Here is a 71371-nt window from a genome sequence, read left to right as displayed (position 1 = left end):
TTCAAATGAGGAAGAAAAGTGCTATTTGCCTGAAGACGTCTTTGTGAGTGCACAAGGAAATCATCAACCAAGATTTTTCTTAAAAAAAAGATATATATATATACATACATATACATATATATATATATATATATATATATATATATATATATATATATATATATATATATATATATATATATATAACATATTTAACATGTATGGGCCTGCCTGCCATCTAGGGGAGGGGGTGGAGGGAAGGAGGGAAAATTCAGCACAGAAGTGAGTGTAAGGGATAATGTTGTAAAAAATTACCCATGCATATGTACTGTCGAAAAAAGTTATAATTATAAAATTAATTTTAAAAAAAGAAAAAGAAAAAAAGGCAAAAAAAAAAGTTGACCTTAGTCTCTAGAAAAAAAAATTTTTTTAAATAAAAAATAAAGGTATAGAAGATAGAAATAAGGCCAGATAACAAATGAATGTAAGATTGTGGCCCGGTCTTGTAAAAAGAATGTGAGAAACATTAAGGCAGAGAATGATGTGAGGCTGGCAAAGGAAGATAAAGACAAAAGAGGGAGTTTGAACAAAGGCCAGGCTGACCATCCATTGGATATGTTATAACAGGGATCCCTTTTATGTGGGCTGGACTACTTGGCAGCTGAAGTCCCTGCTAACTATCTAATTCTGTGATAACATCTCCAAATTGGCTTGCTGTTTTGATACACAGTCCAAGAGTTGTGACTTGATTGATTGCCTGTTTTAATGGAAGACAAGTGGATCAATGTGGTGGGTGGGAAAGAAATTGGGAGACATCAGGTTGGGAAGGACTATACATGAGAAAGAAAGGTTTTGATAGCTGATCCTGGAAGTCAAAGAGAGTCACTGAAGTCGATTAAATAGAGTGTAGACAAGGTCAGACTTATGATTCAAGAAAACCACAGATGGACTGGGTGGGAAAAGATCTGAGACAGGGAAACAGGCCAGAGAACTATTTAATAGTCTAGGAGAGAGATGCTGAGGATATGAATTAGGAGGATAGCTATGGGAGTGGAAGGAAGGTGCCTATGAGAGATAGGAGAAGATAGATATGAGAAAATCTGGAATGAGAAAGAGTGGAGTTGAGATTGGGAAACTGGATGGGCTCAATCAAATCCAGCAATGATAGCTTTCCTAACAAATTTCTTTCACATAGGGCTAGAAAGTGTCTCCGGTTCCTGCCAAGAATGGCTGCCGAGATGTCTAGATTTTTTTTTTCTTTAAGGAAATGTTTATGTACCATTGAATAGGGAGGTGATTCCCACATGTAAGTCTTATAAGGGAATATGCTTTCCCCTTTTTAATTAAAATATAATTTCTAGGGAACTCTTTTAATCATTAAAGCTATCTATAAGTAGAATGGGATGTTTGGGGAGATGGTAGGAGTATCCAACTGGAGGCTCTATGAACATTTGTTGAGGTTTTGTTGTGGGAGTTTTTTGGGGGGTTATTGGTTAGATTAGATTACTACTGAGGTCCCTTCCAACTCAGATTACTCTGAAATTCTATATGGTGTGTGTGTGTGTGTGTGTGTTATGTGGTATGTGTTATGTGTTGTGTGTATGTGATGTGTTTTGTGTGTGTGTGTGTGTGTGATGTGTTTTGTGTGTGTGTGTGATGTGTTTTTTTTGTGTGTGTGTGTATGTCTTCCAGCTCTATCTAAGTCATGGTGCCATTCCTTTCCCCTCCAAACTCTGAGAAACCCAAGAGACAAGCTTTCTCCCAACCTCTTCCTGTTTGGGGTGACTCTGCCTTTAGAGCAAAGCCATCTGGTTTCCATGCCACTGAAACCTCAGCAGCTGGCTCCAATTAAGCCACTTCTCTTTGCTAGAACTCTAGGTTAATTCACCGTGAATAAATAAGCAAGGAGAGGCTCAGCCATCGCCTTGCCCAAATATCAAAGTAGCTGGGGGCAGGGAGGTTTAAGTTGCGAATTGGGGAGCAGGTACAAAAACTCAAACAATGCAGTGCCCACTCTGCTCCCTAGCTGGGTTGGGGAAATGTGGTCAAGGCTGTGGTCCCAGCCTGGCTGGGATGTGGACCGACCGGGCCGGGGACTGATGGTCCATTTTGCCCAATGTGGCCAGAGTTGGATGTTCCCTTCGAGACATCACCAGGCAAATGGGAAGAAGGATGGGAAAGGGGGGGGCGTTCAAATTTCAGGAGTTCAACTTTCCTCTTCTCCTCTCTGTCTCAAGGCTGGATATCCATTAAAACGTCCAGGGGATGTCCCTTGGGAATCTTGCATTCCCCAACCCCTATGAATATGGGGGCAACGTTGGGGAAAGGAAAAATAAAAGAAAGACTGAGTACCCCATTCCCCCCAGGACTCCCCTGCCTCCCTGGGATCCCCTTCATTCGGGTATATCGTTTGGGCGTATTTGTTTTCCCACTCCTACACAGAGCTAGAGGCTGAACATCTCCAGATCCATGTGCGTCAGCCCTCCGGACCCTGCCAAGCCGTCTAGACCAGGAGTCACTCTGAAGCTATTCGGCCATTCATTTCCTTTTACTCTCACGTGGGAACCTGTAGCCCAGATGCACTGCCAAGGGTGGACTGACAAGCACACATGCACATATTCATGCCTGTGCAATGCACCCACACAGTGATACAGAGTCCTGCAAACACAAACACATACTGGCACACGTGTGTGGCGTTCCTATAGAATTTCTCCTTATTCAAAAGGGGGGAATTAGCTTCATTAGCCCTAGTCAGCTGCGGCTAATATTCCAGAAGTTCTTTCTACCGTCCCTCTCCGGCCTCCCTGCTTCAAGTCTCTCCTGAAAGCATAAGGGCAAACGAGCCACTGGGAACCCCCTCGGATGACCATTTTAAGATCCAATAGCCACATGGTGAAGAAATGGACTTTTGATTTGCTGCTGAACAGACCTAGAAGGGCATACCAAAAATCCCTTGGGGACGTCTCAACCATTTTCTTCCCTCAGAAGGAGAAGGCAAGCTGCTGTATGATCTCCCCGTGGGGGAGGGGACTCCGGTCCTCTCTCACTTCAGCATGAAGCAGTAATGCCTGCCCCTGCTATTATCGTTGGGAGGGGGTGTCAAATCACCACCAATGGTCTATTCTCTCTATCCAGGTCATTGTGAAGTAGTGAGCACATGGCCCTGCTGTCTCTGTTCCTGGGAGATAGGGGGGTTTTAACCTTAGGTGAAAGCATATTGGAGATCCAATGGACGGGGCTAAGACACTGTGAGCCACACAAAATTGGGAGAACCACCAGAGATCTGGAATTCAGGTGAGAATTGGAGTCTAACCAAGGTGCCCGAAAGAGCAACTGGCTACCAGCCCAGCAGTGAAGTGACCCAGCAATCAAGCAAGGGGAGCCACTGGCTGTGTGGCAACTCAGAAGCAAATGGTGAGACCAATGCTTCGTGGAGACTGCTTTAAGTCGGAGCCTCCTTTCTTTGTACTTCTGTTCTTCTTATATCTGCTTTGTAAAAGCTAATTCGTGGTCATTGGTTACTTGATCCTTGGACACCAGTCAATGGTAGTAGAGTCGGGGAGAACATTTAAGAATGGGGACTTGAGCTGCTAGCATTACAAAGATACCCCAACCCTACAGGATTACTTCTATGTTCTTGAGAGGATGGGCCAGTTATCCATGTACAAGGACCTGACTTAGGAGTACAAGTGGGATAAAACCCTCCTCCCTACCTCTGAGCTTACAAAGGCTCTAGGAACACAGCTCTAGAACTGGAAGGGAAGGAAGGAAGAGAAGGAGGGAGGAAGGGAGGGAGGAAGGAAATGAGGGAGGAAAGGAAGGAAGGAAGAGAAGGAGGGAGGGAGGGAGGAAATGAGGGAGGAAAGGAAGGAAGGAAGAGAAGGAGGGAGGGAGGGAGGAAATGAGGGAGGAAAGGAAGGAAGGAAGAGAAGGAGGGAGGGAGGAAATGAGGGAGAAAAGGAAGGAAGGAAGAGAAGGAGGGAGGGAGGAAATGAGGGAGGAAAGGAAGGAAGGAAGGAAGAGAAGGAGGGAGGGAGGAAGGAAATGAGGGAGGAAAGGAAGGAAGGAAGAGAAGGAGGGAGGGAGGGAGGGAGGGAGGAAATGAGGGAGGAAAGGAAGGAAGGAAGAGAAGGAGGGAGGGAGGGAGGGAGGAAATGAGAGAGAAAAGGAAGGAAGGAAGAGAAGGAGGGAGGGAGGGAGGAAGGAAATGAGAGAGAAAAGGAAGGAAGGAAGGGAGGAAAGAAGAAAGGAAGAGAGAAAGAGAGAAAAAGGGAAGAACAAAGGAAGGAAGGAAGAAAAAAGAAAAGGAGGCAAGAAAGGAAGATGAAGGAAGGGAGGGAAAAAGAAGGAGGGGAAGGAAGGAAGGAAACACTAAGTATCAATGTAACATATTAATGTATATTAATAAATAAATTAATGAAATATATTAATGTAAGTAACATAGTAAGTGTCAGGCACTGTGCTAAGCACTTTACAAATATTATCTCATTGTATCCTTACAACAATCCTAAGAGAGAGGAACTATTATTATCCCCATTTTACAGTTGAAGAAACTGAGGTAGACAGGAGTTAAATAATTTTGTTCAGGGTCATATAGGTTGGATTTGAACTCAGGTCTTCCTGACTCCAATATCTTTGCCAACAGTGTGATCCATGGGATCACAAAGCCTTGAATGTGACTGAACAACAACAAGGGCTAGGGAGCTAGGGAGACAGGAAAGATCCTGAACTTGGGGCTGCCTGAGGAGAGGAACACTGGGTGGCAATCGGAGAAAGGGGACAAAAGATGCCCAAAGCAAACTTGCCAACAATCCCCTTATGCTATCCCACACTCCTCGTCTTGTTTTTTCTTGGTGTTAAAAATCTTAGGGTTGTGGGATTTCGCTATTGAGTTCATAGTCTCCCCTCCACTTTAAAGGGTAGGAAGAAGGACTCAGCTAAGGCCATGTAGAGAGACTCAGTGGAAGAGCCAGAGCTCAAACGGAGTTGATCACCTGACTTGAGAAGGCCCTTCTCCACCTGACCGGACATTCTCCACTCCTTGTGTAATGTAGAGTGTTCCCCAGAATCCACCATAGGGAGGCGAAGGAGAGAGCAGCTAGCCTTTCCTCCCCTCTCCCATCCAGCTGGGCCTGGCATAGAGTAGCCTACACCTGGCTGGAGGAGTCGGGGGATAGGGTTACACTTGTCTGGTTCCCTGCTTCTCTAATCCTCATGTGCACAACATTGCACAAACATGGAGAACTAGTCACATGGGCAGAGGAGGCCAAAGATTTTCTCCCACTGTTCAGGGTCTGCCCCTCCATCCACAGTCAGGACCAACACAGTTGGCTTTGGAGCCAAGCCCACACAGGCTCCTCAATCCAAAATGTCCCCAGTCGGACAATTAGTGTTGTCTTGTCCTGTCTCCTGCCCAATTCCCCTCCAAACCTCATTTTCCCCAGGCTCAGTAAAGCCCATTCCTTTCACCTTTTCTCATTTTCCAACCTGTTTTCCAGCCACTGACACATCATTTGAGGCCCTGCTAGGAATTGTTTCCCATCTCCCTGCAGCCCACAGACTGCCCTGGGGCCCGGCTGGCTCTGTCCAGTGACCTCATGTTTCCTCTAAGGTTTTTCCCCCTCCTATTTCTGGATCTGGAGAGGAGCACCCCAGTCTGAGTCCTTCTGGCTGCTGCTGGCTCTTGGGCCCTTGCCATAAGATGCTTTTCTGCCATAGCAGCTCTTCACAAAATCTGAGAGCCCCAGAGAACCTGAGCAGAAAGTCACAGATTTGGGGCTGCCTCCCCTTCCCCTCTGCTCCCCCAAGGAGGACAATTTCATAGACCCTCAGAAAAAAAAACAGTCCTGAGAGAGGATTCCAAAGGCATCCAGTCCAGCTATCACTCGTGCAGGAGGCCTCTGGACAACATTGCTGGCAGATGGTCCTGCGGCATCTCCATTGCCAGAGAGTTCACAAAGGGAAAAGTGCTGGGTTTGACATTGGAGGCACTTCTGTGGAATCCGATCTCCGTTCCTTTATTAATTGTGTGATGTTGGCCAAGTCACTTCCCTGCCTAGAAAGGACCACTGAGGGTCCTTTCATTTCTACATCTGGGAGCCAGTGGGCCCTTCAAAGGCAACTGGTTCCTTTTTTTGGGGGGGAAGCATTTCTGTTTATTTGAATGCTTTTTACACCAAGTAGAAATCTGCTTCTGCTTCCACGCCCTGTGCAGAGTTCCTTCTGGCCTCTGGAATCGCACAGAACAAGCCCTTCCCTCTTCTGGCCAGCGATTCTTAGGACACTGGAAAGCTATTCTCCTATCCCCACTAGGGCAGGCTTCCACAGCCTTCTCTATTCTTCTCCCACCTCCAAATTGAGCACCATCTTGTAGAAAGCTGTTTCTTTGTAGAACTACTTAATAAATATGCACTCGTTGAGTAATTGATTAACTTATTGTCACATGGAAAAGTCGTAGTGATGGTGAATCATTGGTGGTCATACGGGACTTCAGGTTTGCCAAGACAGGAGCGGCCTGGTAAATGTTAACCAGCTCTTCAGGAAAAGTTGGCACCTGGCAGCCTTTTAATCTGCCTTATTAACATTTTCCCCACATCGCTTGCTTAACTCTGAACAATGAACAAAATGGCAATGCCAGCCCCGATTGAGTGCTTGCTGGTTTTCAGGTGTAAGGGTTCACGTTGAGAAATGAACCATTGGCAATCAGAAGCCTGTTCTAGTTAGCGCCGGCAGATCCAGGCTGAAGTCCATCACTAAACATTTATATGCGCCAGGGACTGTACAAAACCCTAGGTGTGCAAAGGTTAAAGACAATCCCTGCTCTGGACATAATGGGATAGATTACAGGCAAACAACCAGTTACAGACAAGCGAAACCCAGGGTAACACTGGGATCATCTCAGACGGAATGCAGTTAGCATTAAGAGGATAGGGAAAGACTTCGTAGGCAGGTGGGCTTTTAGGAAATCAGGAGGCAAAAAAGGAGGGACAACAGGCCAGGCTGGGGGGAGGGCAGCCAGTGAAAATGGCAGGACTTGGGAGATGGAGTGTGAGCGACAACAAGGAGGCCCATGCCATTGGATCGAGGAGTAGGTGGAAGGGCACAAAGTGGGAGAAAACTGGAAGGATAGGAAAGGAACAGATTATGAAGGTTTTTGAACACCAGAGGATTTTATATTTGTTCCTGGAGGTGTTTGGGAATCACTGGAGTTTCGGGAGGTATTGTGATCACAGTCGCATTTTAGGAAAATCCCTTTGGCAGCTGGATGGAGGACGTACTGGAGGGGGGAGAGGCTTGAAGCCGGCACCAGAGGGGATGAGGGACCCCACTAAGATGGTGGCAGGGTAAGAGAAGAAAGGGGTATAAACAAGACACGTGGGAAGGATTGGCAACAAATTGTATATGGTGAACAACAGAATGAAAAGTTGAGGATGATACCTAGGTTGGGAGTCTGGGTGACACTGGACAAATTTGAGTTTGGGGGAGAGTTTGGGGAGAGTTTGGGGGAAAACCAAAGAATTCCATTTCTAAGGCCATGGGAATCACCTCTTGCTTATTCTCTCCTTGTTCTTCTCTCCAGAACTGGGAAGAGAGGCTAAGCATCAGGGAAGATGGGAGAGACTGAATTTTGCACTCAGCCAGAGTCAAGGGGGAGCCTGAAGCTTGTGTGTCCAAGCTCTCTGCCCGTGGCTCCTTCTCCCCCTCAAAACTTTATCATCAGAGTGGTTGCTGGAGGCAGGAGGCAGGAGGATGAGTGAAATGACCTAACAGAGAGAGGGGCAGAAGCTGTGCAATGGCCTCCAGAGGTGCCCTTCACCTCGAAAGGACCCAACAACGATTCCCTGGTCTCATCCAAAAGGTTGTTTAAGGAATGGAAAGGGAGGGGGAAGAGGAGGCACTGGTTCAAGGTTGGAGGAATATTCCTCTGGCTCCATTGGCCTGGGTGGAGTGGGGTGACTTGCTTCCAGAGCACACAAGGTCTAGTCTCTTCCTGGAAAGTCGATCTCAGCAGTGGAGGACTAGGGGCGGGAGAGGCAGGAGAGGAGGGAGGTGTGAGGCTGTCCTGTCTTGGTGGCTTCTCTCACCAAATTCCCCGACCCTTGGAAAGATCCACAGGGAGAAACCCACAAGAACTTGGAAGCCTCCGAAGGCTTGTGCTTGAAATAAAAATTTCCTTAAAGAAAAACAACGACCCAAAGCCCTTGGCAGCCTTCAGTTTCCATCAGGAACTGAGCTAAAGGCGCCGTCCAAACCCCAATGGAAGGAAGTTTTTAGGAAAGAAATCATTATTGGCTTTAAAGCCAGCAAGACTATGGAGAAACTGAGGAGGCCAGAACATGTATAGAACTATCCTTCTGGGCCTGTGCATCCCTAGATGGGGCTCAAGAGAGATTTTGGGGGGCACCCCATACTAATTGCCTCACAAATGAGCAAAGTCCTGGGCTCCAGGCTCCCTCAAACACTAACAGACTCTGTGGCCAGTCACTGAATCTCCTCAGGCTTCAATTGTTTTGTCTCCAAGGAGGATTTTGCCTGCTCAGGGGCTGGGAGTGAGACCCCTTCTGTGTCCAAGACCTAGAGGGCATGGACTCGGAGGCGAGAAGAACAGCGCCTCCTTGAGGGCAGGGACTGTTTTGGTCCTTTTTGTCATTGCACCCCCAGCTCAGAGCACAGTGCCCAGTTCTTCCTAAGTACTCAAAAGGGATGGCAAATGCTTGTGGAATTGGCTCAGGTACCTGCATAGGCCAGCCTTGGAGGAAGTTGGGATAAGGCCTTGAAGGACTTTAAACACCAAACTTCCGGGAGGTGGGGCAGTATGGGAGTTTCTGCTTGATTCTGGAGTAAGGACCTCCTGAAGCTGCTTGAGTGGGGAAGGCCCAGAGACACATCTGCTTTGCAGGATGATCACCTTCACCACTTGGGAAATAGGCTGAGAGAGGAGAGCGCTCAGACCTGGACAACACTGATGGGGGCTTATTGGACTGGCCCAGCTAAGAGGGGATGGGGGCCAGGACCTGGCTGTGAGGAGAGACAAGGGGATAAAAGGGAGGGAGGTGACATCTCTCTCTACATTTCTAAAAGAAACAAGCCTTAGTGATTGAGTGGGTGGTATGTGGGCTAAGCGAGTGCACAGCCAGTGATGATAATAAGGTTCCCGCGAACCTCAGTGATTGGAAGGAGAGTAGGGCTCAGATGACAGGGAAGGGACAAAGAGGGCTGGCTCTGGGAGGAAAGAAGGAATTCTGCTTGGGAATGAGTGAGTTTGAGAAGACCTTGGGATATCAGCTGCTTCTCTGTATTTAGGATCTACCATGTATCAGTCCCAGACTCCCTGACACTGTGGGATAAAGTTCTCTTTTTCTTCCTTCCTTCTTTCCCTCTTTCCCTCCCTCCCTCCCTCCCTCCTTCCCTCTCTTCTTCCTTCCTTCCTTCCTCTTGCTTTCTCTCTTTCTTTCTGCATTCTCTTCTCTCCTCCTCCTCCTCCTCCTCCTCCTCCTCCTCCTCCTCTTCCTCCTCCTCCTCCTCCTCCTTCTTCTTCTTCTTCTTCTTCTTCTTCTTCTTCTTCTTCTTCTTCTTCTTCTTCTTCTTCTTCTTCTTCTTCTTCCTTCATCATCATCATCATCATCATCATCATCATCATCATCATCTTCTTCTTCTTCTTCATCTTCTTCTTCTCCTTCTTCTTCTTCTTCTCCTTCTTCTTCTTCTCCTCCTCCTCCTCCTCCTCCTCCTCCTCCTCCTCCTCCTCCTCTTTCTTCTTCTTCTTCTTCTTCTTCTTCTTCTTCTTCTTCTTCTTCTTCTTCTTCTTCTTCTTCTTCTTCTTCTTCTTCTTCTTCTTCTTCTTCTTCTTCTCCCTTTGCAAATATGATCTCATTTGATCCTCACATCATACTTGTCATTTTGCAATTGAGGAAAATGAGGCAGATTTGTTAAGTGACTTGCCCAGAGTCACACATCTGGAATGTATTTGAAACTATATTTGAACTCAGGTCTTCTGATTCCAAGCCCAGCACTCTCTCCATTGTTCCCTCTGGCTGCCTCTAGAAAGAGACTTGTTGAGGAGAGATTAGAAGCCGAAAGAATAGTCAGTAGTCTTATGCAAACATCCCCCAGACATAGAAGCAACGGTGAAATGAGGGCTACTGGGAGTTGAGAGGAGGCTCTGGATACTTCATACTCCCGGGGAGACAGGATTTCCTCCCATCAGCGATGTCCCCCACTTGGGTTCCCAAAAAGAATTCTGAGAGTACAATAGCTATGTTAACTTTAAAACCATCCAGAATTGTTGGGAGACTGCTAGGTTCTTATGAGCCATCAAGGCAATTGAAACATCTCCCCAAAGAGAGAATGTGATATTAGGTGTTATGAAGAAAGGTCTAGAATGAGGCAACATTGTCTACTGGCCTGGCCCCATCACACCCATGGTGCTGGATCAAGTTCTGAGACTCACAGGAGGGAGAGTTAAGATGATGAAGGGATGGAAAATTATGCCATATGAGATTGGCTTAAAGGAACTGGCATAAAGGCCCAGAAAGGAGATCTATTAACAGTAACAAGATAATTGTCTGAATTTTTGGAAGCCGCCTTGTAGTAGGAGTTGACTTATTCTGGTTTGTCCCAGGAGCCAGAATCAGGAGCAATTCTCCTGTTGCATGTGGATGTGGAAGGGAGGCTGATTTGAGCTCAATGTCAGGATAGGCTTCCTAACCCGAAGAACCGCTTCTAAGTGGAAGGGGCTATCATTGAAGGTGGTGGCTTCCCTCCCCTAGAGGTCTTCAGGAAGATGTTGAATTTTATTGCCTCCCTTTGTTTATTACAAAACTTGTAGAGGGCATTCCTGCTCAGGTATAGGTGCAGACCAAATATGGTTCTTCATGGGCTGAAGAAGGTACAGCCTTCCCACATGACCCTTAAACAGTTACTCTGTGGTAGAAACTGGGTGGCTGAAGCTGGATCTGCTTTGGTACCGTCATCTTGCCTCAAAGGACTTCCTGTTTAGAGCAAAGGAGCCCAAAGGAGTGTATTTGACCCTCTCCCCAGAACCTCAAAGCTATGACCCAAGTGATCTCTGTCCATGGTACAATGAATGAAAGAGTCCTGGGTGCTAGAGTCAAAAAGACCCAGAATCAAATTCTACTTCTGTGACTCTGGGCAAGTTCCTTCTCCTTTCTGGACTTTAGTTTCCTCCTTTGTAAAATGAAAGAGTTGGACTAGAGGGCCCCAAAGAGGCCATATTATAAGAGAAAGTACCATGGAACTTTCCCTAAAAGGCTGCAAAGAATACTACAGGGAGAGGAATCCCCTAAGAATGGGATAGACCAATAGTATCATCTGTTAGGGCAAGTCTGCAGTAGGCTGGCAGGCAAGAGCCCCACCTTTTTTTTTTCTGGCTGGATCAAGGGTTTCCTAACAAAATGAGAAATATGAGCAGAAAGCCAAGAAGGAAAATTCCAGAAATTATGGTAGCAATTTGAAACAAGAGACAAGGGACTGGGAATGGAAAAATGTCACTTAGAAGGAAGAAAGGAGAGAGCGAGAGCAAAAGAGAGAGGCGGTGAGAGAGAGAAGGGGGGAGAGAGGGGGAGAGAAGGAGAGAGAGAGAGAGAGAGGCAGAGCGTGGCTTTGGTTCCTTTGAGGAAGCAACAATGGGTACAGTACTCCACAAATGGAAGATGAAGCTTCATGGGCTTCATGAAATAGGAGGAATCATAGTGAAGCCAGAATGAATAGATGCATCCCTCTGAGCAGTGACTTCCCCATGACATGGATGAATGAAGGTGACCATAAGAAGGCCTGACACAACCAGAACGAAGTTTCTCAGTTTTGTTAAGTGTGTCCAGCTGTGAGTTGTGGACTTCCTGCTCATAGGAAGCCTGAGGCTGGGGCAATCTTTGTATCAGCTGTTTGAGCATCTGTGCCATTATTGGTAGCCCTTGGGAGTGAAAGACCACGAGGCTGTCTTAGGAGAGGTGAACCAGGCCAGGATGTAAAAGGTTTCATGAACTTCAGTCTTGGAATTGGGCCTGTGAGTGACCATTGTACTTGCAGCCTGGGTGAGAAAGGGATAATAGGAGAGAAGAGAAGAGAGAATGGGGGACAGTGGGAGAAAGAATGGGAGAGGGGAGGAGATGAGAGAGAGAAGACAGGAAGGGAGTTGGGAATAAAGGATGGAAGATAAAAGGAGAGAAGAGAGGAGAGAAGGGAAGAGAGGAGGGGGAGAGGATGGAGAAAAGGAGAAAAAAAGGGTGGGAGAGAAAGAAGGAGCTGAAAGTAAAGGAATTTTATCCAGGATGTGACAGAGAACCTGTTGAAACTATCAAACTCATAATGTACCTCTCACTTTTTAAAATAATATTTGGTTGATTTTTTTCTAACATTTTGCTTTTCAAATAGTTTCCTTCTATCTGTCCCAGAGAGCCAGCTCTTGAACCACAGAATACAGAAGAAAGGCAAATAGTGTTTCAGTAAATCTAACCAACCTCTAAGTTATGTTCTTTTTATTACTCCATGTAGAGTCCCATTCCTCTACTAAGAGGAGATGCATTTTCTTTCTTCATGAAATGGTTCTTATAGCATAGATAATATATATACATATTTATAGTGAATGAATAAATAAAGACTTTAATGAGTACTTCATATGGGTTAAGTAGTGGGGAAACAGAAATGTCAGACAGTTCCTGCTTTCCAGGAGCTCACAGTCTTTATAAAGGGGGAGATGACACATATGGAAGGTTTCAGTTGCAATGAAAAGATTCAGATGGAGAGACTCTCTGGTCCTCGGGGTTGTTGTTGTTCATCTTTCACAGCGGCAAAGCAGATGGGGATGTCTCTTGTTTAATGCCATTTCCACGGATAAAAACACATCAGTTCCTGATGTGGAGCCACTGAAATTGCCAATAACCTTAATATCAAGAACTTTGTTTTCTGGGTATTCACTAGATGTGGCCAATGCCCTTGCAGGTTCATTTGCTTGACTGAATCTCTATAGGAATTGCTTCCTGGAATGATGGATGAACACACTGGGATGGAAGCATTGTCATTCCAAAGGCCCTTGGGTTCGTAATCCTGTTGTTGTTTTTTTTTTTTCAGAGTCCAAGGGGAGATGGCCAAGATGGTGGTGGTGTTCTGACTTATCTGGCACATACTGCTTCCTCAGGGTTTGCCATTGTTTTAACAAGGTTGGCCTAACCTGTCCTGCAGATGGCAATTGATAGGGATAGCTGGCTCCTTCCCAGAGGATTTGCTTTCCTGGATGATGGCTATGAGATTTGAGCTGGGAAAAAGGAATGGTGTTCTGGAGTAAGAGTGGGAAATTGGTGCTTCTGGCTCTTTGCTTATCTTTCTGTAAGAAGAAGTTGGTCAACAGCTGTTGCTAGTGACAATGAAGACGGTAGGTCCCTGACACCACAATGATGGTGAAACTAATTTCCTTCACCCCTTAATTTGTCTGTCAGAGAACCTATGGACAATGTTACCATTTAGCTGAAACTCTTTAAGTCCTTTACATTCATTTGTGATAAGAGAACCAACTTATATATTATTCAATTTTTCTGGTAGTATCTCAAAAAAAAGATTGTCTCTCAATTTCATGGCTTGCCATGGCCAAATAATTCATCAGCAAGTTATCAGCCTACTTGTTTTTATTTTTGGATGTATACATTTCCATTAATACTCATTTATTTCATCTTTCATGACCCCCTCCAAGAAAAAAAACCAAAACCCTTGCAACAAATATTTGTAATTAAACAAAACTAACTCCCCAATTGGCCATATTCAAATATGCTTGTCTAATTCTGTATCTTCAGTCATTCATCTATGTCAGAAGATGAGTAGCATGTTTTGTTACTGGTGCACTAAAATCATAGTTTATCACTTTACTGATAAGAGTTCTTAAGCATTTCAAAGTGATTTGTCTTTATGATGTTTATATCATTGTATATAAATTGTTCTCCTGGTTCTGTTTGCTTCACTCTGCATCAATTCATGTAAGTCTCTCCAGTTTTCTCTGAAATGATTTCACAGCCTCTTATGATACAACAACATTCCATTAAATTCATATGCCATAAATTGTTCAACTATTCCCCGATAGATGGGCCCTATTTTTATTTCCATTTCTTGGCCTCTACACAAAACTTTTGTACTTTTTCTTTGGTCTTTTTAGGCTGTAGTAGTTTTTATCAAAGGGTATGTACAGTTTACTGACTTTTTGGAAATAATTCCAAATTAACCTCCAGAATGGTGAAACCAATTCACAACACCACCAATGATGAATTAATGTGCCTGTTTTCCTAAAACTCCTCCAATATATTATTTCCATTTTTCATCATCTTTCCCAATCTGATAGGTATGAGATGGAAACACAGAGTTGATTAATTTGCATTGATTTGATTAATAATGATTTGGGGAATTAATCCAAATTATCCGTTTTTCCTCCTGTAGAGGATTACAGGATTATATCCCTTATATTTGCCATGAACTTTTACACTTCCATAGATATCAAAGGTAATTTGTTCTTTATTCTTCACAAATCTTGTATACATTTGCAATTTATCTTGGTATATGGAGTATGGTGTTAGTCTAAAATTAATTTCTACTACATTTCTAGTTTTCTCGGCAGCATTTGTAGAACATTGAGTCCCTAACTCAGTATTTGGAGTCATTATGTTTATCAAAAACTAACCTATTGAATTTTTTAGTTTCTGTTTGTTGTGTTCTGTATGCTGTCCCATTGATCAGCTTTTTACTTTTTAATCAGTATTAAATAGTTTGAGTGATTACTGCTTTGTAGTATAGTTTGAGACAGAGCAATTGCAGGTCCTTTTATACCAACTCTTTTTCATTATTTTTGTAGAGATCCTTGACCTTTTTCTGGATAGCCCAATGATCCCCAAATATCTTTCTCCTTGTTTTCTTGTCAGATCAGCTTTTTATATGAAATATTTCCAGAATCCTGACTTTGTTTTAAATATTTTTGGTTCTTTCTTGGAGACATTAACTTCATTCGGTTCAATTTAATTCTCAGGGGGTCTGTTATTTGGGAAAAGTTTTGTATTTCTTGTACTAAGCTGTTAATTCTCTTTCTAAGTCTTTCCTCTAGTATTCTCTTTTTTCCTTTTCAATTCTTTGAAACCCTAATCCTAGAAGTTTACAGATATGATTTTTAAATTCTTGCTTCATTTTTTCCCCAGGAGTTCTAATTGATATTGTTTTAATTTGGGGGCTCTGCTTGCAAATATTGTGTGCAGCTATTCTCTTACTTTTTCTTTTATGTCTCGTGTCAATAATAGTTCTTTATCTTGAATGTCTTTTAAAATTTACTCATTTTTCCACTCTTACTTTCTGAACTGAAATTTTGAATTTGGACCAGGTTCTATACATTTCTAGAGGACTGTAAATCAATTGTTTGGTCCTCATTTCTATTCTGGAGTCCTGCTACTTTCTCTGAGTAGTAAGTACTGTGTTCTTTTTATATATATATATATATATATATATATATATATATATATATATATATATATATGTATATATATATATATATATATATATATAAAACACAGTATATATATATATGTATATATATATATATATATATATAACACAGTATATATATACATATATATATATATATTTTTTTTTACAAGATATATGCATGGGTAATTTTACAGCACTGACAATTGCCAAGCCTTTTGTTCCAATTTTTCCCCTCCTTCCCTCCTCCCCCTTCCCCCAGATGGCAGGTAGAACAATACATGTTACACATGTTAAAGTATAAATTAAATGCAATATATGTATACATGTCCAAACAGTTATTTTGCTGAAGTACTGTGTTCTTCAAGAACTTCTCAAGACAAGTAGCTGCAAATTTTAGCTCATCCTAAAGCAGTATGATCCAGGATGAAATCTGATCACTGGTCTTTTGCCTGTCCCTGAAGCTTGCGAGCTTCTGACCACAGTTTGAATCTGACAATACATGACTGCAAGCTTACCTTTGGTTGAAGCTAAAACACTTTTAAGATTTAGAATGACAGAGCTGCAGGTTTAATAATTGTTCATTTGCAGGCTCCAGGTCAGTACTGGAGTTGGGAAGTATTGTATAAGCCTTCCTGGCTGCACCACTTCCTCTTTACCCTATGGTCCCCAGAAGTCTCCCTATGATGACACGGGCTAGAAAAATAATGATTATTTCTTGGATAATTTGATGACAACAAATTCTAGTGCTCTTTCTTGGTCTCTGTTGATGTAGTTTAGAGATTGAGCTGAGCTATATTGCTTCCTCTTTTTCTGTATTCTCTGTCAGTCTTCTCCACCTCTTACCCTTACTTTTCATAAGTTCTGTGGAAATGAATGATAGAATTAGAGGAAACCTGGAAAGGATTTCTAAGAACTATGAAATCCTTGCCAGGAAACTAAAATAATTTGGAGGCATATATGTTGCTTATCTCTTCTAAATGATGGTTGGAACTTTAGAGAGAAAGGAAGACATGAGAAGTAAATAGCTGGATATCCAGATGGTGTCAAGAGAACACGGGGGAGTGAGTGATACCATCAGGAGAAATTGGGAATGTTATCCTTAATAATAATAGCTGGTGCTTTTCTAGCATTTTAAGGTTTGCAAAGCACTTGACAAACATTATCTCATTTGAACTTCACAACATCCTTTTTTAGGGTAGATACTGTGATTACCTTTATTTTCTAGATGAGAATACTGAAGATTAAAGAGGAAAACTGATGAGTTCATGGTCTTGTAAGTAGCAAGTATAGGAGCCAGAAGGTCAATCCAGCTCTCCCTCGTGCCAGGAGTACAGTTTCCATTTGACCGGGCTGCCTGTGGAGAGTCTTTGAAGTACTGGATAGGAAATTGAAAAACCTGGGGACACATGTGGTACTTGCATCTTCTCCTGTAGTTGAAGGTAATAGTTTTGGGAAAGTTTTTGGACTATGGCTTTAGATATGGGAAAAATCGACTCTTGGAAAGGGCCTGGCAAGTCACATCTCACGAGGACTAAGTGGAACATGTTTGGCAGAAGGCTCACTGACTTCACTAGAAGAGGTTTAAACTGAAATTTGAGGAGCAAGAAGGCAGATGCCCAGATAGGGCTGGAAAACCCAATGTTAGGGAGACTTTGAAAAAAAAATAATATTGTGGAGGAGGAGCTAAGTAATGCTGAGGAGGAAATAGCACACTACTTCTATAGTAGTGCATAGAATTTGGGCAACCTGTACAAATAGATCTTAGCATTTTGAACAGAAAAATATACTTTCACCTCATAGGTATCACTGAGAGGGAACTCTAATCAGACACTAGTCTTTGCTTAACAGAAATAAAAATATATAGTCTGATGGGACTATAGACAAAGAAGTGTGTGCCAAGAGAAGACATGCAGATGTCAGAATCCATGAGGGGAAATCATGATGAAGAGCACTGGAGTGAAGAAAAGAGGGGCAGCTGCAGCTGGGGATGTGTGGGGAAAAGGGGAAGACTTACAGATGAAAAACATATTGATCAGGGACTGTTATCTAAAGCCTTAAGGCCTTGAGGAAACGTGATTCTAGATAAGGCTTAGACTATTGTTCATAGAAGAACACTGGTGGGAAAGCTACACTACATTCCACTCTCCAAAAGAAGATCTTGGTGAGGAAACATGTGAATTTAGATAAGGCCTGGACTATATTCTATTATTCAGAGAAGAACACTGGTGGGAAAGTTATTCATGTATGGCATTCCACTGACCAAATAGGGGAATAAAGACTATGTGACCAATCACACTATATAGAGGGTGGGATTTGAGGGGGTTCTTTGTCTGAAGTGTATAAAAATTGTAAAAAACTCTCAATGGAATGACCCTCCTACTGTGAGTATCTTTGCTGTCCTTTCGGGCCCACAGGCCAGGACGGTCTGCTTCTTGAGATTCTAATAAATTCTTTCTGTACATAGTTTGGAGCGACTCCTGAGTAGTCAGTTTAGGTAGCTGCGAGTGTCCCGAACAGGAATAAATGGAAGAAATGCATTACGCTTCCGTAATATAGATGACAAAGCTAGGAATGGGGCAGGTCACAGAAGTGATGGGGAGCTTTGATCATCCAGATCTAGTGCCTTGCCACTGATAGTTTAGCTCTCTCAGGAGGCAAAGGGAATCAAAAGGTGAACAATTACTCCAGATCCGACTTTGACTGACAATGAGGAACTAGATGGTGAGGGGGGAATGACTGGAGATTTGGGAATGGGGGGGGGGGAAGTACAATGTCATTTTAGAGAGTGAAATAGCCAAGAAGAGGATTTTGGACACTGTGAGATACATATTCTGGACTCTGGGAAAACAGATTTCAATATTCTCATTGGCCCAATAAATAAAATATGGTTCAAAATAATGGATTCTATTCCATGGAGGAAAAAGGTCTAACAATTAGAGTTCTCTAACAATGGAGTGGGTGTTGTGAGTTAGGGTCAGTTAAGCAGAAGTGGAATGGATGACTCCTATGAGAAGCTGCAGATGGAGACATAAAGGTGAACTTTGGTCCAGGACATGTGGGTTCAAATCCCAGCTCTGCTTCTTACTCTCTAGAGATAGTGAGCTACTTTTTTTTTTTTTTTTTTTTCTAGAAGGGGTGGGACTAAAGAGCTCTCAAGGTCTCTTCCCGGCCTTAAACTTGTGATTTGGGGAATGCCAACTCTAGGTCTCTACAGCTAATGTTGTGACCTTAAACAAGTCCCTTGTCTGGCCTCGTTTTTTTTGTTGTTTTTTTTTTTTTCCTCTCCCTGCCTCCCCTCCCCCAAATGCAGGGTCTGAACTGGAAGGGTCCTGGTAGCTTTCAAGTTTTGGCATTTGTGGGCCTCAGTTTCTCTGTCTGTAAAAGGAGTGAGAGGGACTCATTTCCAGGGACCTTTTCAGGGCAGCCCACAATTCCAGGAGGGTGCTACCACAAGCAAGTCCCTTCTCTTCTCAGAAGGAGGCAGGCTGAGAGCGAGCTGCCCCAGAGAGCCTACCCAGCTTGGGCACTTGGGTCTAGGAGCTGTATGTAGCCTGAAGAGTGTAGTTTTATCCACTGGCTCCTCAAACTTCCGGGGGTGCTGCTTGCCTCTGGTAGTTTGGGAAGGAGAGCCAGAACAGGGGGTGTGGGAGGGAGGCTCTTCCTGGGGATAATGAGGAAGGGGGGGCTGGGATGCTTCCACAAGTTCATTATTTGGACAAGACGCCCTTTCTCTGAGCCTCTTGGTTTCCCAAATGGTACGGGGGGGGGGGGGGGCGCTGCACGTGGTCACTCCAAGGTTCAGACTTTTCCTTCTCGCTCCCCCCGGGCTCCAGTCTCCCTCTTGCTAACATGCTTTGCACAACTGTGCACGGTGGGACGGGGGAAGTTGTCCTTGAGGACGCTTCTCTCCTACGGAGAGGCTACTGGGTCCCACACACGCAAGATGTCTCCTTCACTTCCACAGACCCGTTTAACTAGCTGCAATTGCCTCCATCTCCCCCGCTCTGGAAAAAAGAAGGCGGAAATGGGTGGGGGACGCTTCCTGAGTCCCAGCCAATGGGAAGGCGAGAGTGGAGTTGGGGGTGGAGTTAAGGTCGGGGAGGACGGGAACGGACGTCGTGAGGCAATGGGAAGGGCGGGGGCGCGAGTCCGCATTACGTCAGTGGCTCTGCCCAATGACAAGGCGCGTTCTGCGAGCGCGCGGATATTGGGCAGTGTCAGTTGTGACTCTCGGGAGCCGGAGGGACAATGGCTGAACGTTGGGAAGGGCTCGGGGACTGCGACAACAATGAGGAAGCGGCGCAGGCCACGAAGAAAAAGTGGGAAGAGGAGTGGGAGGATGACGACGAGGACGACGAAGACGACGAGGACGAGGAGAGCGAGGAGGACGCCCAGCTCTCTCAGGAGGCTCTGAGAGTGCTGGACAGACTAAAGGTGCGAGCGGAAGGGGCGGGGCCCAACTTGGGTCGGGGGTCACGGGTCACGGGTCACGCGGGGAAAGGGAGGGGTCGTTGGAGGCTTTCCTGCCGGAGATACGCTAGAAGGCTGAGGACCGGCCCAGGGTGGGGTGGCAGTTAGTGCGCGAGTAGAGTTGGAATCTCGCGCTCTCCTGGACCTCCCGACTCTGGGTCTGCCCCTCCCCAGTCCTTCTCCTTCGAAGTTACCTGCCAGTTCCTTGGCCACGGCCACGGTACCTTCTCTGAGGCTGGCCTCCCCTGCAGAGGCGTCCACTCTCACTTCCCTCCCCATGCATCCCTCCACACCATAGCGTATATTGGGAACGTTGGCTTTCTACCTTATATCTGCAGTCACTGCCCTCCTCTACAAACCTCAGTAGCTCCCTAGTGTCTCAGTGATCAGACAGAGTGACTAACCCAGCCTTCCAGACACTCTACACCTCTCCAGCCTCTTCTCCCCCTGGCTCCCTTCACATAGCCTGTACTTCACTGAAACTGGACCATCTGGCCTCATAGGGAATACTTACACATCCTTCTAGAGCTCTTTTCCAGGAAGCCTTTTCTGCTCGCTGTGGCCAGAAATGACTCTCATTCCCCGAAACCTTTTCTTTTTTTTTTTTTTTTTTAAATCGTATTTAATGTTTGACCTTATGTTAATCACATTCACACTTGTCTTGTGCTGAACTGCTTCTAATTCTTTTGTTTTTGTCTCCTATCTAGTGCTACCTCTCAAGTAATAGTAAATAAATGTGAAAAGTAGATTTCAGTTAACCGTAAACCGTTTAAGCAACTGTTTAATAAAAACCTTTTAAACAGCATCATCCTACAGAACGGGAATAACCAAATTTTAGAGATGCTGTAGATGAACCTCTGCAGGGTAGGAAACTGGCCTCTATAGCCTCTTAAGCTCTCTGCCATTGTGTAATATTTTAAATTTATCTGATTTTTTTTCCCTCTCAGGACATAGACTGCCCCTTCCTTGAAGGTCTGTATATTACTGGACTGAGGACAATAAAACAGTTCCTGTGTAGGCCCTCAATTTACCGTTTGGTTATTCTGGAATGGTTGTTTTCAAGGTAATGCCCCTGCCTCCTTATCTTCTTTGTCTTGAGGAATTCTCTTCTTCTTCATACAGAGACGGTGCTAAACACATTTTAAAACAGCTGTCGGCCATGAGGGCTCCGTCCTTTGGGCTTCAGATCACCTTGAACAGAGGTTCTCTCTCTACGGCCCACAGGCCACATGCGGCCCACTGAGGACGTTTATGCCCCCCACCAGATTATGGCAAATGGGCTGAGGGGCAGAGACAGTGTGAGGTTTGGTTTTTACTATAGTCCGGCCCTCCAACAGTCTGAGGGACAGTGAGCTGGCCCCCTGTTTAAACAGTTTGAGGATCACTGATGTTAAAAGTAATTAGTTAAAACCTAATTAGGCCAGGCACAGAAGGAATCATTAAATCAACAAATATTGCTTAAGTGCCAAACACTCTATGAACCACTGGAGCCGGAAAAACAAAAATGAAGCAGTAAGAAGCTACTGAAGTTTGTCAGAAAGGAGCCTAGTCATTTTGGAGCCTGGATTGGAGATGAGAGAGACTTGAGGGAGACCAGTGTGGAGGCCATTGTAGTACTCCAGGCTCAAGGTGATGGAGGGCCTCCATCTCTGGGAGTAATGAAAAAAGAGCTCAAATTACTCTGGAGGAGAAAATGTGTGTGTGTGTGTGTGTGTGTGTGTGTGTGTACACATGTATGTGCATAATGTATATGTATGTATATAAATGCATGTATTATCTGTATATATATATATATATATGTACTTTCTCAGAAGAAGGTAGGTAGGAGAGCATTAAGAGTTGGGGATTTCAAGAAATGAAAGGTGTCATACTGTAGAATGTGATTTGAGTTGAGTCTTGAGCAAAGTAAAGAGAGATGAAAGTACATTCTGGCATGAGATATGGAGTGCAAAGGTATGGAAATAGAGATTTGTGTGTGTGAAATGGGAAAAGGAGCAGTTGGACTAGACCCTAGAGTGTGGGAAGGGGAATAATAAATATATAACGAGACTAGTGAGATAGGGTGGGGTCAGGTTGGAGAACTAAACAGGAGTTTAAATTTGATCTTAGAAATACTAGGCAGGGCAGCTAGGTGGGGCAGTGGATAGAGCACCAGCCTTGAATTCAGTTCAAGTTCAAATCTGGTCTCAGACACTTTACACTTCCTAGCTGTGTGATCCTGGGCAAGTCACTTCACCCCAGCCTCAGGGGGGAAAAAAGAAAAGAAATAGTAGGAAGCCACTAGAGTTTGTTGGAAACAGGCCTGGTTGTTTTGGAAGCTGTGGATTTGAGGAAGGCTAATGTGGAGGCCATTGTAGTACTGCAGGCACAAGGTGATGAAGGCCCGCACCTCTACGGAGTAATGAGAAAGGGATGAGTGCAACAATTCAAAGGCTACAGTGATTCATTATTATATAGACTGTGGTTTAAGGTTTTTAAAGTGGTTTTCTTACAGCCACTCTGGAGGACAGATAATAAAAGTTTCATTCCCATTTTACAGATGAGGCTCTTGAGAAGGATCCATGGTCACTCAGCCAGCAGGTGTTTGAGTTAGGATCAAACCCGGGGCTATTGCAGCTAATTACATCACTCTTTTTGCTGAACCTTGTTATCTCCAGATGAACCCCACTGGCTAAGAAGCAGCAGACAGATTTTCCACTCCCCTCTATCCAACTAAAGCTGGGCAAAGTCCTTGGGTGTTACCTTGGTTTGTGGTTGCTTTATGAGGACTTCGGGAGAATCCTGAGAATTCTGCAGTGGCAGAACTGGAAGTGGAAAGGCCTTTTGAGATAAGGTTAGGTCAGGCCCCTTCATTTCACAGCTAGCGACACTAAGGCTTAGAAGGGGAAGTGATGTCCGGCCTCACATACAGATACTGCTGGAACTTGGCTCTCAGTTCATTATCCTTTGAGGAGTCTAAGTACATCAGGTACCAAAAGACTTTGCCTTCAAGCCATTCTCCTTGAGACAAGAACTGAAGTTAGTATTGCCCTGGCTCAGCAACATCATTACTTTTTGTACCAAAATGGAGCAGTTACTCTTTAGGGTAGAGGAAAGGGTAGGAGACTCCCCAAAGCAAAACCAGCATGGTCTTTGGCCAGATAGCCTCCTTAAAGAGGCACAGAAGCCTTTCTGATATAGCAGGCCCCATGCTTATCTCTTCTTTAGCAGTAATTTGCCCAGATGTTCTCTTCCTTGCATATTGAATCCTAGAGATAAGTAGTTTAGAAGCTTGAGATTGTAAGGTCCATGTGACCTTGTGCATTCAGCTCTGTAGAACCAGACATCCATGTGAGGGTGAGCAGAGTTCTGAGACTTATTAGCTTTCTGTTATAAGAGGCTAATGAAGCCCAAATTCTGGGTTCTGCCTGTATAGGGCAGTTAAAAGTCATTATTTATACCACTGTCTGCCTGGCTTTCTTATAAATTCTTACTGTTGCTTCCATGTAAACCTGGGCAGAATGTAGAGATCCCTCCCTACTCACTCACAACCCAAAGTAGCACCCCCTTTCCCCATAATGCATCTGTCTTCATACCACTGTCTTGCCTGCTTGAAGCATGGGAGGCCACTTGGTGCATCTCCACTGGTCGGGTTCCTTAACTTAGTCGCAGAAAGGCCTGGGAGAATTGGCAACTTATTGAAAAAATGGGATAAATGCTGGGGATTACCTATCAGCATCAAGCACTGGTATGTGAAAACAGGTCTACCCCAGTGGATCTCTGAGGAAGTGGAGGTGGATGCTCATTAGGGAGCTGGGAGGGTTGAGATTTTAGGGAAGAAACTAATGCAAGAGAGGAGAGGCTTGATGTCTTTGTGCAGGAAGGAAGTGAGAAATTAGGGTGGAGACTTGGAGTTTGGTTTCGTTAGGCTTGTTTTCTTTAGAGGAGCTTCCAGGTAAAAGGAGTAGTAGATTTGCCCAGCCCAGGCTGGAAATAGTGTATGTAGCAGGAAAAAATGTCTGCTGACCAAAACTCTGAAGCCTTGGCAACATTTCAAAAACCCCTTAAAACACTTCTTTCCAATTCTGATTTAAAAACAAATCAACAAACACAAAACACCTGTTTGCCAGCTTTTCCTGTTCTAGGTTGTGCTGGTTTCTAGAATGCACACTACAGGAAACTAAGGGAGGCCTTTGCTCTATTGGGTTGATGCTCTCAGAAGAAACCTGATGGATGACCACTTGTCAGGATGTTTTAGCAAGGATTCTTCTGGGGTTGGTTGAACTAGGTGGCCACAGATTCCTCTGCCAACTCTCAGCTTCTGGGACACGGGGCAAGAAATGCCCGGCATGAGGAGGTGGCCAGGTGGCAGAATTGCCCACAGCAGAGTTGGTGTGGCTCTGACAGGCTTTCACCCCCTCCACATGTAGGAAATGGGATGTTTTTTATAGCAAAATTATATATATTTTCACAGAGTCCAGGAAATTGCCTTTCTTAATATTAATCAAATTTTCAAAAATTACAGGGTTTTAAAAGCCTTTCTCCCCTCGACTTCAAAATTCCCTGAGATTTTTTATCATCCGCTGTGCAGCCCCAGGATGGGAACCCTTCCTCAGTTAGGCAGGTGGCTAGAGGGACCTTCTGGAAGGGTAATAAGCCTTGCCACAGGAAGCAGAAGCTCTTGGTCAGAGGTCCCTGTTTTGTACAAGTAGGGGCCATATGGATTCCCTTCACCCCTTGAGAGCCCTGTTCTCTTTTGGAAGACCTTAGCTACTGTTGATTGATTCTTTTCCTGGTGCCTTGCCCATCCAATTAAGTAAACTTTGATTAACCAGTTCTCCAAATAAGGTCATTTGGGTTTTTTGTTTGGGGGTGTTGGAATGAATTGTTGTTTTTAAAGAATTTTCAAGATAGCAAGGCTATGTGTATTTTCCATTATGTTTGTGCCTTCTAATTGAGAATGTTTCCTTAGCAACCAAGACTAGGCATAAGTGTGCACAGCTGTTGAACAAAGCAGTGATCATAACATTGTAAATGACACAGGCTGCATCTTCCCCTCCGATTTGTGGATAATGATCGGATTAATAAATACCAAGTCGTACAATTGAGGTACAAAAAATGTACATTAAATTTCGTGCCCAAGGCCCGTTGTATCCAGGGCCAGGCTTTTTGTGTCTGAGACCCAGATTGTGGATTTTGGTCACTTTGGGCTTTCCAAACACTAGCTTGTGGTGCTGCAGAAGCATTGGGCTTTTGTTTGGAACAATTTCTCAGTAGGGGTTCAAAAAGGATTTGGTTAATTCCCTTTTCCTCTTGGAGCCTTAGTTCCATCTTTTTAAGAAAGAGAATAGAACACCAGGGGAATTTGGTATTATTCTTGAAAAAGGGTTTAAGTGTGGAATGATTGATTACATTTAGTCCATGTTCTGCCGCACTAAAAGACTAAAGCTCTTAGTGTACGTGTGTTCATGTACAGAAACACAGCAATGCACAATTGGCTAAATCTCGGCATTGCGAGTGTAAGCTATCTACTTGCTAGGCTGATGCATTGTTTTAGGGACACCCAGCAATAAGTCAATGTCAGTCACACTCGGGGGAAGCCATCGATTGCAAATGGAGCGTCAGGCAGTTGGCTTTGAGGGTCGATGCCTGATGTGCCCCTTGCTCAAGTGCACAGGTTTGAGTTTGCAAGTATAGGTGATCCCCACCTTGAAGATGCCATGGGTTTCAAGAGGGAAAAAGCCAACTGAATATGTACTGGCTACTTTGGTGAGAGATGTCTGGGGCCATTGGTAGAACCGTAGCAGGAAGGAATAAAGGTGTTTGTCAAGCAACTTGAAACTCTAATTGGCAAAAAAAACAACCTGGACTACTTGTGCTTGGGCAGTTAATTATTTCTTGCTGCATCCTTGATCTCCACTGAGGGTGAGCTGCCACCAACTAGGGTTGCCTTGGTTACTGAAAGTTCCTATCACCTAGCAGGTTTTCCAGCAGCAGGAACTGAGAGAAGGGGATTGGCATGTATTTTCCTACTCATGCTTTTATAAAGATATAATACTGTTTTAATAACTGACAATTATATATGCTTTAAGTATTATAAAGAACTTTAAATTCCTTTTCATGTGGTTCTCACAGCAACTCACAGCAAGCTGTAAGTACTGTTGCGCGTGGTTTCCCATGTTTATAAATGTCCCAACCAGAGAGAAAACATCCAAGGTGAGATTAGAACTCCCGGTGTCTCTCCGCTATTTGTCTGCCATTTTTGCCACCACATCATGCTACTGATACACCAAGTTATTATTTATTGTTACAGAGTGTCTTGACATTATGATATTTAATAGATTCATGAAAGGAAGATGAGTAAAGATATGGATCTCGGTCCAATGAATTAAAAATGGTTTTCCTTTGTCTAGCATTTGACAGTTTAGAAAACATTATTATGTCCATTATCATTTGATCGTCTCAGTGATTCTGCAGGATAGATGAGGAAATGATTGTCCTCATTTGAAAGATGAAACTGAGTATCAGAGAGGTTTACAGGATGATCCCAGTAGTAAGTGAGGGAGCAAGGACACCATCTCCCAGGTTCTAATCCAGGAATATTTTAATTGCACCTAAATTCCTTTTGCCAATGTTGTAATAATGCCTCTCTGCATAATAAAGACAGCATGGCCTCTGGCAATGGGCTTGAGTTCAAATTTGTCTAGAAGACTAGGCTAAGCAATTAATCTCAGTGTTTTAAGTAACCCTCTAGGATTTATCTCCTACATCATAGATGGATAGATTTCTCCTGCTTCTGGATAGGCTAACCCTAACTGGGTAGCTAGCTGGTGCTGCAATGGCTAGAGTACTGAGTGTGGAATCAGGAAGACTCTTCCTGAATTCAAATCCGGCCTCAGATACTTCCTAGCTGTGTGATCCTGGCAAGTCACTTTATCCTCTGCCTCAGTTTCCTCATCTGTGAAATGAACCGGAAAAGGAAATGACAAACCATTCCATAATCTTTGTTAAGAAAACCCCAAATGGGGCCACAAACAATCGGACATGACTGAGATGACTGAATAACAACAACTGGACACAAAAACTATAAACTGAGTGACAAGGAGCAAAATTTTATCCAGATGCCCTACCCTTTAATAAGGTAAAGTAATTCAATATGCAAATGGGATGCTTTGGGGCCATGTCCCCTTGCAGGCGCTGAATATTGCCATCCATGGCCTTTTTCTTAAAAACAAGATAACTTGCCTTCTATTCACAAATCTAGAAATTGTCTATATATCTCAGAGATGAAGCCAGCTCCGAAAGGGGCTGTGAAACTCATTGTTCCTTGCAGTCTGTCATATCACGGCACTGACAGTTTGTTCTTTCCCTTTAGACTGTATCCTTCTTTTGAGGATTCATTTGCCACTGGGCTGGACTCTGGGGCTAAAGAGAAAATAACAGGTATAACTTTATTACATCAGGGGCTTCATTTGATATTAGAGCCTGGAAAACTCCGAACTTGGCCAAAGTCTGCTCAGCAAGCAGACTTATTTAATTGCTCCCCTTGGTAGCTATACTTTATTTCCATCGGAGCGACTCAGAAGTCTGTGAATGTTTATACAGCTTCTTAGAATTAGGCCTCGCATGAGAGGCTTGGACAGGAGGCCCTGCCAAAGCAGAGAATCCAAGAAGCAGACAAAGCCCACCTTCTTGGCTGGGCCAGGGGTAGAGGCTTTCGGGGAGACGCTTCTGGGTGTGGGTAGGGAAGAGTCAATCATGATTGGTCTCTCCTGGAGGGCCGTCTGTGTGGGTCTATGGCACACATGTACCCTCGGGTGTGCACGCAGATGTTACACGTGGTGTTCTGAGGACCAGCCCTGCAGTCAAGGTCTCACAGAGATTTCTCTGTAACCTCCTGTTTGCGCTCCGTCTTTTGGCAGAAATTGTTCCTGACTCAGTTAGGAACTTTAGGAAAATCTGAGCAAAGTCTCAGCCCCTTAAGAGGCCGAATAACTTTTCCATTTCAAAACGGACTGGAGGCTGAAGGCCGCATCTGAAACCAGATGGAGTGGAAGAGGGAAAATCGCGTGGTGCCCCGATTTTGGCCCCGGCCAGCGCCGGCCTAATGAAGCAGATTGGGGCGCTGACTCGGTCTCCTCCCGGCCAGGCCTGGGGCAGAGCTGATGCTGAGAACAGCAGCATCCCTGGCTGAGGGGACCCAAGGAGCCCCCTGTGCACGGGCTCAGAAGTGGCTGGAGTCTAGATGATGATGGAAGAGGAGAGAACAGGAATTCGTTGTTCTTTTTTCAGGAAAGCCATCCCCCTGCCCTTGTGGTCGTAAATCACAGAGCAGAGACTTCAGCACAAGGGCCAGCGCCAAAGGCAACCGCCCCCCACTTACAGAGACTAGGGTTGAAGGTCCAGAGAGGAGCCGATCCCTTCCTCCCCAGAAGTCAGTGCGGCGTCAGGCCTGGCTCAGCCAGCCCTCTGACTTCCAGGTTCTTTCCCCAACCACAAGGACACTTCCCCCTCCCCTTTCTCTCTACTTTGGAGACAATGCAGAAAAGGGGGGCTCTTTTCCGGGATGGAGCAGCCGCTCCAAAGCAGACACGTTGCTGTGGGGGTTGGCCGCCCCCCGTTAACACGCAATTAGGTTGGGAAGAGTTAGTGAGCTACAGAAATGCGGCTGATTCCCATTCTTTGTATTAGGTAGGTCTCCCCCCCCCCCCCCACTCCCATGGCTAGTGACACAGATAAGTGCTCTTACCTCAGTCCTAAGTCCCCGGGACTGGTCATTTGCGCTGATTGTCCGGCCCGGGCTGGATTCGGACCCCCCCTCACTGGTCCCCAGTGTGAGCTCACCTTGGCATTAGCGTTTGTGTGATGCCCTGGCATTTGGCTCCCTCCCTGGCACCTCGCCGTGCCCCCCCTCCAGAAAGCTGGCCCTCCTTCACAGCTGTGGCCCTCTGGGAGAAGCACCGGGCATGGGCGTCCCTCCGGCTGGGAGGGCGCCCAGGGCCGTCTGCTCCGAGGGTCTCGTGTTGTGCACGGGGCCCAAAGTGCGCGGATGCCGGGGCCTGCCGGTCGGCTCAGAAGTGGGATCGGAACTCGGCTCTCCTGGCTCGGCATTCTGGGCCCCAGGAGCTCTCTGCTTCCACTCAGGACCTTGGGAGGCGGCTTCCAGCTCAGGCTCTCACCTCCTCTAGATGAGGAGCCTGGGGCCAGAGAGGGAAGGAGATTGGCTTGGGCTTTCACAGTTTATGGGGGATTAGTTAGGCCTGGGGGGAGGATTAGCATTCAGAGCCTAGTCCACTCTGGCTTTGCCTTCTCCCCCCCAGGGCTTCCCCTTGGTCAGTCTGGCGGGGTTTTCTCCCTTTCTGCTCTTCCCTGGAGCTACCTGAGCTCCCACTTGCTGGGCCGTCCTAACTGTGCTGCCCAAACCCTTCCCTGCACTGAAGGAAGCCCAGCTTCTGTGGGAGAGGCCCTTGGGAGACCCGACGTTGGCAATAACTGGTCTTTTTCATCTTGGCAGACCTGACCAGGCTTGGTCACGAACTGATGCTGTGCGGACCAGACGATCAGGATCTCATTAAGGTAAGAGAGAGGACCCGCTCACTCACATATTCCTCCCTTCCTTCCTCCCACCTCCCTCCCTCCTTCCTGCTCTCTCCCTTTCTCCCTCCCTCTTCCTCCTACCTTCTTTCCCTCCTACCTGCTTTCTTTCTTCCCTTCTTCCCTTCCTCCTTCCTTCTCTTTCTTCCTTCCTCCCTTCCCTCCCTCCCTGCCCCCCTTTTTTTAGCCCCCTAAGGTTTGCACAGAGCTTTATGTCTGTTATTTCATTTATTCCTAACAGCACTGGGAGGTAAATGCAGTTGTCATTATTCCTGCTGTGTGTAGATGGGGAAACTGAGACCCAAAGGAGTTAAGTGACTTGCCCAAGAACACACAGTCAGTACGTATGTGGGGCAGGATTTGTACTTGAGTATTCCTGCCTCCAAGTCAGGTTCTTTCCATTGAGGCTGCCTTTTCAGCCTAGCAGCACGTGATTTCAGCCTGTTCTTTCATCTTTTGCCAATTCACATCACACCGTAGCCGTCTGGACTTTGCTGACAGTAGCATCATGCTGCTCTGTCATTGAGCTAGTAATCACTGACTCCCCACTTCCTTCTCAGACTGCTCCTGCCTGTGTTCCCACCATCCTGTACTTGGCAGTGAAGTTCAGAGCCCAAGTGCTCTCCATGGATCTGCCCACTGGCTGGCCTGTCGCACACCATGAGCACATCAGTCCGGCTCTCCTTTATCCCTGTCAAGTTCAGAGACTAAGTGACTTGCCTAAAATCCCAGGTCTTCTCATCCCAGTCCAGCTCTTCTACCAACGTACTCCAGTCCCTCAATATTCTCTTATAGAAGCCAGAAGTAGAATCCGGCCCTGGGTTTTACCACAGTCCTGCTGAGTTTCCTCAGTTTCTCCCAAATTCAATTGCTGGCCTTTTTCAGAAGTCAAAGCCTCCCCGGATTGCCTACACAGTTTTTCTAATTTAAGTCTGCCTTTCTTTGCTCCTTCTCCCAGGCAGTCATGAGCCCCACCCTTACATTTTATATATCAGGAACCTTGGGTCCCGAATGGACAAGAGATTGAATACCTGAGCATTGGTTCTAGACAGCAAAGTTTTGCGGGCATGGATATCCCAGAGCCAGGATCGAGCCTAGGGGTTTGAGGGATGTGCACAGTTGCAGAACTTGAGCTTACTGCTCAGCCTAAGGTTCCTGCAGGGCCCAGGCCTAGCCCCACCTCTGGATGTTATGGGTAGGCTTGCACCACTAGGCAACCCGGGAGGCACTGCACAGTCTGGAGCTCTCATTAGCCCAGAGGCAATCGGTTTTCTTTTCACTCTCAGTACAGGTGACATTGGACAAAAATCATGTCTTTTTTTAACCTTTGTTTTAGCAAGAATACTGTTTTAATGTATTTTTGAGTGGTGCTGGGTTAGAGGGATGGAAGGCTTCTCTTGAGCCCGATGGCTCCATTTCTTGGCCTTTGGAGCTGAGTTCGCTTAGGCTTTGAAGGGGTTGATGGCTGTGGGGCTAAATGCAATAGATGTCAACCCTGCCAGCCTCCTGAGCCTGGGGACAAGCCTGGGAATTGCCTGAATGCTTTCCTCAAGCCCGTCATCCCGGGTGCTAGGAAGATCTCAATTTGGGCATAGATTAAGTAGCAGGAATAGGATGTGAAATGCTCCTCCGCATCCCAACACGGTGCCCTGTTTGGGAAGGAAGGGCTGAGATGTCTCCATCAGGGATTGCACTCATTTGGGTTCACTCATTCGCCTTCTCGGTCTCTCTTGTAAATCTCCGTATTCTTGGAAGCGGTAACACCTCACTATGAACTCAGTTACAATGATTTTCTTTTGTGAGAGATAGGAGGGAACATAGGCGGGTCAGCATTGGCATTGGGAAAGAGAAATTGAAAGCAGAGAAAGATCATCTACAGGTCTGTCTTCTTTCTTCGATTACTTTGAAGAGCAGGTCCTCTTAGAAGCCTCCATTTACCCTCCTGTAAAATGAAAAGGGGTTGGACTAAGTATCTTCTAACTGGAAACAAAACTAGCTCAGGGTCGAGCAAAGCCCCCTGGACCTTCCATGCTAGGCCTTCTTCTAAGCTGACCTGGAACTATTAATCATTTCTCTGTGGTTCTGGCTATTCAGCCAGCTCCAGATTCCCCAAACGGTACTGTTGTCTAGCTCAGATCTCTTCATGTTGTCTACGGGAATAGAATGAGATCATCTTTGTAAAATGCTGTCAAGTATTTCTAAAAGTTTACACTGATTTTTCTTGGTGATTACGAGTAATCATTGTTCAAGAATCTCATTTCATGAAGTCGGTACTTCAACCAATTGCAGTTTTCTGTAATGGATTTTGATCATTGCTGTGTTTTCAAAATTCATCATCATTCTGCAGCCAATTTCACTCCGAACCTTTCCTAACTTAGCTGGGCTGGTCCTCCTGTAGTTGATACCCACTCTTTTCATGGAGGCCTCTAACGGCTTTCTCTTAGATCAGATCTAACCAAGGTTTTGTTCAGCTAGCCATGCCTTTAAGAAGCCATTGTCACCTCAGTGCTAAATATCATGAGGCATTCAGAGCAGAGTTTCTTGGAGCCCTGATGGTAATCATTTATTGTACTAATTTTTATATTATTATACTATCTAGAACAGGGGTTCTCAAACTACGACCCGCGGGCCAGATGCGGCCCGCTGGGTTATGGCAAATGGGCTGAGGGGCGGAGACAGAGTGTGAGGTTTTGTTTTTACTATAGTCCAGCCCTCTAACAATCCGAGGGACAGTGAACTGGCCCCCTATTTCAAAAGTTTGAGGACTACTGGTCTAGAAGATCAAGCATAGAGTAGAAGAAGGAACTTCTAGTCCATAGCTAGAGGATCTGTGTTAGAATCCCACCTGTTACTATGTGACTCTTTTCAAATAAGTCATGTCATCTGTTTGGGCCTCAGTTTCTTCATCTGTAAAATAGACTAGGGGACTTTTAAAAGTCCCTCCCAACTCTAAATTGATGATCCTATTTCTGTAGTACTCCTGTGATCTACCAGTATAATGACCCTATCAAAGGCAGGGGGGGAAGGAAAGAATCATTTATGCTAAAAGTTCTACCAAACAAAGGCATGCATAGTACTTCTATCTATCTATCTATCTATCTGTCTGTCTATCTATCTATCTATCTATCTATCTATCTATCTATCCATTCATTCATTCATTCATTCATTTATTTATTTATTTATTTATTTATTTATTTATCTGTCTGTCTATCTATCTATACATAAAGCAATGATTACCCCTTCCCCCTTCTCATTTGATAGAGTTCTAAAAACACTGGCACTAATAATAAACAATGGAAATAATCAAAAGGAATTATGATAGCTTAAGAGGAGACAAAACACTATTTATTTACAGATGAAACAATGATTTACCTATAAAATATGAGGGAACCAGCAAAGATATTTGAGTTTATAACTTAGTAAAGTAGTAGCTTTCAAAAAAAAAAACTTCAAAAATCAAGGATGCTACTCAATAGCAGTATCCAGAAGGCCACAATTGAAAGGGGAGTCCTTCCATTCAAAATCACTTTAAAAAGCATAAAAAATCAGGGAATCAATTCTGCTAAAGCAGTCAAGCTGAAATAGAAATGGCTTCCCGAGGAAAACCACAAATGGCTATTATCTATGTTTTATTGTATTCTTATTTATTTTGTTAAATATTTCCCAGTGACATTTGAATTAGGTTCTGTCTGTACATCCAATATATTTATAGGTTCAATTACTAACTAGGCTGTAAATAATGGACAGTTTCAATAATTGAAGATGATTCAATGCTCATTTGTGGTGAAGCTGTGCCAAGATAATAAAAAATTGACAATAATGCCAGAATTAGTTGACAAGATTTAGTGTTATACCAATCAAACTGCCAAGAGAATACTTTACAGAGCTACAAGAAATGATACTAAAATTCATTTGGAAGAATAAAGGCTCTTATGAATCAAAATACCAAGAGGATACTTTACAGAGCTACAATTCATTTGGAAGAATAAAAACTCTAGAATATAGAGGGAAATAATGAAAAAATAGGAGTGAAGGGGAAAATAGCTCCTCCACACTTCAGACTCTATTATAAAAGCAATATCATCCAAACTAGTTGGTAGTAGAACTTCCTATTTGACGAGTATCACAGGGAAAACTGGAAATTAGAGCTGCAGAAGTAATATGTAGACTAGGACCTTACACTGTAGAGTATAAAAACCTCAGTGAATATTAAAAATCATATTAAAAATCATACCACTAAATAAATTGGAAATAAACCATATGCGGTACCTTTCACAGCTGTAAGTAGGGAGGAACTAAGTGCTTTATCAAATAAGGGTGTATGTGATTATAAACAGTAAAATAGGTACTTTCAGTTACTTCAACTTGAAAAGCTTTTTCATGAACAAAATAAATGTACCTGGGCTAAGAAGAGAAGTGGTTAACTCAAGAAAGAGTCTTTGTTTAGATTAGATTAAATTAGATTACCCTGATTAGAGGGCAAGAACCAAGAGAAATATGTAAGATTATAAACCACTCTCAGTAGAGAAGTGCTCAGAGGTTATGAACAAGCAGTTCTCAAAAGAAGAGTAGGAAACTATTAGCAAATAGGTAAAAGAAGGCTCTAAATCCCAGTTTCTTAAACTGTTATTCCCAACCCTGTATGAGGTCTCCTAACTGAATGCTGGGGTTGCAAAGTTCTTATTTACAATAAATGTTTGATTTGTATACCTATTTTACATCTGAAGTAATGTAAAGCTTTAATTCTTGAGCTAAAAGAGGTTGCTAGTGAAAAAAATTTAAGATTAAAAAAAATTAAGATACTCTAAATCACTAATAAGAGAATGCACCTATCAAAACAATTTTTGAGGTTGCAGATCACCTCCAGGAAATGAGGACAGATATTAAAAGATGGGTCTGATATTAGAGGAGTTGTGAACTCACTAATGCATTACTAATGGAACTGTGAATTGGTCTAACTGTTCTGGAAAACAATTTGGAATTATGTAAATTAGTGACTAGAACCTTTGACCTAGAGATTGCAGTGCTAGGTAGGCATGAGGTTACTGATAAATAGATACAGCAAAATATTGCAGCACGTTTTGTGGTTGTAAAGAACTGGAAACAAATTAGATGCTCATTAATTGAAGAATGATTAAATAAAATGTGGTACATAAAGGTAATGGAATATTATTGTGCTCTAAGAAACAATGTGATGAATGTAGAGAAGCTTGGAAAGACACCAACTGATACAGAGTGAAGTAAGCAGAGCCAAGGAAACAATATCTACAATGGCTACAGCGATGTAAATGGAAAGAACAACAACCATTAAACATTGGAAAAATAAAGAACAAAGTTGGTTACAAAGAAGAAAACTGAGAAGACATTATTCCAAAACTTGAATTCAAACTTATTGGCCTTGTTTACAAAATGGAAGAGGCTTTTTTTTTTTTTTTTGGAATAGGCTACTTTAAGAGGTGGGGGACTCTCACTCAGTTTTCAGGCAGAGATGTTGGATGATTTCTTGGGGATCTGATGAAAGGGATTGTTAGCTGTTAGAGTAGCTGGTTCTCTATTTGCTTATCTATACCTGTATACATAAGCACCATCCTCCTCCAGAACTTTGTGATCTCCCTTTCCTTGAGATAAGGCAGATAGTGTTATCCCCCCTTGACAAAAGAGGAAACTGAGGCCCCAAAAGCTAAGGGATCGTAAGGTTTCACAGTTAACAGCTCTAAACCCGGGTTCTCTGACTTCCCACCCAGAATTCTTTCCAGCACGCCACAGAACATGAGGCACTGAGTTTGGAGAATAAGAGGTGCTGGTGAAAGCTGGTCTCTTTGTGGTCTTATATTTGGCTTTCTTTTTTAGGGTTCTGCTGGTGTGAAGGAACAGCTTTATTTCTTTAATCAGTTATTGGATCTGGTCACAAGTCTGGGTCCTGAATATGTCACCAGTTTCTTCAGGTAAAAAGCCAGGGGATGCTCTCCTGGGAGATCCTGGAGAGAACTGGTAGAGGGGGTGGGAGTGAAGAGATCCACTTACACCCTTTTATTTTGGTTCTGTTCTCTCAGGCTGAGATGTGTAGATTCGCACAGTTGGAAAGGATTGTAGAGGTCATACAATAAAACTTCCCACCCAAGGCAGGAATCCAGGCCTGACTTCAGAGGGCGACTCCCCTTCTGTCCCATCAGGGCTTATAGGTGATGAAACTACATGAATAAACAGATACTTAATGAGCAACAGGGCCTAGCCCTGGGCTCTGGGGGAGACCAAGAACATTATACATGGCCCCTGGTTTCAAAGAGTTAACATAGAGAGAACATATGTTTGTGAAAAATTAAGTAGCACTCTGGAAGGAGAGAAAAAAGGATAGAAGAGAAAATAACGCTGGGCAATCTGGAACGGATTGCTCCATGAATGGCCTGGCCAGTGAAGCTCTTAGGGTTTGGAGGAAGGCTCTTGTCACTGAGCAGGAAGGGTCAGCATGGTTTGGGGACCAATGGGAGCTGGATCGGAGAGGCTGGGCTTCTCAGGAGCTGGGGTTTCGAATGAAGGCATTTCCTCCATGAAACCGAGGGTTGTCCAAAGTTTGTGTCTGGCACTCAGATGAGGTTGAAGCCTGGTATGGGGAAGGGTGTGGTCCTCATTTACCCCACCTCTGACTCCCAGGAACTCCCTATGATTTATGATGCTTACAGTGTGGAAGAGAATGTCTGCAGCTTAGTGGAGGACAACGAGATGCTGCTGAACAAGTTCTTCACTTCCCACATCCACGAGGAGATCTTAGATCCCACGTTGAGTCCCTTGCCTCTGGACATAGAGAACTCCTGTGGGGCAAAGGAAAACCTGCATAGAATGTATGTACTTGGGGACTGAGAAAGAAAGCCCTATGGTCAGAGCCATAGAATGACCTGTAGGTTCAGGCTGTGCTTAATTGGCCCTTTTCTCGCAATCCTTTTGGGAAAAGGCTCATCCCAAAAGCTAAGGTGGAAGAAATGCTAGATCCTTCCCAGCCAATGAATTTTAGACTTTAACATGACTAAAAATTAAGTCCACCTAAAATCCCCTCCCTACCCTCCTTCCTTCCCTGACTTCCCTGCCTATCTGTCCTCAATTTCTTCCTCTCTCAACACCATCCAATCTCTGCTTTGCATTGTGAAAACCTTCCAGCAACAGGCCTGCCCTGTGGGAGTATCTGCCCCTGTAAAGAAGGGTGACCCAAGGTCCATTGGCTCAGGTTGGGCCTTAGGCCACTGATGCGTTCCGAATCGGTGCCGTAGTGTGGCACATAAATCGCACGAGCTAAGATAGGCTGGTGAGGGGAAGAAGGCTGAGCAGGGGAGGAGTCGGGGGGCAGGAGAGAACAGAGTTTCCTTTCAGGGCTCTTGATAAAAATTCCACCCAGTCTTGGGCGATTGAGAGACCTGGCAGCTTCTCACTACTATCAGTGTGAGCTCTGGCCAAGAAACCGGAGGTAGCTGGGCCATCTCCCATCATCTGGCCACTGTACCCAGATGGCTCTGGAGGGGAAGGTGAGGCAGGTGACTTTGCCTGGATTAAATCTAATTCATTTGCATGTCATTGCATCTCCTCCCTGATGTCACGGTCCTCTTCAAGAACGAAGGGCAAACAACAGCAGCAACAGCGATGACAGCTACAAGTACCACCACATCTGGTAGGCCAGGCCACTGTGCCAAGGGACAAGGCTCAATTTTTCTCTGGACCGCCTCAGGCACATAGAAAAGGAGAGCCGCCATAATGCTGATGACCAGCACGTTTCATGTATCAGGATTTACAAAGGACATGTTCCTTTGGTACTTTAAAGTAAGAGATGTGCAGGTTATTTTTAGATGAGAAAACAGAGTGAAGTTTTAGCAAGCAACAGCCATGTTTCTGGGGCCTAGTACCTAGGAAGCGCTTCACACATACTTGTGGATTGAATGGATGGCCTCCTTTTGGGGGAGCCATCTTCCTGGGCCTTGTGCCTTAAGGAGCCCTGCAGTATAGACTGGCAGTGACTGACAGGGCATAGGGAGAAGCTTTTGTGAGAGGCTGCCCCTTTCCAGAGCCCTAAGCCGCCCCTGCCCCCGCCTAAGATTTTCATACACACAGAGCATCCCTCAGCCCTGCCAAGCATCCTCTGTAGAGCATCCCTCAGGCTTCATGTCGCCCTTTTGGAGACACAGGAAGGAACAAAGAGCTCTGCTGCCGCTTTCCTTCCCTCATCCTCCCATCCCCAACAGCGCTGGTTTTGTGAACGCTTTCTGTCCCTTGCTTGATGTTCTCGTGCTCCCTCCCCGGGGACCTAATGCATGCCCATGGTAGTCACTGGTGATTCCTCTTCCTACCTGGAGAGCCCCTCAGAGAAGGGGCTCTTCATTTTGTAGCATGGAGTCTGCTTCCGGGAAGGAGATCTGTTCCCCGTCCTGTCCCGAGAACGTTTTCATTCCACCCCTGTGGTCCTTGTACGTGCCATCACTCTCACCTGACCTTGGCCCCATCTGTTTGTGGGCAGGGGTATGCTTAGGAAGCTGACTTGCTTCTCCTTCCAGGCCCGCTCCTTCCAGGCCCTCTCCTCCCAAACCACTGGGGGCAAAGATCAAGGTGGAAGAGCTTTCTGAAAAACTGAATAAACTCACTGAAATGCTGCAGGCACACAAGGAAGAGGTGAGAGAAGCAGGGGAAGGAGGAGAGGCGGGGTCCCCGGGAATGTGGGATGACATGAATTGGGAGAAGATGAGGGACTAGGATAATGGAATTTACCGCTGCCGGCTCTCCCTCCCCAAGGTCCTCTGCCGTCAGGAGGGCACCAGTAGGCTGTTTTCACCAAATCCCGCCGGATTCCCCAAGAAGGTGAGTAACCCGATTCTGGGGGAGCTAAAGAGGTGGTTCCATAGAAGCTGGAAGGTGAGATCCCTTTCAGATCTTGGGAGAGCTTTCCTTAAACACTTCTGTGCGCCAGACATTGGGGACATAAGGACAGTCAGTTCCTGCCCTTGAGGAGTTTATGTTTATGTTCTGCTGAAGTAACAGTCTCTGGCCTCTGGAATCGAGTTCCTCCAGCCACTGACCTGCATTGCTTGCCAACCCTGTGTGTTCCTTACCTTGATTCCCTTTCATATGGGGAACTGGGTTGGCTTGCCTCCCCCACTTGAGTAAAAGGTCATTGAGGGCAAGCATTAGCTGCTGTTTGTCTTTGTAACCTGGTGCCTTGTCCTCAGCTGCTGCATCAGTGGGTCCGTCTGTAGCCCCCACAGCGCAGCCCCAAGAGCCCAGGAAGTATTCAGTCAATACTTGTTGGTTCCACTGGAGCTTGCACACATGCATTCATGCCCATTTGTAAGACTGAGGGAGAAACTGAGGTCCACGTGCTGCCCGTTGTATCAGTGTGATCCAAGGCAGTGGGGGAGCCCCCAACAAGGTTCTTGGAAGCTCACAGAGTGAAGGCCTTGATCTCTTGTGTCTGGTTTTGCAGCCTTCTGCCCACTGTGGGAAAATCTCCAGCCAAGGTAGCGGCACCTTGGGCTTGACTCTCTCAGATTTCCATCAACTGGTGATTGCTTTTATACACGTTTTTGAGGATGAGCTTCATGAGTTCTGTGATCACCCAACCCCCAACATCAACCCTTGTGGTCCATTATTTCAATCTATAAATGAGACGCTAATGCTCTTGAACCAGGTAAGCCCCATGTGACCTCCCTTCTGGCCCCTCCCTGATGAACTTCAGTCTGAACTGGGACTTGTCATCAGCTCCTGCAGACAGTAACCTCTATGGTCACGATGATGTTCTCAGGGCCAGGAGGCTCCCCTCCCCTCCCCTATTGTCCAGAGTATGTCCCAAAGGAGATTTTTTTCCCCCGACTCCTGTAAAATCTTGGCAGGGACTGTTGCTTGTCGGTGGGTTATCTGCAGTGGTGTGCTGGGAAATGTTTAAATTGACTCTGAGGGGAAAATGTGTACATGCCACTCTTCTGTGTTTAGTCTTTCTTAAATTTTCTCCATCACTGAAGTCTAGACAATCCACAAAACAAATGGGTCAAGCCCTGACTTGCAGCATTTGTTGATTTTGGAGGGTGGGTAAAGGCCTGAATTCAAGGCTGGTGCTCTATCCACTGCACCACCTAGCTGCCCCAGGCATTGAAAATTAAAGTCAGCTCTTGTGAGCTACTTTTTACTGTCTCCAGCATCACAGAAGCACCATATCCAAAGCATCATGGAAACTTAAGGAGAATATAGGGACTTTGGAGGGGGGAAGGTGTGGGGAAGACAATGCAGGGCTGTTGCACCACGTTGCAGCTATTTAGAGCTTTCGCAGGAATTCATACGTAAGGAGGCGACCCTCCTTTGGGCACTCTGGGATTGATGTGTGGCAGGCTTGGAGGAAAAGAACTAACCCTTGATGTTAAGTGACTTATCGTGGGTAAAAGTTGGAATTTGTCCCAGTCTATGGGATGGATGCAGGGCATTTTCAGAGTTGACATTTCCACCATAAAGGACCTGATTTTTGTACTTCTTCCCCAGGAGCTGAAAACTATCAATCAAGTCATGGATACCGCTGTGAACGTAGATCACATAGCCAAGGAGTCACAAAGGGAGAAAGCCTATTTGAGCGGAGGTAACTGCATGGTGACCTTAGGTATGTAGCCTCTGCTCCCAAACCAGAGTACATGGCCTGACATTCCTCATTTGAACAGTGAATTCAGGGACTTCTCTATAATGGTCCATGACTTGACAATCCTGGCCTACCGCTCCTTCCTTAACAGAACAACAATAATCATAATAGTTGTCATCTGTGTAGCCCTTTGTTAGTTTTATCTTATTTGAAGGAAAGTGCTTTGAAAACGTTCCTGGGAGTGGTATTTTGTATCTTTGGGGGCAGCGGGTTTGGGGCTGCCGTATTCATTCGACAAAGGTGGTGGGTCTCGTGCTCAATGCTGGGAATACGAGTATTGTCGAGGACTCAGACTACCACGAAGGAGCGGCTATTTTACGCCTGGGATGGGGGCAAGAAGGGCCGGCGTAGTCCCAGATACTTGGACATTTTAAGGTGGCATTCAAGAAGAGAGCGAGACAAAACAAAGATCGGTAAAGGGAGAGCCTGTAGCTCGGGGTGGGGTCGGCGTGGCAGAGTGGGAGATGGCATGGAGGCCATCAGGAAAGACTGGACCCAAGATTTGGCACCTGAACAAAGAAGGTTCAAAGGCCGAGGGTGAGAGGAGGACATGCCAAGTGTGGGGGCGGGGGGAGACAACCTAGGCAAATAGCTAAAGGCTGGAGAGGGGCTGCTGAATTCAGGGGGCAGCTAAGAGTCCAGTTTGGCTGGAATTTCACCCTGCCGGGTGAAATAAGCCTGGACAGAGGATGGCGAGATTGTGGAGGACCTTCAAAGCCAGGCTGAGAGTCCCTGTTCCATCCTGTAAGTGGAAGGGAGCCACGGGAGGATGTGGAGCAATGGAATGCCCTGATCAAAACCGTGCCTTAGGAAGCTTCTTTTGGCAGCCTGATGAGTGAGGCCTCGGACAGGGCAGACCCTGGAGACGTGATCTCCCCGGGGACGTGGCATCGGTCCTCCGGGAGAGAGGCCGTCCAAGGCACATCTAGTCCACGTTTCCTCCATCCTTGTAGAATGAATGGGAAGCCATGAGAGGCTGAATCAGGGAATCCAAAGAAGGGCAGGCAGGTGTCAGGAGAGAGCAGAGGGGGAGGATGGTTGTAGAACTTTGATTTTTATTGGATCATGGCGGTGGAGAGAAGGAAGAGTCAAAGACTGGATCAAAGGGGCTGGAGCATGGAGGTGCCCTCAACAGAAAAGGGGGAGCGCCTGTAGGGAGGAAGATGAGGAGGCACGCAGCCTTGACTTCAGTAAGTCTCAGGGGCCACCGGGGCCTCCCCGGAGGTAGTGGCCTAGGGGCAGAGCTGCAGGTGAGAGATGAGAGGGAAGGAGATGCCTTAGGCCGGGATGTGTAGGTTTCAGGGTCACCTGCATAGAGCTGAGGGAACCTATGGAAGGGAAGGAGCTCACCGAGGGAGAGGAGAAGAGGGCTTAGAACACCCCCCATTCTAGGGAAGCCCCCAGTTAGAGAGCAAGGAGGAGGACAATGAAGACAACTGAGAGACTGGCCATACAGGTAGAACCTGTAAGGGTCAAGTCATGGAAACCTCACTGGGGAGAGCCTGGCGTGGGGTGGGGTGGGGTAGGTTTGGGATGGGCTCAGTGACAGATGTTGCAGTGGTTTGTAGGGGGAGGGAGACTCGACAGAAGCCCTTGGAGGGGGATGACCTTTAAGGGGAGGGGATTCAGTAGAGTGGGGGCTCCGGGAGCAGTCAGTGGGGGCTTAGGAATCACCAAAGGTCTTTCTCAGACTCAGCAGGTCGGTGTCAGGGTCCACGGCAAAGCTAGTTTTCTTTGTCTGGGGCTTGGGTTCTCAAGCTGGGGAGCTCTGAGCGTGCTTTGGACACTGGGAAGAGAGCCCAGCTTGGGGCCGTTAGGGGGCAATGCTCCATGGGAGCAAGAACCCCGTACTCCTGCAACTTCTTAATATTCTCTCTTCTCCCCGTTGCCAGCTGAGAAAATGAAGGCGTTAATGCAGAAATATGAACTCCTCCAAGACAGTCCTCAGACATCCAATGCAGTATGAACAAAAGCTAAGCACCCATCCCTCAGTCCTCAGCTCCTTGTGTTTGGGAAACGAGGGGGAAGACCTTGGTCATGAGGCAACTTTCTTTTTACTATCAAAAAAATAATCTGTATTTTTTGTTATGAACTTGACAAGCACCGGTGAGGGATAAATAGAGAAAAAAGGATTTGTGCGTGAAAGCTCAAATCAAATTATGTTCACCTTACCTTTTAAGAAGTACATAATAAAATCACCACCTTAATATGTATACATATATTGTATTTAACATATATTTTAACCTATTTAACATGTATTGATCAACCTGCCATCTGGGGGAGGGGGTGGGGGGAAGGAGGGAAAAAATTGGAACAAAAGGTTTTGCAATTGTCAATGCTGAAAAAGTACCCATGCATATATCTGGCAAATAAAAAGCTACAACAACAACAAAAAAATCACCACCTTAACCTATCTTTGTCTCCTTCTAAACTGCCTTCAGTCTTTGTGCACATTTTTAAAAAGCAATCCTGTTTCCTTTTTTTCTTTCTTCTACTTTTTTTTCTTTTCTTTTCTTTTCTTTTCTTTTTCTTTCTTTTTTTTTTTTTTTTTTTTTTTTTTTTTTTTGGAAGTGCCCCCTCTTCCTTCCAATTGAAAAAAGAAAAAAAAAACAAACTTAGTCCAAAGTAACAAAACAAATCTACACATTGGTTGGTTATGTCACAAAGCATCATTCTTTCTTTCTGCATCATGATATCATCACCTCTATCAGGAAGTGTGTAGCAAGCTTTATCACCTGTTATCTGGACTTAATTGCATTATTTGAATTTCTTTAATGTTTCTAAATGGTTTTGCATTGCAGAATTAATTGTTGATTGACTTGTTCTCCTGGTTTTGCCCATTTTATTCTGCATCAGTTCATATGAGACTTCCTAAGTTTTTCTGAATCATTTGGTCCAATAATATTCCATTACATTCATATACCATGATTTGTTCAGCCGTTCCCCGATTGATGGGGCCCACCGTTGTTTCAAGATCTTTGCTACAGTGCAAAGAGCTGCTCTTTGACAGGCTTTGTTATCGAAGGGTGTGCACCTTTTTCGCACATAGTTATAAAGTGTTTACCAAAGTAGCTTGAAGGTCCACTCTTGCCATCAGCATGGCGTTAGGGTGCCCGTCCTTCCACAAACCTTAGAACAATTACGCTTTTTCTTTCCTGTCATCTTTGCCAGTCTGATGGATGTGACGTGTGCATATCTCCTCCCCTTTCCTGGAAGCTCTGTCCTTCCCAACACAGAACAAAATTGCATGAGCTTTTTTGGTTTCTATATTGTACTGCTCATAAATGTTGCATTTCACTAAGTCCCTGAGCCTTTCAGAACAACTGCTGCTTATCCATGCCTCTCCCACCTGTATATTTGTGGTGTTTACTTTTTGTACCTGAGTGTAGTATGTCTTCATTTTCTTTTATTAGCTTCAGCCTAATGACGAAGTCTTTCCAGTTTCTTTTGAATCCTGATCATCATCCAGTGTGTTATAAATTTGAGACAGCTAGGCAGTGCAGTAGAGAGATCTCTGGGCCTGGAATCAGGAAGATCCTGATAATAATGCTAAGCGGTACAAGACCAAGCACAAATCTCTAGGATATTCCACCAGACACTTCTTGTCCTGACCTCATTACCAGTCACTTTTTGAGTCCAGACATTCATCCCATTCTGAATTGGTCTGATTGTGTCATCTAGTCCACATCTCTCCATTTTTTCCACGAAACTATGATGAGATACTATCAGAAGCTTTGTTTAAAAAAAAAATCTAGGCAAACTGTATTCACAGTTTCTTAGTTTATGAAACCTGTCAAAAAAGGAAATGAGTTTGGTATTGTTCTGGTTGAAACCATATTGACCCCTGGTGATTACATGTCTCTTCCTTTCCTTTTTTTTTTATTTTTTTATTTTTGCTGAGGCAATTAGGGTTAAGTGACTTGTCCAGGGTCCCACAGCTAGGCCATGTTAAGTGTCTGATGTCAAATTTGGACTCAATTCCTCCTGACTTCAGGGCTGGCGCTCTATCCACTACACCAACTAGCTTTTTTTGTTTTTTTAATAGTTTTTATTTTGTTTAATCACCATTTTTATTTCAAGTTATCCCTTTCCTTTCCCCCTCCCAGAGTGCCATCCTGTATCATAAAGAGTATGTTTATAGAGAGGCCTCACAGATATATATATATTTCACTTGAGTAAATCACTTGAATTCATCAAGGGAAGAAGCTGGGTGCTCTTTCACTTATATTGAGTATCAACTTCCAATATCCTAACCCCTCCCCTTGTGCAAGTTCGGCTAATTTTCCTTAAAAGCTATCCACTATCTAGTTCTTTGTTGCTTCCGAGGAATTCACTGTTGATATCATGTCCTTATCAACCTGAGTACAAAGCGGCCAGGAGGAGCTCTGAGGGGCTCTCTGACACTTGGTTGGTGAATCATGATAGACAACAAACCAGGACACTTAGCTTAGCTGAATCAACTCCAGATGTCCTCATCACCTATCCTTGTGGACTCTCCTCCTGAAAAAACTAAAGAAATGTCTTTTTATTAACTGTTGAGTGGCCTAGGAGTGAATCATTTTTTCCCATTGTCACACCTAAACTGTCCCAGGGGACTGATCCAGCCAGTCTCGGTCACTTTTGTTCTGTTTTAAGTAATTTTATATTTATCTTGTCAACTTATCTTATCAACTCAATTTTATGGCCCTTCTAAGACAGCAGTGTGTCTTTTCCTCCTCCTGCTCCTCCACTTCCACCAAACCTAAGGCTTAATAAGTTTTCATAATTTAAACGAATTTAGAATTAGGGTCCTGCCTCCTCTCAACCCCCATCTGCTCAAGGTGGCTAACTTAATAGGAAGATTTTAGCTTCCTGGGGTACTATTTGAGGATCAGGGTGACCCATGTCTATGGAGATAAAATTAGTCAGACTATGGCCACTTCAAGGGGTGAAAGCAAAAGAAAAACATGCAATTAGAGCAATGTGCATAGGGGTCATGATATCACTATGGACATACGTCTTCCCAAGAAGTTCCACCTCTCACTCACATGGCCATTACCAACAGGGTGCCACTCTGAAGGCAGGATCAAAAGTCCTCCCATGGAAGTGACTGGAGCTTTCCCCCTTGGGATTCTTCTACATAGCAATGCACAGAAGGGGGAATAAGCACCCAGTACACAAAGATCGTGATGTGGGGGGCTTTAGCCTCAATTATAACTATCACTATGTGTGAATGGGCGTCTGCAGGTGTGTATTCTCTAGTAAGCAAGATGAATTCATTTGCTGCATCCTTCAGAGAGAGGAGGGTACTTGCATTTACAAAATTCTCAGGAACAAACTCGTAATATCTTGGATACATCCTGAAAAAAAGGCACTTTGAGATGAGTAGCAACAATCATAGTTTGAGTAGTCCTTCTCCCCAAACGAGTCCAGTTATTTGCACGGAGTAGACGCTCAAATATTTGATTGGTTCATGTTACAGTTCCTGAATGAAACAAAAACGATCTGGATCTTATGGAAAGTTGGGAATGATGCGAAGAGAGTAGACATGCTTGTACAGGCAGAGTGGAAGACGGCCACTCTGCTTACCCAGTAGTCCTACCTCATTAATCCCAACTGCTCCCCTGCCAAATCTCACACAAAAATGCTTTGACCTAGTTCAAATTCTGCCTTTGACACTTGACCCAGTGTAGGAAGTTGGGCCAGTCAAAGGCAAGTACTCAGCCTTAGGCAAGTCAAAACTTAAGCCTAATGAATAGATGGGTTGTGACATGCATAGATAGGAAGAGTTCCCATAACCTTAAAATTATAGATGTTTGGTATCCAGTATCTTAGTATCTTGAAATTATATGGGTTTTCTCTGTACTAATTCAACGGGGAAGCCATCTGTGCCTAAGTAGATGATTTTATGAATAAGTGTAGACAAAAATATTCCATTGAAGCTCTCAAAAATGAAAGGCTGCTGATGGTCAGGTGATAGGGGTCTGAGTTTGAAACCTTTCCAATTGGATTGGGCTTTCCAGAGCTAGGGCTCTTCTCCCCTAGCCTTCAAGGCTCCAGGACTAAACTGTGCCCTTTAAGAAGAGGCAAGAGAATCCTTCTTCCCTCTTTTGGGTGAGAAGTGGGGAGCAGTGGGCGCAATAAAAATTAAATAAATGAATGAATGAATGGACAAACGAACAAACAAATAAACAAACAAACAAATAAATAAATAAATAAAGTGGGACATTCATTGTCAGTAAATAGTTTGGCTGGTCTTGCTCTTGTTTCCCCTGTTCAAATGCTATTTTTTCATAGATTTCACTTCCATGATGCTTCTCTCAAGCCATTTCTGGGTACTTGTTTTACATTAACACTGGTTGAGAAGCAGTTCAGTAATTGGGTAGAGAGCTGCTCTTGAAACCAGGAAGTCCTGCCTCTGACACTTTCTAGCTGTGTGATCCTGGGCAGGTCATTTAGCCTCTTAACTGCTTGAGGCCAGTGGTGTCAAACTCAAATAGAAATGGGGAGCACTAACACACTATGTAAGGATTTCTACTGACTCCATTTGGCCTGCATTTTAAAAATATAATCTTATCTCTGGTTTATTGTATTTTTATTTGTTTTCTTAAATACTTCCCAATTACATTTAAGTGTAGTCTTTTGTATTTGATGCCTCTGCTCTATGGCTCAACTCACTAAGGCTCTAAGTTGCAAAAAAATGGTACTGATCTGCATTAATAGAGAGAGTTTCCTTCCTTGGGAGGTCTCAATACCAATAAAATCAGCCTTAATCTGTAAAGGTGATTATGCCTTTGGGTAGCAGATATCTTCATCAAGAACCATTTTTTCTACCTAAGAGAGGCTTTCCTTGGTCCTCCAGGGCAGGGTTTCTTAAACTTTTTTCCACTTGTAACCTCTGTATATAAGAATTTTTACATCACCCTAACTATATAGGTATATAAAATAGATATACAAATCAAATATTTACTAATTACTAGGACATGGAAAATCGTCCTGACTTTTGTCTTGCCATTGGATTTCAGTGACTCTGGAAGAAAGGAGCGGATGACTTCGTGAAACTCCGCCTGACTTGATGATATCATTGATCCCCTTTAAAATGAAAGACCACCATCACCACCACCGATAACAACAATCTGTATCTGTATCTAGTTGCATGTTGTCTTCCTCCCCTTAAAATGTAAACTACTTGAAGGCAGGGGTTGTTTCAACTTTTTCTGCATCTTCAGGACTTGGTACAATGCCTGGCCCCTAGTAGATGCTTAATAAATGCTTGTTGGTTGATTGAGTGATTTATAAATGGGGAACCAAGTCTAGGAAGTAACTGGCTTTAAGATCCATCCAGGAAAGAGGAAAAATAGCTTAGGTTGGCCTAATATCTTAGTGTAGACAATGTGCTTGGATATGATGGGGGGAACCCTGAAACTGCCCTGACTTTGGGGGGCTAGAAACTCTCCTTGAACTCTTGAGAAACTTTCCTCTGGGAGAGGCCCTCTTCTGGGAATCAAGATAGTGGTTTCATTCTGTTATCTTGGTGGGACTAACTGTACCCTCTATTGAGTTGAAAATTGGCTCAGGACCACTCCCAGTAAGTGGTCTCATTCAACCAGAAATCTAGGCCTGGGGACAATTGACAACATTGAGGTAATCTCATTCTGTGGAAACCTCTGTCTCAGATTCCTTCTAAAAACACGCAATTTTAAACTCGTCATTTGCAGAGGCCTAAAAGCAGGGCATGCCATGCCAAGGAACCTTCTCTCTCTCCTTGGCACAGCTGCCTGTCAGGACCCCTGCCGGCTGAGAAAACATTCTCTTCTCAGTGTTAACACCTCTGTTTATCTCTCTGCTAGGGCCTTTATCTCTCTGCCAGGACTTCCTAGCAAAAGCTGACTTCTGCAGTGCCAACAATAAACTTCCTTTTTTGCCTGTCTAATATTTCGGGTTCATGAATTCTTTCACGTTGAACCTGCACTGACCAAAGAGGGGTTCCCACAACTCTCTGCACTGCCACTAACCACATCAGATAGACTAATGCCCCCATTTTACAGATGAGCAAACAAATTTGTCCAAAGCCATAAAGCTGGTGGCAAAGCTCTGGGTGTCAAACTAGGGATTTTATTTTATTAATTTTTTTTAGTTTATTTTTAATACACATCGTTTTATGAATTATGTTGGGAAAGAAAAATCAAAGCAAATGGGAAAAAAAAACATGGGAAGAAAGAAAAAACAGAAAAGAGAAGTGAATATAGCATATGTTGATTTACATTCAGTCTCCTTAATTCTTTCTCTAGTTGCAGAGGCCTTTTTCTGTCCATAGTCTATAGGAATTCCTTTGGCTCACTGAACCACTGAGAAGAACCAAGCCTTTCATAATCGATCATCACACATTCTTGCTGTGTACAATGTTTTCCTGCTTCTGCTTGTTTGGCTCAGCATCAGTTTCTGTAAATCTTTCCAGGCCTTTCTGTAAGGGGCTTGTTCATCATCAAATCAAGGATTTTAAATGGGGACTCTCTATCCTACCTTCTTCCCATGGAACTGCTCTGCTTTTCTGGCTGAGGTGTGACCTCTGGTCACATACCTAGGCCCTCTACAGGAAATTGCTTCCTCCCCACCCCTAGTCTCTTCTGTATTTTGATTTCAAAGACTGAATTGCCTTTGTGATACCTTTCTAGAGTCAAATAGGATGTAGCCCTTTTTTTTGTGAGCTGGCAGCGACCCTTAAGAACTCATTTCAGATGAGGAAACTGGAAGCCATGCCCTCTGACAACAACTGGCTGAAGGAATTGGGGATGTTTAGCATGGAGAAGATAAGATGTGGGGCTATGAGAAGAGTCGCCAAACATTACGGAAGAGCTGTTGGAATTTGGACTAGGCTTGTTCTGCTTGCCCCAAAACTAAGACCAATGAATAGAAGTCATAAAGGACGCAGAAGGTGAAGAAAAAACATTATCAAGGAGAAATGGGCAACCTTAAAGAGAAGCAATTTGCTCATCCCTGGAGTTCTTCTGTTGAAGCCTGGACAGCCATTGCCTCATGCCATGGCCTCAGATATATCTTCTCTAACTCTGATATTCTCTGGTTCCTCCAATCCTTTCATTTGACGGTAAGTCCAACTCAGGCTCAGAGAGTGAAAAAGACCTATGTAAGGTCACATGGCTAGTCAGAGAGTAAAAAAGACCTATGTAAGGTCACATGGCTAGTCAGAGAGTAAAAAAGACCTATGTAAGGTCACATGGCTAGTCAGAGAGTAAAAAAGACCTATGTAAGGTCACATGGCTAGTCAGTGCCACAGTTAGACCTCCTTAATGAGCACTTTTAATATTTCATCATTTTCAATACGTTAGGCCATACTTGAGTTTTCATCTGATAACAGGGCATGTTCCTTTCCAAACCATATTAGCATTTCCTGCATATCCTCCTTGAGAGTCAGAAAGAGCTTATTTAAATAAAAACAAAGGGGTGGCCCAGCTGCCATTCCTGAAGCACTGGTATTCAGGATGTCTTTTAAAGACGAAATTTCCCAAGAGATTCTGCTGGTGATGACGCATGGGGTGTGGCCAAGCAGCCAATCGCTATAAGACTTCCCTGAACTTGTCCCTATAAACCAATTCCAAGAATTGCTTTACAAGGACAAAGTCAGCAGAATATTCTTCCATTGGTAAGTCCTTCTCCACTTTAGGAAGCATGTGGGTGACGAATTTATCTCTGTCTTAGTTGCTGGTTAGCTCCCAGGGTTTTAAATCTCTCCTTCTTCAAGGGAAGATTTCTGAGGAGCCACTTTCTGTAAGTAGGAGTAGCCTTCAATGAGAAATAGATGTTTCCTTCTTAATAGTCCTTTGAAACTGGGATGTCATCAGTTCTGGAGTTAGAAGGGCGCTCAGAAGCTGTCTAGTCCAATTTTTTCATTTTCCAAGGGAAGAAACTGAGGCCCAGAAGGGGCATTCAAGTGGGTAGGAAGTGGCAGATCTGGCTTTGAATCCAGGGCTTCTTACTAGAGCTTGAAGGCTAGTGTAGCGGAGAGAACACAGGATTAGGAGTCAGGAGACGTGTCTTCCCATCCCAGCTCTGCTACTTGGGTGGCCTTTGCCAAGTCATTTTTTATAGGTGAGCCTTGATTTCCTTCTATTCTCGAACTCTATAATCCTATGATTTCAGATTAGGGCTTTATCCGCTAGCTGGGTGTGAAATGTTTGGGGATGCTTTAAAAGAAAACTACTACTTCCACTTCCCTCAAACCCCCCTGGGGAAGTGAAGAGTCTGCAATTCCCCTTTTTTCCAACTGGCTTTCAGTTCATCTCCTTGCCCATGTCCATATTTGGGATAGATTTAATTTAGCGATGGCATTAATCAACTTGTAACATGTATGTATTTAAAGGAAATAGTTCTTAGATTTTGAGAGCTTTTACTTTGATACCTTGGATAAGTCATTTCCTTTTTTTTTCCTGTGCCTCAGTGTCCTTTCCTGTAAAATGAGGGATTTGGTTGCTAAAGTCCCTGTCAGGTCTATGATGTGATGAGGAACTGACACTCAGGGATTTGGACTAAACTACTTCTAAGGTCCCTTCCAGATCTGTGAATTTACAACTCTTACAACTAGCACTAAAAGTATCTTAAATATCAGAACTGGCCAGGGTATTGGAAATGTTCATTTTTTGGTGTGGCTTCTCCTGAGCCTTTTCCCATCCTCTTTCCTCCTCCCATTTGATCATGTGCATTTTCAGCAAGTCAAATTTATCTGTATTCTCAGCTATTCCAATTTAACTGCCATAGGGATTTAAGCCAGTGGAAGCATTTGGGGTCAGAGATTCCAGTTTTTCTAATCAACACTCACACAACGTCTCCTTGACGGTGAGCCATTGACTGTCCTAGGGATCCTTTTTCTTAAGTGCCTTTCATTTCTGGAGCCATACTCTTTGTGGGTGAAACTTGGCCACAGTCCCAGGTGGGCAAACCATTTTATTGCCTGGGGCACTGCAGTGAGTCAGCAGTGGAATTTGAAGTTTACTCTTGAGGCTTCCCTTTACACAGTAGGCCCGGCTTTCAGCCTTGGCTTCTGGGAACACCTGTTGTATCTTCAATGAGGAAAAATGAGTTTCTGTAGTTCAGTGTGTTGGTTATTGCAGTCTTTCTCCTGGAGGGATACAGATGGTCAAGTGCAAGAGGTTTTGGTGCATTTTCATTGGCTCTTCAATGATGAATGGTATACTATGTGACTGGTTTTTTTTGTTTGTTTGTTTTTAAGGGTTTAAGGAAGTGAGGGGGGAAGAAGAAGGGAGGCGGAGAAATAGAGAACTGAAGCGCAAGCAGTGTGATCTTTCCACTTCATTGGAAATTGTGACTTGTCTTCACTGTGGCAGTGACACCAGCATGTGTCATGCATTAGGGCTGATTGTAGAAGCAAGTGATGGAATATGATTCTTCTTAAGTCATTCGCCATCTCTATTCCCTCCCTTCCAGACTTGGTGGTAGCTCTTTATCACTGGTGGGCTAGAAGACAACCCCAGGCAATGAGAACTTGTAATCTATCTGGTGAGAAAGAGTTAGAGTTACTCTTCCCTTCCAAAGAAGCCTCCATTTGAGTAAACTTCCAGAGGTCAGTTATAGGCGTCTCTAAACCAGCTGAGTCATGGGAAAGATTGAGCCACTCCCACTTATCCCAAGTGGAGTGTCCCATATTTTACACCCACTCAGGAGCCACAGTAAACTCAATGGCCAACTCAGACACGGGGGAACAAGTTCTGAAGGCATTCAGTTTCTTTCTCAACACCCAAGCTCCTTGCATAGTGATAAAGGGTTGAGTAGTAGTTCTCACAATATGATCCGGGGACTACTGATGTTGTAGGAGTGTCTTTTGGTTGGTCTGTGTGGTATTAATGGTATTAAAGTACCTCTGCCACTGAATTCTGACTTCAGAACATTTTGCTGAGGAAGATCCTGCCCTACTATGTGCTATTGGGGACTCCCAACGGATGCTTCTTCAACCATGTCAGGCAGGTTAAGGCAGGAGGTCTCAAACCACGGCCTGAGGGCCAGATGCAGCCCACCGGGTTCTGGCAAATGGGCTGAGGGGCGGAGACAGAGTGTGAGCTTTTGCTTTTACTATAGTCCAGCCTCCAACAGTCTGAGGGACAGGGAACTGGCCCCCTGTTTAAAAAGTTTAAGGACTACTGGGTTAAGGAAATAAGGACCCCTGGAAAGAGATGAGTCTATACAGGGCTCTTTCTGTGACTAGCAATGTAGACTCTGCCATTCCTTAGTTATAGGACTTTGGGCAAATTATCTCCTCTCTGTGTCCCAGGTTTTTTTTGTTTTGTTTTGTTTTGTTTTGTTTTTTGAGTTGATGGTCATCTTCACAATCAAAATCCCTTCTTCCCTCACCATCCTTTTGCATTTATTTCTTTTGTCTGCAACCTCTACTTATCTGCAAATTCCCAAGCTCCTGTAGAAGTGCTGCTTGAGGACAAGGACTATCTCCCTTGTACATGTATTTCAGTATACATAGGTGCTTAATAAATGCGTCTTGTTTCCTTGATCATTGAATCAACAAGCATTTTCGAATTCTTAAATGTATACCATGGCTGGTCCATAGGTGTGCCATGTGGTCACTGAAAAATTCAAGGAAGCAACAGACCTCCCATGTGCACAGCAGTGTCCAAGGTGCTGGCAGCTCCAAGATCCAAATGAACTAGTCCTTGCCCTCAAAGAGCCTCTAATTGGGCTGGAGGGACCCAATTATTACACATAAAGCAATTTGAGAACTGATTAATGACCCACTATATGTTTCTGGCCCTCCTGAGGAGGTAGAGATACTTGAGGACTCCAGTAGCTGCTAAAGACCTCCTTGTGGAGGTGGGATTTGAGCTGAGTCCTGAAGAATAAATAGGATTCTGAGGATTTTGAAAAAAAACAAAAGAGGAGGAGAATCAGAGCATTCAAGGGGAAAATAAAGGGAGCAGAAGGGAAACGGTGAACACGGAGAATTTTTTATTTTTTGCAACTGGAAGAGATCGCTCAATAAGGACGGGTAGCAGAACCAGGTCTCTTAATTGAAATTTTAATTCATTTCAAATTAATTTTTAATAAGCTTTTTTTTTGAACATACTCTAGCTGTGCTGTATTCGTCCCAATGGCTGAACCAAGGTGTGAAACTTTCATCTTCCTAGACTTGGAGGCCACTGGCCTTCCCAATGTCCATCCCGAAATTGCTGAGATCTCTCTGTTTGCCATCCATCGCTTTTCTCTGGAGCACCCAGAAAAGGATGAGTCAGGGACCCTTCAGCTGCCTCGAGTCCTAGATAAACTGACCCTGTGCATGTGCCCTGAGCGGGACTTTACCCCAAAGGCTTCAGAGATCACAGGCCTGAGTAACCAAAACCTGACCAACAACCATAAACCAGGCTTTGATAGAACTGTTATCAAAGCCCTTCAGGAATTCCTCAAGCGGCAGGAATCACCCATCTGCCTGGTCGCCCACAATGGTTTCGACTACGATTTTCCCCTCCTTCGGACTGAGCTGCAGCGCCTGGGTGCAGACATGCCTGACGGCACCCTCTGCCTTGACACACTCCCTGCACTGAAGGGCCTGGATAAAGGCCACCACCATAGCACCAGGGCGAGCCACAGCAAGAAGAGCTACAGCCTCAGCAACCTGTACCGCCAATATTTTAATGATGAGCCCAAAGCTGCCCATTCTGCTGAGGGAGATGTTTACACACTAGTCATGGTCTTTCTTCACAGGGCTCAGGAGCTCCTCGAGTGTTTTGCCACCGAAGCCCAGAGCTGGGATGAGATCCAACCCATGTATATCTCTACCCGCAGGAGACGGAGTAGTCAAGGCCACAATGCCTGAGTTGCCCTCTCCCTACCTTTACATCTGGGGTTTTATAGTCAAGGTTTTAAGGTACCTCGGGGAAAAGAGGACCAGCATTACTCCGGACATGACGAAATTGACTCTGAGAGAGAGGAAGGGCTTTCAGAATCTGAGTTGGAAGAGACTTCAAACATCATTGAGGTCAATAAAAGTCCATATGTGACCAAGCATCTCTTCTACAACATCTTTAACAGTGGCCCTCCAGGTTTTGCTTGAACTTATCTAGTGAGGGGGAACCGACTACCCATGACCCCAGTAATTTCTTCCCTATTGATCCTGGTTCTGTTCCTCCTCCCTGTGATATCCCTTCAACAAACTGAGAACTCTTATGTCCATCCTACGGCTTCTCCCGGCTCATCATTCTCAATTCTTTCCATTGATTTTAGTAAATAGAATGACCTTGAGACTCTTCAGGACACTCCAAGAACTAGCAAATAAGATTCCAGACGTCTACCCAGGGCTGACTAGGGTTCAGTGGGGCTAGCACTCCTCTCCCATTGGACACAATGCCTCTCCATGGAACCTTTCAAAATGAGCCTTTGGGGTTACCATGCCACCTATTGACTCATATTGAGTTTGCAATCCACTGAGACCCCAGATCTTTCTCATATGTATTGCTGGCTACCCATTCATGCCTCTTCCAACTTATACTTGTGATGATGACTTTTGACCCAAATAAATATATTCGATTTGGCCCAACATTTTAGCATGTTGAGATCTGTTTCCTTCTAGCTCTGTAACATCTGCACGTCTACTTCTTTACTCAAGTCACCAATGAAACTGTTAAATGGCACCGAGACGAGTGCAACTCTGGCCAGACCACTTGAGCGTCCTACACTCTAGTACACTTCCGTTACAGCTCTCTATGGAAGGCAATGAATTCTAGTTACAAGAGGCACTCAACCACAGGCAGCAGAAAATATAAATAGTAACTATGGAGCCCACGCGCCTAATTGCACTCACTTGAGTGGTATAGGTTATTGTCACCATATAGACAATTCTTGATTTACAAGTCCAGTACTGGTTTCCCTGAGCTATACACTCTCATCGCCAATCACCTTCTGGACATCTGGAGCTGGATATCCTTCTAGTGTGCATCTCAAATGTCTAAACAGAACTAATGGTGAATACACCATTCTTCTGAACTATTATTGTCAAGGCCATAACTACCCTCCCAATTTCCCAGGTTTAACTTCTAGGCAATCCTCAGTGATTTATCCATCCCCCACATATGCCAATAATAATAATAATAATAATAATAATAATAATAAATATAAAAGTAACAGCAACAATAACAGCTAACATTTATAACATGCTTATTATGTGCTAAATGCTTTCATCTCATTTGATCCCCAAAACAACCCTGAGAGGTAAGTGTTATCTCCATTTTAAAGACGGAGCAACTGAGGCGAACAGAAGTGAGGTGACTTTGTTAGGATCACCCAGGAAGACCTCAGGTCTTCCTGATTCCACTTCCAGCTCTCTATCCATTGTACCATATTACTGCCCAATTCATTGCTAATTTATGTTGCTTCTTTCTCCAAAATATTTCTTGGGGATGTCTTCTCCTGTCCACTTAGCCAACCACTACTCTAATTCAGGCCCTCACGCTGCTTGCCTTCTCTAGCAATACTATCTCTTCATTTTCCCTGCTTTCAGCGTCTAATCCATCTTTCACACAGCTGCCAAAGAGATATTTCTAAAGCAAAGGTCTTACTGTCTCATCCTTCCCACTGAAACTCCAATGTTTTCCTTATTACTTTCAAGATCATATATAAACTCCTCTCTTTGGCATTTAAAGCTCTTTATCACTGCTCTCCCTTCTACCTTTCCTGTGTTCTTACATCTTTTATTTGATCTCAACTTATGATCATTCCACTTCACCCTCTGCCTTTCTGTACACCACGACTTCCAAACTCCTGGCCCCATTACCCCTATACTAGCTACTAGCCCCCTGCGCCATCTTGATCCATTATAAATCAATTCAACTCTGGATCACCTGATCAACTATGAAAGACTTTGTTCTGCTTCAAAGCTCAGTGATCCAAGGAAATCTCAATAAATTTTGGAGAGAAAACGCCATATGCATCTAAAAAGAGAACTGTGGACATTGAATGTAAATCAACACGTACTATATTTGCTTTTTTTTCCTCTCATGATTTACTCCTTTTGTTCTGATTTTTCTCTCCTAACATGATTCATAAACAAAACAATTAAAAAAAAGAAGAAAAAGTAAACTAAGTACTGATAGTCTTAAAAAACCAGGACTATAAAACACATACACACACACACACACACACACACACACACACACACACACACACACCCCTCTACATGACCCTCCCTTATCTCCTTAGGCTATCAGTGATCTTGCTCTGCCAAATCTCAGTCTTGGATTACTCTAATTGTCTTCTCTAATTTTACACATGTACCCTGAAGGAATCTGGAGAGAATTACAAAACCCCATTTATCTGGGCCCACTACAAATTTATACTACATAACCTGTTGCCCCTCCCTAATTAATTCATTATCCCATTTACCACGGTGGCTCTTCCAAATCTTTTCATTCTTTCTCCAACTTCCCATGGCTTCCATTGGCTCCCACCAAGGTTCTCTCAGCTGAGAACCTTGCCTCATGTTTTACTGAAAAAAAGAGACCATTCTTCCAAGAGATACCTCTTCTCCCTCCTCCTCAAATCATATCAGATACCTTCTGCCACCATCTTCTTCGTGTCTCAAAATGAGGTGGCCTTTCTCCTTGCCAAGGCAAAAGCCTCTCCATGCGTGAGTGATCCTACTGTTCTTATCTTCTCTAGCAGATTGCCCCCTTTTAACATTACCGTTCTCTCACTGATCATTAATCACTCTCCATCTATTGTCTGCTTCTTCAACTTCCTACCAACATGACCATGTAGCAGCCATCCTCAGAAAACTTCCTCGAGCCATCCATGATCACTAGCCATATCATCATATCAAGTGCCATATCCTGCTTCACTTTGGGGGCTAACCTGTTTAAGAAGGCTGTCTAAAGTTGGTGCTTCTATTCCTTTTCCTCATACTCCTAACTACCATCTGGCTTCAGATTTCATTATGCAATCTAAACCGCTCTTTCCAAAATTCCTAATGATTTCTTAATCATCAAATCTCTTGACCTTTTCTCAGTCCTTATGCTTCTTGACCTTTCTGCAACCTTTGACACTGACCAATCATCCATTTCTCTTTGATACTATTATTCTGGTGCTTCTCATGCCTATCTGACTATTTCCTTCTCAGTCTCCATTGCTGAATCTTCACCCAAGAGTGTCCTACAGGGCTCTCTCTTAGGCCCTCTTCTCTATTCCCTCTAGACAATTTCATTTGGTGATCCCATCAGCTTCCATAGATTCAATTAGCATCTCTCTGCTGATGATGCCCAGATCCGCTTATCCAGCTCTGACTTCTCCTGGCCTCCAAGCTCCCATCTCCAGCTCCCTACTGGACATCTCAAATTGGATGTCTTTTAGATAACTTAAATTGTCCATAATCTTTCCCCGCTTCCTAACTTCCCAGTTATCGTTGAGGGTACCAAAATCCTTCCAGTCTTTCAGGTTTGAAATTTGGACTCTTTAATCTCTAGTCCCCTGCCCCAGATCCGAGCTGTTGCCGAGGCCTGTCAAATTCATCTTTTCAATATATTTTTTTAAATACTCCAGCTCTGCCCCTCCTTTCCATCAACACTGCCCTCATCCTCAAACCTGGTCTATTGTAATAGCACGTGAGAGGATCTACCTACCTCAAATATTTCCCCATTCCAATTCATCATCCATTCAGTCATCCCTGTGATTTTCCTAGAGCACAAGTCTGACAATGGCACCTCCCAACACAATAAACTCCAGTGGTTCCCGATTACCTTCCTCTATATCATATTCAAAGCCCTTTATAACCTGCTACTTTGCTCTTTCTAGTCTTCTTACATTTTTATTCCTTCCTCTACCCCCCAGAATTTTTTTGATCCAGTGACAGTCCTGGCCGTTGCATCTTTTGCATTACTCCTGGCTGGCCCCCACACCTGGAAGACTCTCCCTATTCATCTCCACCTCCTGGCTTCTCTGGCTTCTTTCAAGTCCCTCCCTCCCTGTCTTGATTTTTTCCAATTTGTTCTGTATATATCATTTGTACATAATTATTTTTATACAGTCTTTTCCTTTTTGAATGTGAGCTCTTTAAGAGTAGAGACTGGTTTTGTTTTGTTTTGTTTTTTGTTTTGTTTTGTTTTTTTTGTTTTTGCCTTTTTGAATCCTCAACTTTTAGCATATATCCTGACACTTAATAAATGCTTAATGACTCTTCCACACACCGTCTACACTGACCTACTTGCTATTCCTTACATGTGATGCTCCGTATGGCTCTATGCCTCTGAATTGCTTTGCCCCACATGCCTGGGTTACTCCCCCTTTTCATCTATGGCCGCTGGAATCCCTTGTTGATGTTGTTCAGTCATTCTTCAGTCCAACTCTTTATGATCCTATTCAAGATTTTCTTGGCAAAGACACTGGAGTGATTTGCCATGTCTTTCTCCAGTTCACTTTCTAGATGAGGAAATTAAAGCAAATAGGGTTAAGTGTCACACAGCTAACAAGTGTCTGAGGCAGTGTTTGAACTCATGCTCTGTGCACTCTGGTTCTCTGAGCCGTCCCATCAGAATCCCTAGTTCCCTTCAAGGCTTTGCACAAAGCCTTTCCTGCTCTCCTCAGGTACTACTGACCTCCTTCCCCAAACTGCCTTATATTCATTTTCCATAAATTATATTTATATTTATAAATGCACATGTTTCCCCCCATTAGAATAGAGGCTCCTTGAGGGCAGAGACCGTTCACTTTTGTCTTTGTATTTTTAATGTGAAGTGTAGGACCACTGTAAATATTTAGTGAGTATAAACTGATTGATGAACATTTAAGGCTCGTTACACCTGCCGCCCTGATATTTGTGGTTACTGGATAAGAAGAGGCCGCCCTTTCTGTCCTCATGAACTCAGTCTAGTTAAGCAACAATACAAGGTGACATATAAGGAAATACCAAATACCCTCAGTGAATAGCAGAGGAAAAGAGAGATCGGTGTGGCCTGAGGTTGATGGAAAAGGCTTCATGGAGGAGGTGGGAGCAGGATAGAAGAGTAGGGGGACATTCCAGGCTGTGGCAATGGATTGAACCAAGGCACTGCCTGTTCAGAGGACATTGAGCAGAGTACCTTGATTAGATTGGCGTATTAGGAGAACAGAGAAGAATATCAATAAACAATTATTCAAGAAACTTTATTAAGTTTATTGAATATCTGCTAGGTGCCAGGGACTGTGCTAAGCACCAGAAATACAAAAAGAAAAGGGAAACACTGTCCCAGCTCTCGAGGAGGCTGGATAACTCTTCTGGTGTCTTCAGGAGCCAGGGGCCCCATAACACAACTCCATTGAACCTCCTTCCTCTTTTCTTAAACAAACAATTTCATTGATGTTCTTTTCCATTACTCGTTTTTGGAAATAGTGCCTCACTCCACAGTCCAGATTGAATGTTTCCTTGTAACAACAGTATAATATTGATTTTGATTAGTTCATGTGATGGTCTAAAATTTGGCCCATAGGAACCGAGATAGTCCACATTTCAGGAGTATAGTTCAGTAGAGAAGAGCTGGGAAGCTCCGTTCCACATTTCCAAGGAAAATGATGGTTTCTATCTTTGGATGGAGCAGGAGGGAGATGACTGAGCTTTCCTTTGTTCTCAACTTCAAGAGGAGTAGTGTGGTTAAAATTATTGATGATAATGATATTTATAGTCTAAAGGTGCAATGTTCTTTTGAGTTCAGAATAAAACCCACTTTAGCCACTTGTTCTGGAGGGGAAAAGATTCTATCCCAGACCAAAATGATAATACCTACTTTGATATTATACATACTTTGGACTCTTCAAGTCAAGAGAGAGATTCTCTGTGCCTGTCTCTGTCTCCATTTCTCTGCCACTGGCTCTGTTTTTCTCTGTCGTCTATTTTTTTAGTTCAACCAAGGAGAGAAGGAACTCACCAGAAAAGTCTCTTCTTAGCAATTTTGGGGCCAATGGTGGAGTGGAGGAGGATCAGCTTTCCCTGTAGGTTCACAACTCTGAGGACTCCTGTCATTCAAAAGTCTGGGCCTTTCCTTGTTTTCTGAAAATTCTATTTCTTTTTTTCTCTTCAGTCTCTCACTTGTTCAGGATTCATATATCTCTCACCACAGAAGTAACCTCTCCCTCCATGTATCCATACTCAATGCCATAAGCTGTCCTTCAGTGAATTGCCAAATCTGCCTTGGGTGGAGTTACAGAATAAAAAAATAATTCAAGCAAAACATTCAATATAGTTATTGCTTCTGCATATAATTTTCTGCCCCAGTAGTTCCCATTTCTCTTTTGTGAGGAGGAATACCTTCTTAAATCAGTTGAGAACATTACTAACCCCCTATAACTTAGGTTTGCAACTTGGAAATCATCCTTAATTATTTCTTTTCCCTTCCCCAAGTCCAATCAGCAGTTACTAAATTTCCTTGGTTTTACATCTACATTTCTCTCTTTCTTGTCTCTGTGTCTCCATTTCTCTGTTGTCTGTCTATTTCTGTCTCTTTCCATCTCTCTCTGTCTCTTTCTCTCTCTCTCTCTCTCTCTCTCTCTCTCTCTCTCTTTCTCTCTCTCTCTCTCTTTATTCCTTTCCTTCTCTCTCCTTCTGTTTCTTTTTCTTTCTCTGTGTTTCTCTCTTTCTCACTCCCATAGTTCAATTCTCTTACCTAGGCTATTACAGTTCACCTTCCCCAACTCCTAAACTGGATTTCCTAAAACATCTGATCCTATCAACCCTATTCAGAAATTTCCAGTGGCTTTCTGTTGCTTCTAGGATAAAATACAAACCCGGGTGCCAGATATTAACGTTTTTCCACATTCTGGCTCTCACTTATCTTTCCATTGTTTTCTAAATTTTGCTCCCTTTTCACAAACTGTCTCCCATATCTAGAATACTTTCTCTTTTTATCTCTGATTCTTTCAAAACATGGGTCAAGTGCTGCCTTCTACTTGGGACTGTTCTGTTAGTATTTGCTCCTCCCCTGAAATCACTTGTCATGCTTTATATTTCCTTATTTCTTGTACATCCTCCCTCTCTGCAATGTAAGCTCCTTGAGGGGATCATTGCATTTTCGCTTTGCACAACGTCCCCTATATGTAGGAGGCATTTAATAAACTTCTATTGGATTGATTCGAATTTTACATGTAGAGGTGCCCAGGCCCATGAGGGTGGAAGGAAATCAAAGTAAAGGAAGTCAGGTGAGAGATAGGACTTTTGTGGGTGCTGGAATTTCAGGAATTGCAATAGGTCTCCCATGTGTGTGTGTCAAAATCATAGAAGACCTTTGAAAGATGTGACAAACCCTTTTCACCTCAGATTATTCGTATCAATTTGTTCATAACACAGGAGATCAGGAGATGTTTGCCTTTGTCACTGAGGAGATGCAGCTCAGTCCAAGTGGTAGATTCCCTGTAAAGCATAAAGTCTTTCAGAAAGGCAGCTAGGTGGCATTGCACTGAACTTAGAAAACCTAGTCTCAGACACTTAGCTGTGTGGCCCTGAACACGTCACTTCACCCTCTTTGCCTCAGTTTCCTCATCTGTAAAAATGAGCTGGAAAAGGAAATGGCCAATCACTCCAATATATCTGCCAAGAAAACCCCAACCTGGGGTCAACAAGGAATTGGACACAAATGAAATGACTAAACAACTTCTAGATGCTCCTATTTTCAGGCGACATAGGGCTGACTGCACTGAGTCCCAGAACATTTTAGAGCTTCCTAAATGACATCCATCATTTTTCAAGATTTCATATAGCAAAGACCAAGTAGATGAATTCTTATTGTTTAGACTGTTATACATTAGGATGAGTAACCTATCGAGCTTGTTCATCATATTTTTTTTCTGTCTCCCTGTCTCATATGTTTGTGTGTATTTGTATATATGTGTATGGGTGTCTTCCATTGGGTGACTTGTGGTGAACTTATGAGAGAACATAGACCAAAATCTCATAGGATGGAGAAGAGAAGAGGGCCAGGAGTATGGAGGCACTAATGCTAAATACACTCCTCTTTCATCACCCTCTTCTTTGTGAGGAAATGGGGAGGAAAAAAAGGTAAAACAGAACAGTGGGGAGGGAATTACACAATTCTTGATCATAACTGTGGATGGGGATGGGATGAGCTTACATGAATGAAAATGAAAGAAGATATAAAATGGATTAGAAATAAAAATCCAACATGTTGAGAAGAAATACACTTGATACATAAATACTCATAGAGTTACAATAAGGAGTTGGAGCCAAATCTATTATGCCTCAACTAAACTTGAAAAAGCAAGGGTGGCAATCATAATATCAGATAAGGCAATAGCCAAGAAGATAAACAGGAAAACTATATTATACTGAACAGTACCATAGACAATAATTAATGGCAATACTTAAATATATGCACCAAATGGTATTACATCTAGATATATAAAGATAAAATTAAACAATTTACATGAAGATACAAATAATAAAATTATAATAATGGGAAATGAAAGGTTTTTTTTTTGTATATATATATATATATATATATATATATATATATATATATATATATATATATATATATATATATATTTCAGTTGTTTATGTCGCCCTTACAAAAATTGACCATGTATTAGAACATAAAATCCTCAGATACAAATACATAAAAGCAAAAAGGTAAACACATTTCTTAGGAAATAAAATCATATTTAATAAAGTTCCATTAAAGAAAGGAGTAAAAAAGGCCAAATAAGTTCATCTGAAAGGACTGGCAGGTAAAAGAGCTAATCTTAGAAACAGTAGATAATTTTATCAAAGAAAATGACAATAATGAGGCAATATAGGAACATTTTAAACATGTAGTCCTTGGGGAAAGTTTACATTTTTAAAGACTTTCATAAACAAAAGAAAGAGCTGATCAATGAATTGAAGAAAGAAGTGATCAATGAATTAAGTATGCAAATTAACAGCTACAACAACACATAGGAAATGAACAAAACTCCAACTAAACAGCAGAAGAAAAATTCTGAAACTCAAAGTTTAACAAGATTAAAAGAAAAAAATACCCAAACCTGAATAATTGAATTAATACAAAAGTAAGAACTATTTGGGGAGAAAGGGAGTCCAATAAAACAAACCATTAGCTAATTTGATAAAATCACCATTATCAAAAATGAAAAAGGAGAATTCACAAGAAATGATAAAGAAGTAACTTATTAGAAACGGTTTTGCCCAACTATATGCCCATAAAACTGATAACTGAAACAATGTAGATGAATATTAATGAAATATACGATGGACAGATTAAAAGAAGAGTGACAAAATTTAGGTAGCTCAATTTCAGAAAAAGAAATTGAACAAGCTGTAAATGGACCCCCCCCATGTTAAAATAAAAAACCAGGACAAGATGAATTTACTAGTGAATTCTACTAAAAATTCAAAGAATAAATCATTCTATTATTATTTAAACTATTTGCAAAAAGAATGAGAAAAGTTCCTATCACATACCTTATATGATATAACTAGATTCATCAAGAACCTAATGTTCTCATTTAAACCAAGAAGAATCAAAATGAGAAAGACAACAATAGACCAATATCTCTAATGAATGCTGAGGAAAATATTTAAGTAAAATGTTAGCAAAGTGAGTACAACTACATATCACAAAGATCATACACTATGTCCAGGTTGGATTTACTCCAGGAATACAGTGTTCATTCAATATGAGGGAAAATATAAATATAATCATAACATATTAATAACAACATAACAAAAATGTGATAGTAATGTTAGCAGATGCAAAAAAAAGTTTTTGACAAAATGCAAAACTATTTTCTCCTAAAAATATAAGAAAACATAGGAATTAATGGACCTTTATTTAATATGATAAGTTGAAAACCAAGAGCTAGCATTATATGTATAGCAAATATTCTTGCCCCTCTTTCAGTGTGAGGCAGGTTACATCTCCTTCTCAGGGGTTTTAGGGATAGCTCTGAAGTGTTGGAATATCCCTTTTCTAATGCTATCTGCTTGAACCCCTTTTTTGCTGAGTTTTCCTCCACTATTCCTTCAGTAATTAGCACCTTAGTTTCATTTAACCAAGTACAAATTATCCCTTCTCCATTACCGAGGGGCATTCCACGATCTAGAAAATCCATGTAAATATTTTTGGCCCTTCCTTTGTGCCAGAAAAGAAGTCTGATTTTTTTTTCCTTTTTCTTCTATAAGGTGTTTAGAATATATTGTTATAAAATTTGGCATAAATATTTGATCATAGTCTATATTTTACAATATTATATGTATATTTTATGCATTTCTGAGTTTTGAAACTTTGTGTCATCTGCTGGTCTTCTCAAGTCATTTGTGGCTTCTACAAAACTCCCCCAAATTCCTTTTTAATTCCTTATGTTGACTAGCGATATATCAAAATCATGATGGAGAAAATCTCTCCCTCCCTCTTTCCATCTCCCTCCTTCCCTTCCCCAAAATATAAGCTTTGAGTGTATCCAAAACAAGACCTGATCAGATTCAAAACAAGATTTCTTTATAACCATCTAGGGTCCCTGGAGCATATCTCTGAGGTCAGCCTGATTTCTACAATAAGTTTTTGGACTAGATAATTTTCTAGCCACATAAAGCTAGATTCAATAGTGTTAATAAAGGATAAATAATTATTTTCTCCACAATCCCTTCTTTGGGTTTATTAAAGCCCAACATTTTCATTAATTATTTTCTCCACAATCCCCTCTTTGGGTTTATTAAAGCCCAACATTTTCATTCTAGTAAAATCATAATTACAGAAGCAGAAAGCTGAATTTTTACTGCATTTGCTCTATTCTATCTATTTACTATTTGTCTTTTTACATTTATTGGCAATCTTTTCAATCTGATTCATGATCAGTTTTTGTATAAGTTCTGTGTAGTGCTGACAAATGTGTTTAGTATTCCCATTTAAAGAATGCCATGAATCTTTTTTTAATTAAGTAATTTATTTTATAGCTTTTTATTTACAAGATATTTGCATGGGTAATTTTCCAGCGTTGACAATTGCAAAACCTTTTGTTCCAATTTTTCCCCTCCTTCCCCCCACCCCCCTCCCCCAGATGGCAGGTTGACCAATACATGTTACATATGTTAAAGTATAAGTTAAATAGAATATATGTATACATATCCAAACAGTTATTTTGTTGTACAAGTACCTTAAAAAACAGCAAAGATAGATGGCAGAGATAGATATATCATGACCCTGAAGTCAGGATGATCTGAGTTCAAATCAGACCCAGACACTTAACACTTACTTAAATATGGCCAATGAGAAATTTTGATTATATTAGATTATAACAGGGATTTTGTTTGTTTTTCTCACTTTCTCAGTGGGACCATGGAGAAGGAATCAGGAGGGACAGAAGACTGGCTTTAGTTTGAAAATAAGATAAAAATTAATCCAAAAGAAAAATCAATGAATCCATGTGTATAAAAATATTTTTACTGCTATTTGGTCATTTCAGTTGTGTTTAATTCATCATGACCTCATTTTGGCTTTTCTTGGCAAAAAGACCGTAGGTTTGTCATTTCCTTCTCTAACTTATTTTACAGATGAAGAAACTGAGGCAAACTAGTAACTTGCCCAGAATCACACAGCTGGTAAGTGTCTGAGGCTGTATTTGAACTTAGGTTTTCCTGCCTTAAGATCTGACACTATCCACTGTGCCACTTAGCAGCCCATAAAAATATTTACCACAGCTCTTTTTGTGATGACAAAGAACTGGAAACAAAAGAGGTACACATCGATTGGAGAATGATTAAATAAATCATGGTAGATGAACAAAGTGTAATACTGTGGTAGCATAATAAATGGCAAAAAATATAGTTTCAAACAAATCTCTGAAGACTTGTATGTACTAATTTAGAGTGAAATGAGCAGAATCAGAACAATTTATACAATAAGAACACTGTGATAATAACAAGCTTTGAAGGACAATAATTCTCACCAATTCAATGACCAACTGAAATTTCAGAACAGTTATGATGAACTATACTACCACCTCCTGAAAGAGTGGATAGATTTAAGATGCCAAATAAAACATACATTTGTGGACATGGACAATGAGGGATTTTGTTTTGCTTGACTATGCGTATTTGTTACAAGGGTTTTTCTTTTTTTTCTGATTGGATAGAGAGAAAATAAATGTTTCTTAAAGAAAAAAATGAAATAAAGTTATGAAACAAGATGATACAAGAAGGGGTGAAGATAAATCTGAAAAAACAAAAAAACAAACAAGAAAATAAAAGATAGTTGATATTAAAAAAAAACAAAACTAGTGATCTGAAAAATAGGTCAAAGAGAGGTAATCTGAGGCAAGAAGGGAATAAACATTTATATACCACCTACTATGTGTCAGACATTGTGCACTTTACACATAGTATCTTATTTGTTACAACAGTGTTAGGAAGTAGGTGCTATTATTATCCCAGTGTACAATTGAGGAAACTGAGGCAAACAAAGATTAAATGATTTGCCCATGGTCACATATTTAGTACATGTCCAAGGCTAGATTTGAATTTAGATCTTTGTGACTCCAGTTCTAGCACACAACTATTATCTTTTAAAAAGCCTGAATATTCTATTTCAAGAAATCATAAATAAAACTTGCCTAGATATATCAGACACAGTGGGCAAAGTGAAGATAGAAAGAGTACATCAATTGTCTCCTCAAAAGGAAAAAATTCAAATAACCATAGTCAGATTGCATAAAACCCAACCCCTTCTCCTAAAAAAAGAGGAGATCCTAAAATATATGTAGGCTTGCAACCAAAAGTGAACAATCCTGAAAAGCAGAATACAATGCTATGAGGGTCGGGGGACAGGATCTTTAATGAAATAGACGACTTTCAGATATTTCTGATGAAAAGAGCTAAATAGGAATTCTGAAATGATAAAAATACCAAAAGAAATCTTAAAAAGGTAAATGGGTTCAAGCAAATTAAAAGAGGTTATATGATGATGTAGTGTTAACATTATAAAGGGAGAGAAAAAAAAAAGAGTCGATGAATGAAAAAAAGTTTTCGATGAATGCAAAGGCCAAAAAAAAGGAACAGTTTCTACCTTCAAAGAGCTTGGGTTTTTTTTTTTTTTGGGGGGGTGGAAATGTATACAAAAATAGTACAAAGGAGATTGTGGAGGGTGAGGAAATCCTCGGATGATATCATCTGATCATTCCTGAAAGCAATGAGAGCTTTTTGAAAATTAATGATGAAGAAAGTGCATTCCAGGTGTGGGAAAGTTTGAGCAAATGTGCTAGTACAAGAGACTGTTGAATTTGGGAATTACCTCCCATAGGACTTATAGCTGGGAATATGCTGAAGTAAGGCTGCTTATACAATGGTCATTGGGAGCAGATTTGGAAATGTAAAAGTAACTTCAGAGCTTATTTCATATTGATCATCATACTTTCTTTTTAAAAATTCATTATTTGAGGTCTTAACTAATTTTTTTAAAATTCTGAAAATATATATCTCATTTTTACATCACATTCGCTTCTGAAAATATCCCTTCCTTACCCTACCCAACAAACTATTTCCAAAAAGAGGGTCTGGAAAAGCAAAATTATCCAATATGATCATTGTTTGTGACAGTGTGTATATCCATATTTGTGATGTTCTGCCGATCACTCTCTGGGAGGAGATCTGCTGTCTCAACTCAATCTCCCGGCCAGACTCCTCTTCCTGTAGAGAGCCGTCCCAACTCTGACCTACAGTAGACTCCTCCAGACCCAGTGTTGCCCTCCTTTTATCCTTCCAGAGAATGGGCATGTGAGAACTCAACCCGGCCTGGGGAAATACTTCAACCAATGAACTTCGTCCTCTTAAAGGTGCAAACTTCTTTTAAACATGTAAACTACACCTCAGAATTTCAAAGGTGTAAACTCCCTCTAAAGGCCTGAACCAAAGGTGTGAACTCCGAGCCAGAGAACTGTGCAGACAACCTGAGTTCTCACCTTGTAATCCCAATCATCAGAGAACTGTCCAGACAACCTGAGTTCTCACCTAACATCAGAGAACTGTGCAGACGACCTGAGTTCTCACCTTGTAATCCCAATCATCAGAGAACTGTGCAGACAACCTGAGTTCTCACCTTGTAATCCTAACACATATTCATATATGTATATCCATGAAAAAAGCGAAGGCCTCCCACTGGATCCAGGGCCATCTCCAGTCAGCCTGACCTTTATCTTGCCACGGGACCTAAATGGCCCCAGAGGAGAGAATGAGGTTGCTGACCTTGCACAGCCTCCTTAAAATCCAATCCATTTTCAAGTCATCGCACCACCTCCCTGATGTCACAATCCTCTTGAAAAACGAAGGACAAACCATAATAACAACACATGGCCCTAACTGCATGTATAACCTGGCCACATACGTCTCTGTGCATGCCCCGGCCACACAGACTTCTGGAATGCTGCCTTTCACCGTAACCTTTGGCTGTATTTATTGCCCACATGCACGCCCTCCACATGTGTTCCCTGGACCAATGTGTCGTCTGCATCTCTGTTATCTCTCATTGATGGTCTGATAAAGTAACACATGCACCCCGCTTCATTTGCTATGTCTTTTGATTAATATATCTTTGGGTGGATGATAAAAGAAAACACCTTAGTGGGAGTTTGTGTATTGACTCCCAGAGAGCCTTGAACCTGGGATAGTTTTTTGGGGGGCCCATGGTTATTACATTTATACCCTTATATCAGGAACTCCCTGTATTCCTAAATGCCTTCATCTGTGAAATGAGCATAGAATCTATCTGCCTCCCAGCATTACTATATGCTATAGAAATGCATGCATTGAATGAATGCATTGGGCATTTTCCCCTTTCACAGTGTTTTGAAATAATGACCTTGCAGCAATGCTGCCATCTTGTGGCCTCTCTTTTTCCCTGCTTGGTTCTCAATTCCCCTGGCTCAGAGAAATGGAAATCAGCTCATTCTCACATTCCTATCCAGTATTAATTTGGTTTTCCATGTACACTAGTCCTTTCTCTTTTTCTGTTTACTAGCATCTTGAACTGGATGTCCTGGACTAATATTGTCCCAAACTGAATTCATTATCTTTGCCTTCAAGGCCTCCCCCCTCCTGAATTTCCCATTAGGATCAAGGATAACCTCATTCTCAACACCCTCCCCACCCCATACCCAATCTCATAGATATCTCCATCTCGTCTGTGACACTGGCACTCACCTATTACAATAGTCTTCGGGTCGCTTTGCTTTGGTTTCCCCGCCTCAAGGCTCTCCTCTTCAAAGCATCTCCTATTCAACTGTCAAATTAGCCTTCTTTAAGCATAGGTTGGACCATGTTACTCCCTCCACCACCCTGCATCTTGTCCCCCTCCAATTCAATAAACTTCAGTGGCTCCCTATTTCCTTGCGCATCAGATATAAAACTATGGCTTTTAAAGACTTTTATCAACTGGTCTTTTTCTACTTTCCAGTCTTCTTACACATTACCCCCCCCCCCCCCCCATTCTCTATAATCCCCTGGCCCTAGCCTCCCTGCAGTTATTTCTCACACTGGTACTCTGGCACTGGTGCTCTTCCTCCTCATTTTCCTGATTTCCTTCAAGTTCCAAATCAAATACCCCCTTCTATATTATGCCTTTCCTGATCCCTTTTAATGCTACTGTCTACGTTTTGTTGGTTATTTCCAATTGATTCTTCACAGATTGTGTTTGTACATACTTGTTTTCATGTTGTCTCCTCAATCACACTGTAAGCTCCTTGAAAGCATGGCATTTTTTGCCTTCCTTTTTATTTCTAGAACTTAGCACACTGCCTGGTACACGGTAGACACAATAAATGCTCCTTGACTAACAGGGAACAAGGCAAATCAGCATTCTGTTCTTGTTAATGCAATCGGAATCAGGTACTTAAATAGTAATGAAACACATTACCAAGAGTGTATTGGGGCCAGCTTGTACTGATTCAGAGACAATTATTAAAATTTCAGCTTAAACCTTGGAAATCAGGACTTGATTTGTTTTATTGTTTTTGTTGATTTATTGATTATAATTAAGAAAGAGATAAAGTGCAGATACAGATAATGAAGATCAGAAAACTGATCAACAAATCAAAAAAGTCTGAAAATCTATTCAATGGTCCATATTCTTTGACCTTTCACATCTACAAAGAATGGTAGTAAAGATGTCTTCTCATACCTCTTCTTTTTTTTTTTTTTTTTTTTTTTAGTGTTCCCTTGGCTGGAGAATCTTTTTTTTTTTTTTTTTTATATATATATATTTTATAATATTATCCCTTGTATTCATTTTTCCAATTTACCCCCCCTCCCTCTATTCCCTCCCCCCGACGACAGGCAATCCCATACATTTTACATGTGTTACAATATAGTCTAAGTACAATACATGTGTGTGAATATCATTTTCTTGTTGCACAATAAACATTAGAATCCGAAGGTACATGCAACCTGGGCAGACAGATATTAGTGCTAACAATTTTCATTCCCCTCCCAGTGTTCCTTCTCTGGGTGCAGCTACCCCTGTCCATCATTGATCAACTGGAAGTGAGTTGGATCTTCTTTATGTTGAAGATTTCCACTTCCATCAGAATACATCCTCATACAGCATTGTTGTTGAAGTGTACAGTGATCTTCTGGTTCTGCTCATTTCACTCAGCATCAGTTGATTTAAGTCTCTCCAGGCCTCTCTATATTCCTCCTGCTGGTCATTTCTTACCGAGCAATAATATTCCATAACCTTCATATACCACAATTTACCCAACCATTCTCCAATTGATGGACATCCATTCATCTTCCAGTTTCTAGCTACAACAAAAAGAGCTGCCACAAACATTTTGGCACATATATGTCTCTTTCCGCTCTTTAGTATTTCTTTGGGATATAATCCCAGTAGTAGCGCTGCTGGGTCAAAGGGTATGCACAGTTTGATAACTTTTTGGGCATAATTCCAGATTGCTCTCCAGAATGGCTGGATTCTTTCACAACTCCACCAGCAATGTATTAGTGTCCCAATTTCCCCACATCCCCTCCAACATTTGTCATTATTTGTTCCTGTCATCTTAGCCAATCTGACAGGTGTGTAGTGGTATCTCAGAGTGGTCTTAATTTGCATTTCTCTGATCAGTAGTGATTTGGAACACTCTTTCATGTGAGTGGATATAGTTTCAATTTCTTCCTCTGAGAATTGTCTGTTCATATCCTTTGACCATTTATCAATTGGAGAATGGTTCGGTTTCTTATAAATTATGGTCAGTTCT

The 71371-nt window shown here is 43.0% G+C and overlaps 2 protein-coding genes across 6 annotated transcripts; both read left to right on the top strand.

The window, feature by feature from the left end:
* The first annotated feature begins 19635 nt into the window (after window positions 1-19635).
* On the top strand, window positions 19636-42544 carry HAUS7 (HAUS augmin like complex subunit 7). Of its 4 annotated transcripts, XM_074278221.1 has the most exons (11): window positions 19636-19884; window positions 20868-20983; window positions 27275-27342; window positions 29414-29475; window positions 35344-35438; window positions 36174-36332; window positions 38028-38142; window positions 38263-38328; window positions 38951-39154; window positions 39997-40111; window positions 42040-42544. In XM_074278221.1, exons 1-11 carry the CDS (start codon window positions 19699-19701, stop codon window positions 42111-42113), a joined length of 1260 nt encoding a protein of 419 aa, XP_074134322.1. In that variant the 5' UTR covers window positions 19636-19698; the 3' UTR covers window positions 42114-42544. The 4 variants fall into 4 exon arrangements, with proteins under 4 accessions (XP_074134322.1, XP_074134323.1, XP_074134324.1 ...); XM_074278222.1 differs by lacking the exon at window positions 39997-40111 and having other exon boundaries at window positions 19639-19884; window positions 38951-39104; window positions 42147-42544; XM_074278223.1 differs by lacking the exon at window positions 36174-36332 and having other exon boundaries at window positions 19640-19884.
* Window positions 42545-49637: 7093 nt separating this feature from the next.
* Window positions 49638-54700, top strand: TREX2 (three prime repair exonuclease 2). Of its 2 annotated transcripts, none has more exons than XM_074278219.1 (2): window positions 49638-49787; window positions 53237-54700. In XM_074278219.1, the coding sequence occupies exon 2, from the start codon at window positions 53256-53258 to the stop codon at window positions 53976-53978; it is 723 nt and encodes a 240-aa protein (XP_074134320.1). In that variant the 5' UTR covers window positions 49638-49787; window positions 53237-53255; the 3' UTR covers window positions 53979-54700. The 2 variants fall into 2 exon arrangements, with proteins under 2 accessions (XP_074134320.1, XP_074134321.1); XM_074278220.1 differs by lacking the exon at window positions 49638-49787 and adding an exon at window positions 49811-49912.
* The last annotated feature ends 16671 nt before the right edge of the window (window positions 54701-71371 follow it).

This window comes from Sminthopsis crassicaudata, chromosome X (genome assembly GCF_048593235.1).
Source record: "Sminthopsis crassicaudata isolate SCR6 chromosome X, ASM4859323v1, whole genome shotgun sequence".
NCBI classification, from domain to species: domain Eukaryota; kingdom Metazoa; phylum Chordata; class Mammalia; order Dasyuromorphia; family Dasyuridae; genus Sminthopsis; species Sminthopsis crassicaudata.
This window is presented reverse-complemented; position numbering and strand designations above follow the sequence as displayed.

Coding starts and splice junctions, on each gene's coding strand:
- TREX2 (XM_074278219.1), top strand. CDS start 53,256: ATGGCTGAACCAAGGTGTGAAACTTTCATCTTCCTAGACTTGGAGGCC.
- HAUS7 (XM_074278221.1), top strand. CDS start 19,699: ATGGCTGAACGTTGGGAAGGGCTCGGGGACTGCGACAACAATGAGGAA. Junction 19,885..20,867: donor GAGTGCTGGACAGACTAAAG/GTGCGAGCGGAA, acceptor TTTCCCTCTCAG/GACATAGACTGCCCCTTCCT. Junction 20,984..27,274: donor CTGGAATGGTTGTTTTCAAG/GTAATGCCCCTG, acceptor CTTTCCCTTTAG/ACTGTATCCTTCTTTTGAGG.